General features: G+C 35.3%; 2 protein-coding genes and 1 non-coding gene across 3 annotated transcripts; 2 read left to right on the top strand and 1 right to left on the bottom strand.

Moving 5' to 3' along the window:
• Nucleotides 1–5,305: 5,305 nt before the first annotated feature.
• On the top strand, nucleotides 5,306–5,587 carry Smp_072250 (hypothetical protein; the record flags this gene model as incomplete). The annotated part of the gene is made up of 1 exon (XM_018794777.1): nucleotides 5,306–5,587. The coding sequence occupies one exon, from the start codon at nucleotides 5,306–5,308 to the stop codon at nucleotides 5,585–5,587; it is 282 nt and encodes a 93-aa protein (XP_018649155.1).
• A 13,962-nt stretch (nucleotides 5,588–19,549) lies between these two features.
• Smp_161370 (putative serine/threonine-protein kinase STE20) lies at nucleotides 19,550–67,782 on the top strand (the record flags this gene model as incomplete). Its single annotated transcript, XM_018794775.1, has 11 exons — nucleotides 19,550–19,618; nucleotides 23,942–25,062; nucleotides 31,504–31,601; nucleotides 36,445–36,553; nucleotides 41,096–41,197; nucleotides 59,032–59,994; nucleotides 60,755–60,795; nucleotides 62,203–62,448; nucleotides 63,145–63,397; nucleotides 65,159–65,452; nucleotides 67,447–67,782. Exons 2-11 carry the CDS (start codon nucleotides 23,980–23,982, stop codon nucleotides 67,780–67,782), a joined length of 3,525 nt encoding a protein of 1,174 aa, XP_018649154.1. The 5' UTR covers nucleotides 19,550–19,618; nucleotides 23,942–23,979.
• Smp_tRNA_01686_Pseudo_TTG.1.1 lies at nucleotides 48,403–48,473 on the bottom strand. Its single transcript has one exon. It is a non-coding gene (tRNA).
• Nucleotides 67,783–72,089: the final 4,307 nt, after the last annotated feature.

Here is a 72,089-nt window from a genome sequence, read left to right as displayed (position 1 = left end):
TGAAACCATGAGTCAATTGAAGCTAGATCACCATCGAAAACCTGGAAGCACTGGACGGCCGTTTCGTCCTATTATGGGACTCTTCAACAAACTATTATCTTAACATCACAGAAACTTTCCTAACCGAACTTAGGATACGATCAAATGCATACAGAATGAATTAATTATCTAGTTTCATTTGCTTTGTCTAACCAACTACCAAAAGATGTGCCAGTTGAATCTCTCCATATTCAATGACCAACTATATAGAAATTTCACTTATTTTAAAACTAATACTGTTATATATAAAGATGCCACAATTATTTGAAGTTCGGCAATACCTTAACCAGTAACAACTTCTATGATTGAATCGTGCCAACCCAGTGAAATCAGAAATCAGAAGTGAAGAGGTTCGAAGATATATTTGATAGTCTATCAATATATCGAGAAGTGATTGATCCAAACTGGTTAGCGGTTTTAGGAGAAGTTGAGCACAACGTTCCTACTCGTGATCTGATGCGGATGCGTGACCTAGCGGTTTCAGCTAGATGAGTTCATTAAAATTAATGTGGTCAGCATCCAATGTCGAAGACTTACAGAGCTCTTGATTTAGGGGATTTATTTACCGATACACAGGATAATTGTGAAATTATTTACCGATACACAGGATAATTGTGAAATTATATATATATATATATATTGCACATTTATCCTGTGTACTGCCACAAAATTACATTTATGTAATACAATTAATCATGATAAGATAATAAATGTTTTTCGTTTAAGAACAAAACTATTGGTTTCGTATTGGTCCAGATTGGTTAACTACTTATCCAATTTTTATTATATTGTCAAATGGTGATATATTTCCCTGGAACTTTCTATAAACCATATCGCAGAAGTTTTTATATGATATAGTAATCTATTTTGAATTCATAGCCTATAATTTTAAAAAATACCTCAACCTAATCATTCTTGGGATCAAATACTATCAGTGTTACTTTATCATTTTATTTTTATGAAAATATTTTTAGTTAAATACTTATTGAGATTTATAAATGGTTATAGATTATCGTCTTATTTTATACTTACATAATTCATATAGGCAAAGATGGATAGTGACTAGCAGTGGAATCCAAGGCTCGCGTTTCGCCCTATTTGGGACTCGTCAGCTGGATGTATCTGCATCTCAGAGTTGATGTTCACTCTGGAACTCCAACCCATTACCGTACGCTTCAAACGCCATCGCGTTATCCACTTAGCTACTAAGTCCTGATAGCCACTTGCTTGTGCGATGTGGTGAAGTTTAAATTCACTTAGTATTATTTGTTTGAATTCTCTCTTTTTTTTGATTTAGGACTGCAGCTGATCAGTCTCTAATTGGCATATGTGCATCCTGTGCGGAGTGCCTCGATATTGCCTGAAGTCCAAAGTAGACAAATTCTTGAGACAGGAAAGTTTGTTGAAAATAATGACCATTTAAAATTATACAGTAATAAAGAATGAAGTGTGAAAATGATCAAGTTATGAATTCACAAGTAATAAAAAAGTAGTAAAGGGGAGCACTAAAACGATAGAGAGTCGAAACTGAAAAAAACCTTTGGGCAGCATTTCTCTCGATATCCGATGAATAAAAACAGACTTCTTTTGAATACAAATACTAGGGTTGTTATTTATAATTCTCATAGCTTCCACTGCTGATAAGAGATGAGTATGAAATTGATTCTAAAATAGAATAGAATACGACATATTATCAGGAAGGCTCCAGTCTCACCTATCAAACAAACATTATCGACTAGATTTCATAAAACAGAGCTATTCACTAACATATTTCTTTCCTTGTCCTAAAAGAGAAATCCTAAAGCAAGTCACAAAGTTATAAGATAAATCGATCAATGTGTCGAACTCAAATCTTCAAAATATTTAATCACTTATAGTTTCTTTTGATGATCACTTCACTTTATCTGTTCTTTGGTAAATTCAAAATATATGTTTTTACGCTTGTTTAAACTGCTTAAAAAAAATATTTATCATACAATAGACAATAACATTCTCAGTTGGTTCGAGTATGATATTCATCACGAAAATGATGTTAAGTAGAGAACCAATCCATTAAATAAAGATGAATTTTAAATTCAATTAATCTCTCTAAAGATATTTGACCGAATCATGTTTCATCATTAGTTTTATTGTACCTACCCTATGAGGAATTAATTGATGTTTGACATGGAAACTTATCTTTGGATGTTTAGTTAAGTGTGATTCTTTTTTTTCTCAATTTCACACCACCGACTGAATTTTTTTAGATAATCACTGGAGGCTATGAAGCACCAGACATGTGTTTTATCGTCGTATGGAACTTCTTAACCGTACGAATCCTATGATATAGTTCCATGTCTCTGATAGAGTTAAACTTTCATAAACATTGTGAATGCATTTGAATGATGAGTGTTTCCATATGCAATACTCAAATCTCAGGAGTTTTTATGAAATAACTTATGTTACCAAATTATTTTTCATTAGGACTATTCACTTTAGTTATTCTCCTTATATATTTATTATTAACATCGGATTTGTATCTCATCTTCTGAGCATTTGAGTAAGTTTATTTGTTTTTTTGCTGTGTTGAAAAATTATCAAAGTCAATAGTGTTGGGATGATCCTGCAAATTTCTAGCAATAGACATGACAAGCTCAGGAAACATTAAGAAGCATTTTATCCAACCAGCGTTTGATTAGAAGTTTTGCTAGAGATATCGCCAAAATGAAAAGTCACATGTAGAGGTTCTGATTGGTTGATTACTACACTGCTACTATGTTTAGTAGTATTCTAGAATTTTCAGTAAAACCCAAGGACTTTTAAAATACTATAAAAAGCCTATATTTTCTGTACATAAATGAACCTTTGGAGTAAAGTGCTTCCCGCATATTTTGTGCCTTTTCTCTCGTGTTCAAGTCTCGGTGTAGTTCTAGCTTGGGGGTTACGAGACTAGCTTAAGATCCGAATATAGAGTTCAATCAGCAAGACTTATCAAGTAGGATATGAAATTTAGCTTTTGATTTATCATATTAGTACTACTTACGAATTTCATTTGTTTTTTACATAAATCTATACAATTTTTATAAAACTGTACATTTTTTAAAAGAACTCTTACATAGAGTGATGGTACATAGATTTACATTCAAACCAGACTTTATACTTAATATATAAATTCTCAATCGAACATAGGAACAATAATTCAGTTCTTATGCCCGAATGTGATATGACATGTTAATTCGACAGGTTAACAAGATTACAAATCGTTAGACAATTTGATAACATGAAAGCAATTCACTTCTGCCATAGAACAGAACACTGCTACTTTCTGAACTAGCCTCAAGTGAGCAAGTAGTTTATGAGTCTAGGAGATCATTCACAAAAAACTACTATGATGCTAGTCGCCACGGAAAGCAAGAAATAGTTTTTCAAACTACTTGTCAATAAAAAGTAATATACTATAAAACATCAAAGAAAATTGATAGTAAACAAACTTCAAAACCACAAAAATATCAAAGCACAACTTCTTCAACAATGCTTTTCATGTTCCAGATCCAAAGATAATTCAAAACCGAAGCTCTAGTTATCTAGAAAAAGATATTTTTAGTAATATTCCCCGTAAAACCGTTAGTTAAATATTATAGAGACTTGACTGAAACATACTTCAGACATATAAATCCTGTTTGACTTGGAACGTGACGAGTTTGTAATGATATTTAAGTCTAACAAAATACATGTACCATTTCACATAAACTTCGCAACGGTCCTACAAAATGATCCTCGTTTATTCAAAATTAAAATGACAGTTACATTCAAAAAGACTAAGAATTTAAGAGGGTTTATTTCATAAAGACCATTTCGAAAATACATTAGGTATATGATAAATAATGTTTGAAATAAAACTATCATCAAATTTCATACAAATTAATTGTTCGGAAATGATACAAATGATTAAAAAAATGAATATTTATTACCGTTTTCATCAATATAAATACGATATAAGCTAATGGAATGATTTACTCCATCATCTAAACAAGCCTTTTTATTCATTTGTAAACATTTAGATTCAACAAAATAGTAGCGTATCATCCGCCAATGATCATCATGACTAAAATCATGGTGACGATATTCCACAAGCGAACTCCTTCTTCGTGAACAATCGGAAGCATGTAATTCGCAAAGTAAGTGTTTTCGAGAATATCGATTTCTCATTGCCGAGATTTTAGTTGTTGGAGTTTTACCATAGTCTTCTAGCGATAATGTAGCCAAATCAAGTGACGCGTTTGATATATTGTACTGACAAAGTTCACTGCATTTACTTGAATTCGATGAGTGGAACGGAGTTGAATACATAAACAAGGTATTGTCTGGAATTTTGAATTCAGGTGTTCGTTCGTAGACTATTTGGGTTTGATTTAATGACATTTTACTCATTGCCTGTTTTAACAGAATGTAGGAATTATAATTTTTTTAAGTGCCATAGGAATTCGTTGGCAAATGAAAACCTGTAAAATTTTTTCAAAAGTCCTATTAAGTACGATTTAGATTAGGACAGAAGTCATACACAGAGGGCCGTCATCTTTATTCATTTCACCAAACATGTCTGACCTTAATTCGGTTCATAAAGTTTTATCAAATGAGCGAACTTATTATTATTCTAAAAATGGGCAGTAGTTTGCCTTTTAATTAAGAATTTATCCATTCATAAACAACCTTCTCTAAATTCATTGGATTAAATCACTTCCTTCAACTGAGTATACAAGTGAACCCCTATATTCAAATGTATAGGTAGTATAACATTACATTTGAATCCTTTATGACAGATAATTGAACATCGCTTGTTCTAGTGCAGTTTCATACATTAATGCTTTTTTATATATGCAAAACTAACTGATTCCCAGTTTGTATTGAGTGTTTCAATATTCTCACACATGCACATAAACATATTACTGTATACAAGAGTGAAGCTTGATGATGATGTAATGGGAAAAAAATATGGTTCAATCATGTATTATTCTAGAATATTTTCAGTACGATTTGAATTTATTTGGCGTGAAGCACATGATACATCATAGCTCTTGAGATCAGTCTTGATATAGAAGATTATATTGAAGTTCTCTTGTTCAGCAACGGCGAACAACTCACAGGACATACACAAATATTGTGTCCAGATGTGAGAAAGCTCACAAATCTGTGTCTAATAAAATGTAACCTGTTCAACAGTCTGATTTGCAGGCTATACAAAGTAACTGTAACGTGATCTCCCATATCAAGACTAATTTCAGGAGCTATGATGCAGAAGTATGAGATTACAGCTCCATCAGTAATTAAGCTAAAGATTCGGATACGTTATGCAGATGATAAGTTCGTTATCATGGAGATAAATGAGCTCAAAAGTACTCATAAGTTGATCATCAAAATTTCCGATGACGTCAAATTTACAAGAGAAAGCGAAGAAGAAAACTATCTCTTATTCTTGGATGTTTTAGTCAACAGAATAAATACGGGATCTTTAGAAACACAAATATACAGGAAACCAGGTCACATGGATCAAATGTTAAAAGACAATTAACATTATTACAGGGACAAATGAACACCATAAAACCTACAAAGACAGTCTGTCACACACTAGGTCATCAGAAAGCACTGATATAACACTTATGAAATAACTGGAAGGCTCACTTCTACATGAAGTAGGCACTGAAGATGTTGTCCAGACTGTCAATTAAAGCTCCGTGAATATGTTACAAGTGACTTACTATTTCCAAGTTATAAGTAATCCTTTACGAGTGCATAGAATATAAATATGTACATATATGCATCGTCTTACCAATCAAACCAAGTAAATTTTGAGTTATTGGTAGGATAGAATGTTTCAATGAATTTAACTCGTATATTCGATTAAATTATGACCTAAAATACATTCGATTACGTCATGTTGATGTTTATCAAGTTAGTCCCTAAACATCAATTCGATATTACGAGCTGTATTCACTCACTTGAAACAAATCGAATACAACTTATTACATCATTACCTTCCCTAAAACACAAAATTGGAAATGTTCCAATTATTTTATTAATTGAAAATTAGATGCTTATTTACATTGAGCTAACCTCTTATTTATATCACATACACATGTACACACACACACACACAAGTAGTTGACTACATTTGAAGTGGTATCATTTTCAACTTGCCCCCCCCTTCATTTAAACACGGACTTCAGAGAAGTATTTGGATAACAGTGATTAATTCCTTCATATACACACACTTGTTATATCGTAGTGGAGATTAAACTACGGGTAACTTCTGAGAACTATTAATGGACTAATATATATAACTATTCAGTAACTAGATTATGTATATCTATATTCTTTTTATTATAAGCTTTATTTTGACCTGTAGACTATTATGATACGATTTGCTATTCTTAAATTATACTCAGTTTATTGATCACAGCCTACCACAATCACAACCACTTTTTGCTTGATGTACAAATGTTATTTCCTATTTTATGGTGTAATGTGGTTTGTTTGGCTTGTATGTAAACCAAGTATGTTTGAAATAAATTATTCCTATAGTGGAAGCTAGTGTTGGTGTTCTGGACTCAACTGGCAGAGCTAGGCAGGAAAAAGGGCCAATAAGGATGCTAGGCTGCTCATATCGGTCGAACGTCATTGGTTTGGCACAGTACTAAGATTGTATAAGTCGTATTCCGATTGGCGAATAAGTTACGTGATAATTTAGCGGGTCTAAAAGTCAACAATATTTTTTGGATTTGTCAGCTTTTATGAACAGGAAACTAAAAATTGTTATTCTTTGCACTGTATATTATTCATATCCGATTCATTAACACTTTGATCTTAATAACAAAATAAACCAAAACTGTAACGTTGAATAGTTTAGGGCAAATTAGATGAAACATTTACTTAGGGTTTTTAAGCCATAGTTATTGTGTAAGTCAAGCTAACACATTTTCAACACCGAAATTAATGAGTATAATATTAGGAGAATTCTCTGCAGTATAAATATGAACTGTTAGTAATATATCTCAAAGTATATTAAATATTTCCATCATGACATTAAAATGTAGGTTAAACTAAGAAATATTTCTTTTCGGTTAGTTTCTCATCAAGGTTCTACATCAATATATAATTTCTACTGATGTGTGGGCGAGAATGATAATGTTTGGTTGTTTTGCTGAGTTAGACACGTAAATAGTGTGACAGGTGTTGTATATTCCCCTATCCTCATTATTATTAATTAACTGTTCTTTGTTGTTGGATTGTGTCGGATTTTGGTGTGGAAATATATTGACGTTCTAGTCAGGCTAATCTCGTGTTCTTGATCTGAGTTGTGTTGAATTCCTGTAGAATAGACACTGGGAGGGAATCTAGTGTAGATATTCGTCTAAGGAAAATTAACGTTCCACATACGTGTAAAAAGTGAAAAGACTGTTATAACAAGAAACCCTACAGTTATAACAAGTATCCTGCCGTTTATAACATCTACAGCTAAGAATGAAATCGAAGAAGAAAATAGAGTAATTAAAAATCTCTGTTTTGACACATTTAGTAGATACTAGTTACCATATAAACATAAGCTTAGCTTTTGAAGTATTCACTGAGAATACATCGAACTTGCATCATATTTTCATAATTCTTCCTTTACATATAGATGAACGCATCAATAAACATAACGTTTTAGTCCAGAAAACGTTATATTATATTTCATGACCTCTCATCAGCTGCAAATGACCTAGAGTTGTAATTAGTATAATTAATCAATGAAGTTGAGTTCAGTAAACACAGAAAATTATAAAAGTAAGATGTTATGAAATATTTAACATAGTACTTAAGATTAGTGGGTATAAATATGTTTAAAATGAAGTTATACAAAATCTTTATGAAGATTATTATCCCTTAGAAGTTTACAGAAACAATACCACAAGCCAAAAAAATACAGGAGACTGAATTATCGAAGTAAATGCAGAAATACATCGAGTATTTAAATGGTTGTTTCAAATAAAGTCCATGAGTGAAACAGGGATGATATCAAGTCTTAAATAATTCTGAAAATTAAGTATGAAATTAAAGTATATCATAACACGAAAGTGTGAAAGCAAAAGAGAATAAGAGACAGATTAAACACTGAGTTTCTTTATACAACATATTGATTCTCCACGAAATATTTAAATTAACATAGTTGAAATCATGAGTTAGTTGAAGCTAGACCACCATGGAACCCAAGACCTACCAGTCTCGCGCCAGAGCACTTAACCACTAGACCACTGAGCCGGCATCCAACGGTGTTAATGTCTAACTTCAACCAATCCACGAAGTTTGAGCAACCGTTCACCAATTGTCTTCGGTGAGTTGTTATCTCACAACAGATGTGGTTGAACTCCACTGGTTATTGCTTCCCATTAGAACTTCAGGACATGTATCTTGAAGTCAGTCACTAGTGAGCATATGATTATAATCAGAAGGGGTTTTGTGGAGATTTCAGTATTTTCATAGTTGAAATCATGAGTCAATTGAAGCTAGACCACCATGGAAAATTAACTGTTATGTCATAAATGTCATAAATAATACTATATAAGTAGGATTTATTTATGATTAATCTTCCATGAATACAACTGAGGGACCTAGAGTGTTATGTTTACTTGATAAAGATGATTATTTTCTTTGGTATAATTTGATTTTACATGTTAATTTTGTTGTATCCTGTGGAGAATTATGAATGGTAACTTTGAGGACTATTTATGGACCAATGTGATATGTATATTTCCTATTGTATAATTGCTAAGTCACTTAACTATTCATATTCATGTTCTTTTTATTATGAGCTTTATTTTGACCCATAGACTATTACTGTACGATTTACCATTCTTGAGTTATCCCTAGTACTTTAATTACTGTTCCCCCTGTTCACAGTCACGTTTGGCTAAATCTTGTACAAATATTATTTTCTATTTTATGGTACGACGTGGTCAGTTTGTTTGGTATATAAACCTAGTATGTTTGAGAATAATGATTCATATTGCAGAGGCTGTTACTGGTGTTCTGGACTTAACTGGCTAGGCTAGGTAGAAAGCAGGACTGATAAATACTCAAGACTGCTCATACGGTTTTTGTGTAACATTACTCTGATCGATAATTTACTCCTCTCTGATAGGCGGTCTCATCACGTTATATTAAACAGGGTACGTATGCATGCAATCGATATAACAAATTTCTTTGTTATATCATACAAATCACATTACAATTTATTCACATTGGATTTCTGTTAAAGTTCCATTGACCTAAATTTTATTGTTTCAAATGTCATGTTCTTTGAACTTGTTAACTTTTATATTAACTTCAGTTGTTTTAATTACAACCTTTAAATGAATTTCATGGATAGATATAATGAACTTAGACTTAATTTTCAAATAAATTTATTATTTATATCTTTCGTAATTTCAATCGTAAAAATATTGTTTAAAGTCATCATATAGAACTTCTGTTTATATTATGATTAATATATTCATTACTACTGAATTAATAAGCCTGTTGCCTTACATACACGTGATGTATCTTGTTAGTCGCTTTCATATAACCAGGTTTGGTTCACAGTTTAGTTGCTGTTCATATCATTATTATGACCAGTTATCTGTTACAAAAATTGCGTGTATTTATTGTCATGTATCTGTCAATTTAATTTCAAAATTGTAGAGTTCAGTTTTAGATGTTTGTGATCACGTAACCATGCATTTATCAGAAAGTAAGCCCTGGTATAAACGATTGATACTCATTTTTATACTGACTGATTTCACGTCCATACATTTATATTATATTATTGTTGAGTACTAATTGTTTCGGTTTACCACATATGTTATAGATTCACACCAATACAATTACAGATTAATAAAAATATAGAGGAAAGAGGATATTTTCTTAATTTATCTGCAGTTTTAAATAACTATTCTTTCATATAATTTCTAGGCAATCTTTTTTTATGAGCAAAGATGGATAGTGGCTAGCAGTGGAATCCAGTACACGCGTCTCGCTCTATTTCGCACTTACCAGCTGAATGTACTTGCATCCCAATGTTGATGTTCACTCTGGGACTCGAACCCATTACCGTTTGCTCCAAGCGCCATCGCGTTATCCACTCAGCTACTGAGTCCTGATAGCCACTTGCTTGTGCATTGGGGTGAAGTTTTAAATCCACTTGATATTTTTTACAGGTTGGATCCCGTAAGGATCGGTCATGCACAGACCGAATCGCGATATTATGGATCATCGTTGAACAATCACTTGAATGGAAACTTTCACGCATGTGCTTGAGAAGCATCATTGATGAACAAGGAGGATCTGTTGCAGATGTAAATGGGAGGATTGGCAAAGCAAGTACAGCATTCCTACAGTTGAACAACATATGGAACTCAAAACTACTGTCTGCAAGCCAATATCAAAGTGAGAATTTTCCATACCAACGTGAAAACTGTTCTACTGTGTGGAGCTGAAACTTGTAGAACTACCACAACCATAATCAAGAAAATACAAGTATATCTAAACAAATGTCTACACACGATACTCAATGTTCGTTGACCGGATACTATCAGCAACAGCCTACTGTGGAGGAAAACAGGCCAGCTTCCAAATGAAGATGGAATTAGGAAAAGATGCTGCATTTGGATAGGATGTATATTGTGTAAATCATCAAACTGCATCATGAGGCAAGCGCTTACCTGGTATCCTTAAGGGAAACGGAAAAGAGGGAAACCGAATACCGCACTTCGCCAGTAATTGAAAGCAGACATGAGAAGGAAGAATAGCGAGTGGAGAGAACTGGAAAGGATTGTCCGTATTACAGTTGGATGGACAATGCTGTTGGGTGGTCTGTGCTTCTTCAGGAAGTGTAACAGTCGTAAGTAAGTAATTTTTCGCCCAACTTCCTTTTCAGCTGTAAGCTATTTTTCCTCTAACTCAAAGACCTAAACAAAGCAGAAACGTAATTTCCACTCTAAGATGGAAGTGAATATCATTCTTTGAACAAACAAAAATACGAAGTTTACATTTATCATTAGTATAATTACGTGTTTATAAGCATATGAATTAAGACTGCAACAATCGGATAGAAACTGAATAAAATGTTAGGTGATAAAACAACCAGAATCCAAATTAATAAGTAAATACAAAAATTACGTAATTGTGTTTATTGAATTTATATATTAGATGATCAATTTTTAAAATATAATGATGTTTGTGGTACAAGTTTATATATTCAATCACTTTATTTATTTACCCTCTAAAGAAGTGATTTACATCAAGTTGTAAAAAGGAAGAAACCTAATTTTCTATTTACTAAGATTTTGGGATCTATAAATTGTCAGCTCATTTGAAATTATCGAGTCAAACGTTGGTCATTTTCTACTAATTACTTTCGAAAGTCTAGTGTAGATTACGTTTAGATTAAATAGACCGTTAGTTATGATTATAAACGTCATTTTCGAAATTTCATTCAGATTATCAGATGAATTAAAAGATATTTTTTTGTTTTACTGTTGCATATAATTTGAGATAACACATGCGTCAGTAGAAACTCACCTCCTGTTCATGTGTGTCCATATATTATTGGAATTCTTTCGAAACAAGAAGTCATAATGTTTTTATTGAACAATTACTCATGATACAAGGTTGAGTCTAAGTTGTGAAGAGAGGCATAACAAACCTATTTTGTAAATAGTTTTTGATATCATTTGCATTTATTTTGTCAATTTTCACAGTCTGTACATTTATCACAAAATGATTGTACATGTTGTTTAAGTGTATAACATTGGACACACTCTTGCGTTTTTGAATCTCTCATAGCATGACACACTGTTAACAGCTCATAAATACACAGTTACACACACGCCTCTCGTTCTCAATTGCCTGTGGTTACGATAATTGAACTATAAAATAACTATCATTTACATTTATAGATTGTGGTAACATTTCCATTATATTCTACATTTGACTATATTACTGGAGCCATATCAACCTCACAGGGATTACTAATTATCTATGATTGTGGATTCTGGTACCAAACGCACGAGAACACGCACCCACCAGCTGATCTAAGTAACGTCCCGTAAATTCTGCTGGTGTTTATAACTTATAATTTGTATACTATAATGTTAACATTTGGACGTAATAACTTTATTGATATTTTTGAGTCAATATACTTTTTGGTCCGCCACAAAGTAAAGCTAGTGGAGGAAGTTCCTGTTTAACCATACTTCTGAACACTTTATAACTCCATCTCAAACACATATCTTAAAGAGAACAAAGACGAAGATTGTTACAGAACAATATAAATTCATTTTATTTCGTTAAATTCTCATCATCCCCTTACAATCTATAATATTTAAAATCAAAGTTATTACAAATATTGGCATACTTGTGAATACGAAGGTGACCAGAGATGAATATGCGTATCATGATGTAGCGAAGATTCCAATAGAGTTAATAAGGTCATAAAAATTGTTCCGGACAAATAAGGTTTGAGAGGGAAATTTCCAGAACATTGAACTAGTAATTAGAACTCATAGAGTCGACGGACATTAGATGATTATGTAATGAAGTAAATGAAAACTAATTGATGATAATAAAGATATGAATTGAAACCGGTCTGTTACTACTTGAAGAAAAATGACAGTGATGTAATCGGACTTCAAAAATTGAAATAATGAATGATGCAATAAAAAGTATGTAATATTACTGGGGTAAAAAAAGATTTATTACTGCTTCTTTTTGGGCACAGATCTGGTTGTTGGGTGTGGCATTGTGATATCTATCTCAGTGAGGGGAGGTATAGTAGTAAAACTAATAGATAAGGAGTCAACCTATATATACATAACTTTCAGTCTATCAACGCTGATATCCTCTTCTCTGTTTTTGTCAATGTTAGGGCGCTTTACTTCACGACCTAAGCCATTATAGGGCCCTTCGTAAACCACATCTAGAGGTATGCACCATAGGGTTGTAGTGACCTGCTTTTCTCGACGAGAACGCGATTAGTTTAATGGAAACAATTATTATAATAACCAATTGTACCAGTGATTGTTTTACTGTACTCGTTGTTGTTTAACCGTATCGAAATCACTTTTCGTTCTGTCGTCCGCCTCGTTCGCTCGAACTTTCTTACGCTCTGCCCTTATTGCCTGTACTCGTTGTCACGTCTCGGTATTCTTTCGATATTACGAGATCGCCAATAAATATACTTTATCTGGACCAGTTACAGCCTTCTAGTTTGCGAGTTATCAAAGGAACCAAGTCGTTTTTGGGCGCGCAATGTTACTGTAGTGGTGATCATAGTCAATCGAGACTCGGCGCCATCTACAGGGTGAAGCGGATTGGGAGACTAAATCAGTTGATTGTGATTGCATGTAAGTAGAGCTAACTGAACCCATAACGCTTGTAAAACAGGTCATTAGGGTCGAATATCTAGATTCGGTGAGAAGGTGAAGGATGTAAGAGTTATTCTGATAGTCAGAGTCCTGATATAAAACTGTTTTGTTGCAGTATATTCAACATAAGCTTCCACCCCACTGTGAACCCTGTGGTGCAACAACTGCGGGTGTGTAGATACATTATGGTTTGGCGGTCATCCTGAGAAGAGCAGCTTCTGGGAATTCAGTTATAAAGCTAAGCAAGCTATATTCCAGTCGTAACGGATGACGAGTTAGAGAGGCTTAAAAACAAAATTGATAAATAGAATTTATTACTCAAGTATCTTTCTTTCTGAGACTGTCTTCTTGATTTTCCTATTCACTCACGTTGAATTTAATGTTGGAAAACCAAAAATTTCACAATATGGCCAGAAAACGAGTTTCTGTACCGAGATTCTCGTCTCCCTTAGACTGTAAGGCCACTGAAATGTCACTTGCTCCTAGCGTAATCACACTGCCGTAAGGTCAATGAATAACAAATTGTTTACCGCTACTGATAATAATAGTTTATCCTCAATGAAAATAAGTTACATGAGACATGCCAATTTACAAGCAAGATCAAATTTTCCTCATCAAGACCAGGGACAACCAACGCACATTGATGGATTTCACTAAATGGACTGGTCATGAGGCTGTGGTCACACTCCCTTCTTTATATTCACTCTACTAATTTATTTCCGTACTGTGAAGTCATCAAAATAGCAATGGTACCTGGATGCGATGAAAGGATAATCCACGGAAGATATTAACCGTGAGGTATGACTTCGATATAAGCTGTCTGGTTAAACCACACCCGCCAAATCGTTTAGGCCCACCATAATCGACATACATCATCTACCCTGAAGATCTACACTGGTGAGCTCGGCATACGGGCAATAGGCTGTGAACCGATAGCAACCCACGCTAAAAAGTCTGTTTATCTGAACATGTACTTACAAAAAGCCGTTCACAGTAATTTCACTGTTGTAGACGTTTCTATGTCAGTCATTGGTGAGGACATGCTACAACAATGGGTAAATATTACATGGTGACCTATGGCATTCTCCATGGGACGATTGAAATTTTAACATAGAACTCCTAGCCATGCTGTGTGCTGTACGGCACTTTCGACACTATCCAAGGCCGAGAATTCACCCTTTTTGCTGATCAAAAACCCCTTACTTTCTCTTCAAGCTCATCTTCAGACAAGTACTCACCTCGTGAGTCTCGACAGTTGGACTACATTTTGCATTTTACTTCAGATATAAAACACATTTCGAGAGCAAACAATGTAGTTGCAGACACTTTGTTTCATATAACTTCCTTGAATATTTCCAAAAATCGACATTCATAAACTCGCTCAGCTTCAAAGGGAAGACACTGATGTTCAGCACGAGGTATCTTCAACAACCCTTAGACTGCGTGTTAAACAGATGGGGGTAGGTAAATAAACTTTGCTATGTGATACATCAACAGGTAAAAATCTCCCATTGGTGCCTAAACATTACCAACACCACGTCTTCAATACGTTGCACACACTTTCTCATCCATGTGTTCGTGCAACCAAAAAGCTCATAGAAGAACGATTTCGCTGGCCTGGTATAAATAAAGCCGTGAGGGAGTGGGCGCGCTCCTGTGTAAGCTGCCAGAAATCTAGGGTGATTAGACACAACAAATGTTGCTTTGGCTTGTTTCGACTATGTTCATCTGGATGTGGTAGGACCCAAGCCATATTCAAATGCATACTTTTACCTAACAACTTGTGTAGACCATTTCAATCGATGACCAGAAGCCGTACACATCAAGGACATTATTGGTGGAACAGTGGCCCGTGCCTTCGGTCAACAGTGAGGGGCAAACTTCGGCTGCCCTTCAACTATCACTACAGATCGCGGATGCCAGTTCGAATACGAACTTTTACGTTATCTGATTACATTATTAGGAATCACACGTTTCTTAACGGTCGCCTGCCACTTCCAAGCGAACGGGTTGGTAGAATGCTTTCACCGACAACTGAAAGCTACACTATCAGCTGTAAGCGTTTCACAGTGGACCGACATCCTTCCACTTGACCTACTAGGTATCGGCGATGCAGTGAAAGCTGACATTGGATACACAACAGCTCAACTCCTTTATGGAACGACACTCAAACTTCCAGGAGAATTCGTGGATCCTACATCTTCTTCAATGAACTTGGATCTAGACTCCTACACGAGCAGGCTTACAAACGCTATGCGTTCAGTAAGACCTGTTCCCACTTGACCACCATCAACGGATGTTTTCGTTCAAAGTGGTTTACGGCATAGTACATTCGTCTTCATACGTCGCGATTCATGACGACGACCTACCAAAATGACATACGAAGGACCTTTCAAAGACCTTAATGGCAAAATCAAACACCAAATGACAAAGATGGATAGCGGCTAGCAGTGGAATCCAGTGCGCGCGTTTCGCACCATTTGAGACTCGTCAGCTGCTAGCTACTATCCATCTTTGTCCATAATGCTCGTGAATTAAGGCTATATCGGGGTAAAACGCACAGTATGCATATATGCCAATAAGAGACTGATCAATTTCAGTCCTAAACATCAAGATTCAATCAAACAATACCAAGTGAATTCAAATACCATATGGTTGGTTAAAATGGTGTTAACAATATCATCAACACTGACCGTCCTAGAGCTGTGTATTTGAAATGAAATTCTATCAATATTTGTCTTCCCCCAGTACACTCAAACGACACGAGCCTCACGATTATAATACACCACTCAATAATCAACAAACATGACGAAACTTCTCTGGTATAACCGGCCTAAAACAACGCATTCTAGAAGGTTTCCGGAACGCTTGAACGCCTACTACACGTAGAACACTGCAAAAAATTTTGTTTTATCTCTTTTCTTTGCATTGTTGTGTCAAAGAAGATAAAAGCGAACATTTTGTCTAATATGCGTTTATCTGCTGCCGTAAATAACGTCCAAAAAACTATTGTGCAAAAGCACTTTTTACGCCACTGCTTGTTGTCAATAGGCATGTATACCACTTTTTTCTCCCATTTTATGTCCTTACGCACGCACGAGTCAATCTTAACATCTATTAACAACTTCAATCTTTTCCTTTTTCATGACGGTTGGAGATGAAAAACTGACGAAGAAAACAAGGAATGGAAATTTTCATTGTTATATTGTGCCACATGACCCCTAATATTGGGAGAAGACAGTTAGATGCTGCTGGACATGGAAAGTGATCACAAGAGCACTTACCAGCGGCAATATCGTTGAGTTTAAACTTCTGATTGGTCACGTCTTATGGTCATCACCAACCCATCAGAGGGTGGGGATCGAGCTGTAGAGGTAAATGAAACCCCGAAAATCAAATAGTTCTATGAGTTTTCGATTTTGATGCTGACCTCGTTAGTTTTGCTGGACACACCCAAGCAGAAGGCGCTCAGTTACTCCTCCGCATCAGATCACGAGTGGGTACCCGTGCTACACATCCCTTGCAACTAATAGCCAGCTTGGACCAAACTGTTCTCGACATATCGGTAGCTTTTCAAATACATCTTCGGACCCCTTCATTTCTGACTCCTGATTTGATTGAGTTGGCATACTTCGATCATAAACGTATAAGATATAAAAACGTTGTCGAACTCCGAATACCTGTAGCACCTTTAGTCATATAGAAGGACCAAGAGTAAAGGGTAATATAAACAAGTGGAAAGAAACATATATCAATATAGGTTGATAAGTAGTGTTATTATTAGGCCTGATAAGAGCACAAAAAGGTCACAAAACGGTTTATATATGTATCGTATTAGTTCATGATAAAATTATAGTTTTGGTTGTGTTTAAGCATCTTTGCAGACCAACACAAAGCTAAATATAAAGGTTGAGTGAACCAATATGAACTTGAGAGTTTTAATGTACTATCAAGACACAAATCACCAAAACATACAGCCTAGTATTTCAACTCAGTTTAAAGTTTGAACCAAGATAGCGCCACATCCGACAGATGCGTTGCTTCCAGGGTAGGTAGTCCTGCACCTGAAGTGGTCCTGGTCGTTGCAGGGATTAATTATATGGTCACTGGTTATTCAGCATCCAAGAACTACACTAAAAAATACTCAATCTAATGCTGATGACAGTGTTTACCGGTTGATTGTTATATAAGCGTTGTTTATTCAACAAATCCTGGCTTATAAGCCAGTCTGTCTTCAAGTTTCGCCTTAACCAAAACATTTTCACTAAACAACGTACGCCAATGGGAAAAATTGAATTTTTTTCCTAAATTCACCCGATCTTAGGCTTTAATTCTTTGAAATTGTTTGCTCAATTGTCGATCCTGGGGTTCCGTTTTCTTCTAAAAGCACAGTAACTTCATTCGCATACACTGATGAATTAGCTTTGAAAATTTCAAGGATGATTTTTCAATATTTTCAGTCTTTTTGGTTGACAGCTCCGAGGCTGGGAGTAATTATATCTGCAGATATATAGATCACTAGTGATCTCGGTTTTTGTACAAACTTGTAAGAACGATAAGCATCAACGAATCGGTTTGACTGTTAAAGTAAGCAGAGTGAAATTGTTTGTACCTGATTCATCACTTTAGTGATGTGAACAGTCATAGCCCGTACTTGCGATACTTATCCTCCGAGTTAGTGTTCGGTGACTTCTGTATTCAATCGTATTAAATCTTAGAGTGACTGCTCATACCCAATGGTAGGTCTAATTAACGAAAAGTTTCAGTGATATGTGTTCAGACACGGTTATTTTCATTCACTTGTCATTGCCATTCAAAAACACTTACCTAGATGGTCTAGACGCGCTCTACGAATGTTGTCCAAGAGGCTTCCACACAGTTCACTATTTTTGAATGCTTGCCCTAGTTAAAAATGGTGGATAGTTGATAAGGCTATGAAACTGTCATGCGCCAGAGGATTATGACAAAATCTTCCAATTATGTAACATTGTGAAGCTTAGATGTAAACCGCACAAAAAGCCACACATTTCATTATAACTACGTCTATTTATTTATTTATTTAAACATAAATCTAATGAAATCTGGGATAATGCCCGAGTGTCCAAACCAAGGCGTGTGCTTTTCTTAAGGGGCCACTCCTCGATCTTTTGACCTAGAGGTCTAATCTACAAGTCAGTGGAGCAACGTTAGGAGATACAGTCTCGTGATAGCCGGTGACTAACAATATGTTCATATTCCATTTGCTCCCTCAGGGTCCTGGAGTCCATGTACACCATTGGTTTGGAATCAAGATTTTCCAACTCCCTTAGGTAGATCCTCGATATCCACCAACCCGGTTAAAGCACCGGACATTTGCTTTTCGCCCTTTCAATTTCGTAAACAACACTCCGGCCGCGAAGAGGCAGTGGCTATATATGCGTGGTCAAGTGAGAGCATTTCGAGAGAGCTGACTCTCCCTACCCTCGACAGTACCAGGGCATTTGAGGGCTTTTATGACTACAACTTATGAAGAAGCTCATTATCTACAGCCTAAGATCGGTCTGCTTTGTATTGTCCTCATTTGCCAATCAAACCAAACAGCTCTCTTACCACCTGGAAAACTACACTTGTTAGTTTCCATAAAACGATATTTTTTAACCAGTATCAGTAATTAATACCAGCGTAAACGTAAAGGTTAGCATATTACCGTCATTGCAAGTTCCTACACTGCATACAACAATGAATAAATAACACAAACAGTAGAGACAGTAGCAACTGTGTTAGTTGTAGTAAAGAACTACAAATAAAACACCTCGGTTATGGTTTGTCTAAATGACGACAGTAATCATTGTTGATTGATTTCTGGGGAGACACTTAATATCTCCTTATCATTGTGAACTTTTTATAGCCAAACTCAATAGTACTCCTTTTCGAGAAGTGTAGGCTTAATTGTTTCAATTTTTTATAAAGGTTGTTTATCTCAGAATTGTTTGTTTCCCAATCGTCTGGTCACTGTCCCTGTTGTGTGTTTATACATATGGACCAATCGACTAAGCTGAATCAATCTTGTTCACTGTCATCGATGCAAAACAAGTTATTCAATGGTGTCCAAATGAAAGCGAATCGTGTATTAGATTGTGATTATTGTCATTTACCTTGTATCACTCAAAAGCATAATAAATCTTGTGAGTTATACTTGAAAAACTTTGATGGTTGTTTGGTAATTTATGTATTTTTGTATATGGCATGGAACAATGCTCGTAGTTTCATCATGTTTCGTAATAATCAACTTTTATTTTATATCAAATATCCTATTGATATTTACATCGTATTATATGTTTGTTTCCTAGCTCTAGCAACATGAAAATACCATTTATCGCTTAGCATTGAATATCTATTATTTGAATGTAACGGGAAGATTGTTTCCGGACTAACCGATAGTAAAGATGAGTAATGTCGACCATCTTAAAAAGCCTTTATGTCAATAATTTATTATCTGACTCATAATGCACTTTGTCCTCCATATCGAACTTTGATTTCGTTTTTAATTACATCGTAATGTTTATTATTATAGCTTCTTAACTGAGTACCTACTTAACTTGAACATTAATACCATACTATTATCTTAAGTATTTGTCTTTGACACATTGTTTAAAATTACTAGCTATCTCTTCTGAACACTTGAACACAGAAGTAATAATTATACTAAACATTTAACGCTAAACACTTGATAAGTCAACAGGACATAAGTCGCGTATTTCAATCACAATATCACTTTCTATTGTTCTTCAAGAATATACTTTCATGTCTTAGTTGAAGTTCAGGACGGCCTAATCCAAAAGTTCCCTTGGTTACCCTACTACAGCGACCTTATTATACGAATGGATGCAGTACTCTGGTTATTCATTTAAGCCTAAGGATCAACCTTTCGATGTACACCGAAACAACTTCATCTCAAGACTTTACACATACAGTTCATCCAATTAATTATGTCTCAAGCACTTAATTGTCGAAACATGAACTTTCTAATGTTTGACTGTACGTAGCCAATTATAGCAGTCTTCTTATCCTGTCCTACAACTCCCAGGGTGTCGGTGAAAAGACCATAAATCGGGTACATTAAGTATCTTACGATTAGTTTTTCTTCTCATGCTAATATTAGGTGAAGCAAAGCAATGAAGTAGGGACTTTCTTAACTAATAATTTCGTCCAAATTTTTGTTGTTGTTCTCTAATTTCCTGTTATGCTTGATGACTTTATTTTATTGTACGTGACACATCTCAGTTACCATACCCGTCAGCTTTTGTACTGTTAAGAAAACAAACTTGAAATACATTTACATAGAATATATATCTGCCTATTACAGGGTGAGTGTACCCCTCATCGATCCAATCCGTTTGACTGTTGAATAGCCTTTGAAGAAATATTCACAGTTTACTATCGCTTAGTCATAGATGTCGTCAAAGCATTGTTAAGATTTGGTGGATCAACTGAGTCAGCCGTATTGAAGCTAAACCTAGGATACTAGATAGGCCCCCAAATGCCCTGGTACGGCCGAGAGTGGGGAGAGTCCGCTCTTCCTCTCGAAATGCTCTCACATGGCCACGCGTATATAGCCTCTGCCAGGGAAGTCCTACTCACTGCCTTCTCGTGGCGGGGGTGTTGATTACGAAATTGAAAGGACGAAAAGCGAATGTCCGACGCTTTAACCGGGTTGGTGGACATGGAAAGTCCACCTAGGGAAGTTGGAAAACCCTGATTCCAAACCAATGGTGCACATGGGCTCCAGTATCCTGAAGGAACAAATGGCGTATGAATCAATCGTTGGTCACCGGCTACCATGGGACTGCATCTCCTTACGATGCTCCACTGCCCTGTGGATCAGACATTTAGGTCAAAGGCTCCGTGTGTGGCCCCTTAAGAAAACCACCTGCTTCAGTTTGGGCACCTGGGCAGTATCACAGCCCTCACACAAATCAAATGAGATTTGTGTGGCGCATATGTATCTGATGCCCCTTTGTACCAATATTTATGTGTTTAAATAAATAATTAAATAAACTAGGTAGGCATAGTTAATTTATAAGAACTCTCGTCTAAATTAGAGCGAATAGTTTCACAGTATTTGAGCGCCGAGTTGACAAATATATTATTCCTATTTAATGGCATAGTTAATTGTTTAATAAGAAGTGGTTAAGATATTCGTCAGGTATATTAAGTCCTTTCTTCTCATGCCATATACTACATGATTATTCTTATTATCATTGCTACTACTATTATGCCTTCTGCCTTATTGTTTATTTCCCCTCTCTGTGTTAATTTAGTGTCTTAAATTAAGCGATACTCATTTGTCCAAGTTTCTGTGCTGTTTATGATTGACTGACTGTACGTTTATTAAATTCTGATAAAATATCTAGTTTTTAAAAGTTAGCAATACCACTGTATTGTACAAACGGACATAAGCGAGAAATAGTATTCAAACCTTAGGTTGAAGGATTCACATATAAATAGACTAATTTGTAGCTTCTGCCTCCCTTATGAACTAGGGTGTGAACTACATTATTTATGAACACCCTAATAATAGCCATAATATGCGGTCTTCTGAACTGTGATAATTAAAATTAGGTTTAAGCCTGTAGTTTTGGGCTTGCAATCTAAGCAATAATGTCATTGAATCGCATCAAATTGTCTCAGCAATCTATAACTTCGAATATTTGCACCTCCCATTGGAGTTCAAGTATGAGCTATCGTGTACGTTACGAAGAAACAATTAAAACTCTATGCAACATTAGGATATTATTTAAGATAGGTGAATCCACTTCAGAGACGTTATTGAATTGGTTTTATTATCTTTTAATTGATATATTCAATGACGGTTAAGAGCTTGCTATATTTCTCATAAACTTAGTATCTTAGTACATTGCACTGTAACTTTTTGACTATTCTTTCTTTGTATATGAATATAAGATTTTCATCCGAACGTTATCAGAATAATTTTAGAATAAATTAATATTTCTCTCAATTCGGGACATTTTCTGTTTAATCACTCAATTATATTAGGAAGAAAGATTTTCGTTTTTTCCTAACTAGAATGAGTTACACAAATAGTTACCTATAAAAATTTCTATTTCCTTTAGTTCTAAGTGGATAAAGATAGAATGTGTGTAGGCGGATATTTCAATCTGGCCACATGTAACTGTTATGCATGGAATGTGTATTACATAGTAATGTTTCACATTTTGAATAATAAACTTAAAGATTTTAGTATCTAACCAATTACTATAATAATATTCCAAATGTCTTTATCTACACTCCGTACACTTAAGGACATTTGGTATTGCCATAAACTCCCAATTCAATGGCACATGCATAGATATATCGAGAACGGTATTTCCCTATATACCTCTTCACAATATATATATATATATATATCGCAGAGGTTCATTCTGTATCTTTATATGTCTGGGGAATATTGTATATGAAAATAAAAGATATGAACAGGACATGAATATTTCACCATAGGTGTCTTCATAGTATTGTTCAGTTATTATGGAACAACCGACTCAACTATGTTGAGGTTTGACTCGGGATACTAAGCAAAGATGGAAAGCTGATTGATGAAGTTGTGAATCCTCACTGACTGAAGTGTCTAAAACATGTGTTGTGTATCCTAAACTATCATTTGCCTTGAAACGCGATGTTGGCTGGCCTAAGAATAAGTATGAAAGAAAGGTAGGGACTACCAAGCCAAAGCATAGTATCAGTCTCTGAAGTCATTAACTTTTAGACCGAGTCATGTTGGTAGATTCAAACTACTTGACTGCGGTCGGGGCGGTGATCGCGAGACGTTGGGTGACTTGGATCAGATACATCTATCCATATCTTTCTATAACTTTTGAATTTAGTGTCATACCACGCTTTCCATTCTCTGATCTGATTTATTTTTATCTACTACCGCTAATGCTATTACTGCTTATTGTACTCTAGTATCTCCCTATGGTGATATGTGGTGAAACTAAGCTGATACACCTTTGTGCCAGATTCTACATTGCATATAAATGACTGACTCTCCATAGTTAACTTTCCATTACAGTTGAAATTGTTTTCTCTCATCTTCTTGTTAGCTTCCTTTCTGACTATCCTAATATGAAATACGACAATTTGGATTGACAGATTCCTTCCAGGTCCTAAGTTGTCTGTTATTGGTTAATTCCTGTGAATAAGAATGAGTTTCATTCATTCCTATCGAGTACAGGACTGTGTAATCGGCTTCGAGCCACTTCTTATGTTTGAAGGTTAATGATATTACTTGACTGTCCAAACCGATGTAGATGCTATAGGGTTCAGGTTTCGAACTTGTTGATTGAGAGCTGCCTACTTTACTCACTGTATTTTTATAGCTTATTATGTTACCGCTTATATAAATACTGGTAGTGACCTATTGTTACAATTACTTTATGACTCATATTTTCCATTAATGTTATGTATGATTTACATTTTATTCCAAGTAGACATCGCTTCACTAAATTCTACCAAAGAACCATGTTCAATGAGAACTTCTTTCTATGTACCTGAAAATCGACAAACTATTATGGGATCATTTTGTCGACAACTAACCTCGTCCATAATTCCTCCTTCCGATCCTATTTTATCTTATTGTAAACCAACAGATTTACAATTGACTCCGAATAATGATTACATTGCATCAATGCCATCGATGTTTCGACCGTTACCTTTCTTACTACAATCGACCTCGTCTTCAGTGATACCGGTCTCATCGTCATCGACCTTATCGTCCAGTTCATCACCTTTTCATAGTCCATATAATTTACCATCGTCTGTTTATCCGTCCGTACCATTTTCTAATCATCTCCGTCCTTCATACTGTTCTTTCTCATCTCATAGTTTAAAACCTATTCCAAGCGTTAAGCCTTATTTATCCTCTAATCGTGCACACTTAGAATCATCTAGGATTATGTTGGATAGTGTCAATACTAAATCATTTAATCAAACGACTACATCCAATGCTCTCAGTACAACAATAACAACTGCGACTATGAATGACGCTGCTATAATTACAGATAAAACAGGAGATTGTGCTTATCATCAATCCGAACAATTAAATTCAACTTTATTACATCATGCATCCGGTGATAGTTTATCTAATCAAGACAGTAAATTCTCCTTTTTACATCCACCTGTTTTCCATTCCTCCTCTCTTAAAATGTCTGCCATCGTTGAAAATATTAGTGATAATAATAACTCTTTAACAAATTCAATTGCTGATCTATTCCCGACATCCAGTTCAAATATTCCCCAAACTTGCCTAATTCCATCATCAACATCATTGACTTGCAGAAATATATCTCAATTAACACAAACCTCTACTGTATCTTCAGCTCAACTACCTAGTAATAATCTAAACGATAATCTATCAAATAACTACGAAAATGGTATGTTGATTACTAACAGTAATAGTAATGGCAGCGGTAATGGTAGTACCAGTACCAGTACTACTAGTTGCATCACTAATATCAATGATGATTTGACTATTGACAAAAAATTGCCTAATCTTAATATTGAAAATTCATCTGCGTCAAATACTTCGGAAAGCTCAAATGCTGACGAAAAAGTGAGATCTGTTTTTGATTCTATAATTCTTTTAGCTTTTATGCTTAATAGTAAATACTATAATGATATGGTATGGTATGGGCTGCAATGATATAATAGTTGAAGCACTTGAACTTCAATCAATTGGTTCCTCTCGAAATGCTCTCACATGGCCACGCGTATATAGCCTCTGCCAGGGAAGTCCTACTCACTGCCTTCTCGTGGCGGGGGTGTTGATTACGAAATTGAAAGGACGAAAAGCGAATGTCCGACGCTTTAACCGGGTTGGTGGACATGGAAAGTCCACCTAGGGAAGTTGGAAAACCCTGATTCCAAACCAATGGTGCACATGGGCTCCAGTATCCTGAAGGAACAAATGGCGTATGAATCAATCGTTGGTCACCGGCTACCATGGGACTGCATCTCCTTACGATGCTCCACTGCCCTGTGGATCAGACATTTAGGTCAAAGGCTCCGTGTGTGGCCCCTTAAGAAAACCACCTGCTTCAGTTTGGGCACCTGGGCAGTATCACAGCCCTCACACAAATCAAATGAGATTTGTGTGGCGCATATGTATCTGATGCCCCTTTGTACCAATATTTATGTGTTTAAATAAATAAAATAAATAAATTGACTGGCTCAGGCTTACTGCTAAATTCGAATGACCATTTGTTCTGCCATTGTGAGCACTGAGAGACATACGTTCGGATGTTGATTGGTTCTTATATGTAATGAGTTATTTTAAAAGTTGAAGAAACCTGTATTTGATTTTGAAAACAAGTCCTTATCGTTTATACCTAAAGACAATACAGTGACTGTCATGCTCGCTTAACTGATTTATGGATTACTGTAAATACTGTAATGTGATTACTCATTCATCATGTACTTAGGTACAAGCCACTCTCCAAGTGCGAGGAGTAATGATACTACCAGGTTGCTCAAACGGAGGTAGGTGGAGCGGGGTTCAAACCTAGGACTTGGCAGTTGAACTCCTTAAAACACTGAGCCACCACTCCAAACTGATAAGATACTCACGGGACCGATCCAAATCGTTTTTTATGTAGTAGGACAACTTTGTTAATATATATTAATAGGATAAAGCTATTATTGCTGCATAAAATATCCGGCCGGAGTAATATGACTATTAATTTATTGTAGGTTAACAAACAAATTAAGCACTAAAGTCAATGTCACGAAACAACGATTGATTATTCACTTATGTTCATCATGTAATTAACATGTTCAGCGATCTGCAGTCACATATTGTATGTTTCTTCTATGGTCAAAATATATTTTTTCTCATTTATCTGTTCAAGTTTAATGAAAATAAACTTTAAGACCTTCATAGTTTTGATAAATTGATTCACAACTGAGTAGTTCACAGTGTAAATAAACTAATGTATTTCGGTAAATAAACGTAGCTTCGTATACTCTACTTTGAGCCACGCTTTTTATGTGAGAGTTAATGATAGATTAGTTGGCTGCCTGAACCTAAGTAAGTAGAACTAGATTCAAGCCTGCAACCAGATTAATACTGTTTTAACAAAACCATCCCTTCATTAACATGTAGTCCAAGCTTATAAGACGATATTTTAATCAGTCATTCTAACACCAATTGAATTCTTAAGCTGCTTTTTAGCATGATCTACTTTTGACATAATTTCTTCTCTTTGCACTTCTGTTTAAATACTTTTCTAAGCTGAATACAGAAGGCGAATGTTTCATGAGCGGTTTATGCTAATCTGCCCCATCTTTTCCACTGTCGTGATGTTATTCTGGTTGTTAAATGTTGGATTTAAAACGCAGCAATAAGAGCAGTTCTCTGTGCTTCTGAAACCTGGTCCTCCCAAGTTTGAGATGTTCAGCAACCCTCTGTTCTTGATTATCGTTGTCTGTGAAGGATTGCTGACAATTAGTGGCAACACCATGCTAGTAGTGTTGAGGTTTGAAAATGTGTGTTTGGATGCATTGACGGTAACTAAATTTATGTTACCATCTTGAAACACTAGGTTCGGTGGTTTGGACATGTTTTGCGAATTCCTTCCCAGTCTCTTCTATATAGTGCATTATTTGTCGACATTGGGACGGAGTGATAAAGGCAGGATGGTGTGTGATTTATGAAGTGGGGCTGTAGAATCTGGGAACGATTAGGTTGACTAATATTCTGGCTAAAATCTGGGAGATGGATGTAATCCCATCTGACTGGTCACAATCTCTGATTGTCCCAATATATAAAAAGGGGTCAAAATCATCCTGTGATAACCATAGAGGGATCAGTCTGACTAACATAGCATCTAAAATACTAGCCTCAATAATTATCAGGCGCCTAACTAAGACTCGTGAACTGCAAACACGAGAAAATCAGGCTGGCTTCAGACCTGGTCGTGGCTGTATCGACCACATATTCACCATTCGTCAAGTTTTAGAGCACAGACACGCTTATCGGCGTCCGACAATGATAGTTTTTCTTGACTTGAAAGCAGCATTTGACTCTGTAGACCGAGAGGTTCTGTGGCAGTGTCTGTCATTGAAAGGTGGACCTGAGAAGTACATAAACCTTTTGAAGGCTCTTTACTCGAACACTACCAGTCGAGTGAGAGCTTATGGCGAACTGTCATATGATTTTACAACCTCAAGTGATGTCCGTCAAGGCTGTCCACTATCCCCTTTTTTGTTTAACTTCATTATAGACCTGTTGCTGGAAATAACACTCTCTTCGACTGAATCTACAGGAATTGATCTTCTACCAGGGGGACCACTAAGCGACTTAGAATACGCAGATGACATAGTCCTGTTTGGTGAAGACGCTGACAAAATGCAGAGTCTTCTGTTGGAACTCAGTAATAATGCCAGGATGTTTGGGATGCGTTTCTCCCCATCCAAATGTAAATTGTTACTCCAGGACTGGCCTGCGTCAACACCTGAACTAAGGATAGGGAGTGAAGTAGTCGAACGCGTCGACAACTTCACTTATCTTGGAAGTCTGATCAGCCCTAATGGGTTGGTGTCTGACGAAATCTCAGCACGGATTCAAAAAGCTCGTTTGGCTTTTGCCAACTTACGCCACCTATGGCGAAGACGAGATATCCGTCTATCAATTAAGGGACGAGTATACTGCGCATCAGTTCGCTCTGTTCTACTTTACGGCTGTGAAACATGGCCATTAAGAGTAGAAGATACTCGTAGGTTACTAGTATTTGACCACAGATGCCTTAGAAATATTGCTCGCATCTGCTGGGATAACCGGGTAAGTAATAGTGAGGTTAGACGCAGGGTATTAGGGAATGATGGTAAATCAGTTGATGAGGTGATGAATCTTCATCGACTGAGATGGTTGGGCCACTTGTTACGTATGCCTGAACACCGATTACCACGACGCGCTATGATGACTAGTATTGACAATGGTTGGAAGAGAGTTAGGGGCGGCCAAACCAAAACATGGCATCAGTGCTTGAAGTCATTAACTTCTAGTCTGAGCCATGTTGGTAGATGCAGACTACCTGGTTGGGGTCCGCGTGACTATCGTAACCAATGGTTGGAGACTCTAGGTGACATGGCTCAGAATCGATCACAATGGTGTAGGTGTATACACTCTTTATCTTCCCTTAAACCTTCAGATTAAAATTGCTTCATAACTTTTTTCCTTCCTATACTATATCCTTATATACAACCTTTCTTTATATACTACCACCAACACTAAATTAACTACTATGTATCCGGTGTTCATATTGTTGTGCTAACGAGGTATGGCAACTTGGACCGATGCATATATATGCCTGGTCCTACGTTGTAGTTGACTTGACTGAACTGGACTTAATTCCATCTGACTGATTGTGCCAGTCCATAAGAAAGGACAAAAGTCCTCTTGTGACAATCACAGAGAAATCAGTTTCACTCACATAGTGTCTCAAATATTAGCTTCAATAATACTTCGATGCCTAACCAAAGCTCGTGAAGAGCAGACTAGAGAAAGCCAGGCTGGTTTTCGACCTGTACGTGGTTGTATAGACCAGATATTCACTCTACGTCAGGTCTTAGAACACAGACACACATTCAGACGTCCCACAATCGTAGTATTTCTCGACCTTAAGGCGGCATTTGACTTTGTTGATCGTGAGGTTGTATGGCAGTGTTTGTCACTGAAAGGAGTACCAACGAAGTACATTAACCTCATAAAGGCTCTCTACTCGAACACAACTGGTCGAGTTAGAGCTTATGGCGAACTGTTATCAGAAGTGATTACCTCAAGTGGTGTTCGTCAGGGCTGTCCACTCTCTCCATTCTTGTTTAACTTTATCGTAGACGTGCTTTTAGAAATAACACTTTCCTCATCCAAATTTAGAGGAGTTGGACTTCTACCAGGAGACTCACTTGTTGACTTGGAATATGCCGACGACATAGTTCTATTTGGTGAAGATGCTGACCACTATAAGCAACAATGCAGACATGTTCAGGATGCGATTCTCCCCCTCGAAACGCAAAATGTTACTTCAGAATTGGGTTGCATCGACACCTGAACTAATGATAGGGAGTGAAGTAGTTGAGCGTGTCGACTGCTTCACTCATCTTGGGAGTCTCATCGGCCCTTGTGGTCTGGTGTGTGACGAAATCTCAGCACGGATACAGAAGGCTCGTTTGACTTTCGCCAACTTGCGTCATTTACGGCGTTGGCGATATATCTGTCTACCAACCAATGGATGGATTTACTGCGCAATAGTTCGTTCCGTCCTACTTTATGGCAGTGAAACATGGCCGATAAGAGTAGAGGATATTCGTAGGCCACTAGTATCCGATCATAGGTGTCTTCGAAGCATTGCTCGTATATCCTGGGACCACCGGGTAAGTAATGCAGTTGTTAGGAAACGGGTACTAGGTCAGAATGGCAAGTTGATTGATGAAGTAGTGAAACTTCATCAGTTGAGATGGCTAGGACACGTGTTACGTATGCCCATCCACTGACTGCCCCGACGTGCAGTGTTTTATGGTGTAGGAGTAGGTTGGGAGGAAGCTAGGGGCGGCCAAACCAAAACGTAGCACTAATCCATGAAGTCATTGACAAGTGGACTGAGTCATGTTGGTAGGTGTAGACTACCTGGTTAGGATTCGCGAGATGATAGCAATCGATGGTTAGAGACCTTGAATGACATGGCTCAAAATCGTTTGCAATGACGAAGGTGCATCCACTCTTTGTGTTCTACCAAATTCTAATCTTCTGAATTCCTCATGTCCCTATCTTTTATCTCTTTCCAAACTTATTTCACTGGATTATGCTCGTTCAATAACATCTTCAAACCCTAATCTTTCACATTAATGCTTATACTCATACTACTTCTACCACTATGGGATTTGAATCGACAACTGCATCTCTGTGCTAATGTGGTATGGCAACTCGAACTGATGTATGTACGTACAGAGTTCTACGTTGTGACTGACTGACTGACTCTATTTTCAGGTGATCTTTATCTCCTTTTTTTAACTATCCTCGTTCACGTATTTTTATTCGTTGTTTATTTTGATTACGTTTCCCTCTCCTTCCTTTATCTCATCTTATTATTTATGTGACTCATGTTTATTTTTATGCCCTTTTGTACCGCTGTTTATGTTTTGAGTAAATAAATAACAGAAGACAAAGATCTATATATGTGGTAAATCGGTTTGTTTATCTTAGTGTCTTTCTTATTTCCTGTCAACACCAACCTTGGTATGGATTGGAACATAACTAATGGCGGTCAAACTTAGACAGGGTATTGGTCTGTGAAGTTGTTTAATGTTGGACTAGTTCGTGTTAAAAGTTACAGACTCGGTATTATTCAGCTATATAATCCCAACATACTACTGGAGACCCTATGTGATATGAATGACAATCGGTTACAGCGAGCCAGATATGGTCATCCTTTATTATTTTTTAAGGCACCAATAATAATATTTTGGCTTCTTTCATTTTCATCCTGTTAAATTCGTTTCCTTGTTTGTGTATGTTTCCTAGTGGCTGAGGACTTAAGGTGACATGGGTAAAAATATTTCACAATGGCGCAGATACATACACCTTTTTGACCTGTTTTTCTAACCGCATTCTCAATACTTATCCTTTCTTATTGTCGTTGCTACTAGATTGTTTCGATCGTATGGCTACTTTGACCAAGGCACATCCGTGCCAGACTGTACTTTGGTGATAACTGAATGAATGTCTGTGTACTAATGCCAAGCGTGACAGTTTAGGCCGACATACATATTTCAGGCTCTATTGTGTATATGATTGATTGGTATCAATTTCTTGTCATCTAATTTTTCGAATATATATTGACTTCCATTAAATGCCATCAATACACTTAGTTTACCGCTTTTGTCATAGAAATTAAATGTCAATGAAACCACTTGATAGCTATGCGTAATATTATCTTCATTAATCTTCAATAATTATTAATTAGATGTTATTTTAATTTCTTTTTTATGTGGTTTTTAGTGCACCAGTCTTCCACGTTTGAATTTACGCTATACTAATGTACTTCACTATCCAAAATATTCCAGTCGCAAAAATTCAGGCTTTGAAAGACGTCTTAAGTAAGTTAATTAGCATTTATTACTACTATTTACTTATTTGTTATCACTTTATTTTCATAGTTTACATTATGGAACTCATTTTAGTTAAACAATCATTGAGAAACAGGAAGCATTGGACATCTGTTTCTTTAAATACTTTATTCAACAAATTGAGTGATCATAAATCTGTTAATTCCACTGTAAATAAAATCTAGATCAGCATAATGAACGACCTGGATGACGTTAGAATTAACTGTCTGAGTAAGGTCTATCGCCCTGAGTATAATCACAATATGTGGAACCAACAGTGTCAGGATATCATGAATGATGATGAAACCGATTCGAAGCTGATCACAACCACGCAAAGCGTCTATTTATAATGTTTTTTTCTCTAACCAGTGAATCTCATTGTTTTATTCCCGTATTCTCTGTTAATTTCATTCAAAAATATCTTTTTTATTTCTATCCTTAATTGTATTTTTTTTAAAACTGTTGTCTAATCTACACTATTGAATGGTTATGATTTTTTTCTGCTTATTTGTTAGTAGTAACTTTGAGCATTTTTATCCTCAGTAAGTTTAAAAGCTGTACCACAGACAGATGATTGACATGCGTCAAAATATAAACTAACTACTTCAGTCAGTCAGATATAAACAACATGTGATCAATCACCGTGTAGTGACCAATGTTGTATTTGTCCTTCACCTTTGTGCTAGTCGAATTCTGTCTATCAGGTTGCTGACAAGTTTCAAGTAGCACGGAATCTAGGTTCAGGATTCCTGTCGACTATCTTTAACCACCTAACATCAAAACATTGTGCACGTGATGTCAAATCACTCAAACTGGTGGTCACATGTAACTTGGTCGATAAAATTCGATCAGCACTAAAGAACTAGACAGTTACGGTACTTGTCATTACTAAGTGACCGGTCAGTTGTGAACATCTTTGAGTCCTACAGGTCAGTCGCAACACGAACAACTCAGTGGCAACGTCTCACATTGTGTGGCAGCGTGTTACGCGATCAAACGCTCCAGAGATCACCAGTTCCTTCAAGATTACAAGTATACCTTGATGAGGAGTACCAAATGGCTTAAAACCTATGTTCAGAGTTTTCTGTCGACTATCTCTAACCATTTAACATCACATTTAACCACCTGGCACGAATATGCATTGGTTCAAATTCCTCTAACTGTACGTCGGTAGTATAACAAGATAGGAAATAAATAAGATATATGATAAAGGAGCCAAAATAACATTAGTATCGATGATATTAAAATTTATATTTGCGATAAACCAGTTGATGAGGTTTTGAATCTTCACCGACCATAGGACAACCTGGCTATGTTCTTAACTTAAGTATTGCGTGAAATAAAGTTGAAGGTAATTATGCTAAGGCTATTCATTAATTTTTTAAAACATTCCGAATCACAGACTTTCTTATCCAGATGATGTACATATTGTAAGCAAAATAAATGGTTAGAAGAGATCATTAAATTCTGTAACTCAAAATTAATTACACCGATCCAAACTGCTGACACATCTCTTCTCTTTATGATCCTATCAGTCTTGTACATCATTTTGTTATTACTTTTAATATCGTCTGTTTTATATCTTTTTTGTATGCTATAGAGGTGGATCGCATGAATAAATAAGGTTTCTAATTGTTAAAATAAGTAAAATGTTATGCTTTGATAAATAGATGTACACAATGATATAATTTAACCGAGTAGTGATGGCTACTCACATGACAGAATTATTGAGCCAAACCGCCGAAGAAACAAAGAAATACCACTGGTAGTTAGAAGGCTGGAGTATTTTGTTACATAAAATAAACATAGTTAGAAGCCATTAAATAATTGGAGGATATTGTTTTTAAAGGTCACTCACTCTCCACTAAATTAAGACCCGACCGTTAAACTGGATTTAAACCCACCGTATAACTGTACCCACTTGTGTTTGCTTTTCGAGTTATTGTGTAAGAGGACATTGGGGATACCAACGTTGTCAGACGCTGCATATCCGAAAGGAAATTCAACAATTATAAAACAATGACCTAGTTATTTGTATAGTTTGCAAATCATTTTTACAATTTACGCATGCATCTATTGTAGGCTATTAATTAAATTATTGGCTGATTTAAGGGTAAGTTAAGAGAGCTAGGGTAAAACGTGGCATCATTTCATAAAGTCAGAGACTGTTGGTTTCAGTCATACTGATATGTGTAGTGTACTTAGTTCAGAGGGTGGTAGTGTTCATGCAGTAGTTGCGATCAGTGATTGAAGATTTTGGGTCGAATGGCTCAAAATCGTTGGCAATAGTACAGATGGAGTTATCCAGTGTATCCCTCAAGACATTGGGTTTTAATATTATTTTATATATTTTTTATTCAACTAATTCATTTCATTTTTTGGTACAAGTTCTCTACATCTAGTCTTCTTTTTCTTAACGATTATTTCAACTTATTTTCTATTCATATGGTTAATTTCAAACTGGCTATGCTAATTTGATTTGGCAACACAGACTGATCCCCACATCTATCTATCTCAACTCTCACAATGATTATGACTACTGCCTAACTAATATTCACTTAAGAATTTCAACAATGGCCATGAAATTTACAAGTTCTGATGGTCAGTAACCATTCAACTAAGTGAGGGTCGATGATTTCCTAATAAATATTGTCTTCTGTTTTATGTTGTTCCGGTGTGTGGATTCCCAAATTCACCACCATAATAAAACCCTAACAATACCAAAAAGAAAAAAAGATACATAGTTTAAAGACAGTTGTAATATTACATTGGGGGAACGTTTGTATCATGTCAGAGACCAATGTTGCATTTATTTTGTTGTCGTTTTTATTTCCTTTCTTTACGATACATTAGTTGTTCATTCTTTATTTCATACCTTCTTTGGAAAGGCAGGCCAATTTACACAAATATATATATATATATATATATATATATATATATATATATATATCATCCATTCTGATTGATATAGTTTTGTTTTATAGTCTACATTGTAATTAATATTATCCATATGATATGGTAATGATTATTATATATGAAAACAAAAAAACTAATCATCACACCACGTATGTGTTTAATTACACAGCACTGACTAACTAATCGGTTATCTGACTATCTAGTCATAAGTGCTACCAATACACACATAAAAGCAAATACACACTACTTCCCTTCTTTATGAGTATCAATCACCAAGGTTAAAAGTGACCTAGTTTAAACAAATCGGAAACTCGACTTCAGGTAGATTTATTTTTAGCCTAGATTATTATTATATTAGTCTAGTAGTGGTATGATTTATTTACAACATCATTTTCTAAAGTATGCTTGTTAACAGTTTTGTTTGCCTGTGTTATTTTCTATTTGTATGAGATATACGTTTTTACAGATTACATTTTTACACTGGTTTTAGGACTCCACGCCTACGCAATGTAGATATGTACACACGTAGACAAATTAACACATATTTGTATTCATATACTATTCTTACTATATTTTTTATCTAATGTTTGTTTGCTTGTTTTCCATCTAGGTAAGCATAGCAGTCATAGCTATGCCAATGAAAAAAGCATGATTGACCTTGAGACAAGTTTCATTTGCGATGCGAACGATTCTAAAGCTACAATGAATAGTTACATTGTGATTGTATTACACCCACGCTGCTTCACTCGAAAACAGATAATTCATTTTAGTCTGTAGAAGTCATTATTTCTCATAATTGATTTCATCTAAAAAAGTACTAGATAGAGCAGTGATGATCAAGGTATGAAAATAGTTAGGGGACTTATTAAACGTGGCTCGCTTACTGTATCAGACCATGGTATATACTAAAACACGAAGTTCAGGGAAGCAGTCTCCTTTCAATGAATTTGTTATCACGCTTTACGATAAATATATACCGTAAGGACCTATGAACAATGAATGAGCATGGTGATTTGATAATAAGGTTATAATACTAGATTATATAGTGTAAGTAATAAAATAAAAGATTGTGTGTTCAAATGAAAATCCATGTAAAATTGTGGATACAATTATAGGGATATGAAGAATTATATCAGCACTGTATATCAACACCTAAGTAAAGCTGAGGTATTAGGTGTTTGGTAATTGGCCGTTGTTAAATTATGACGTTGTAGACGAGGTCATTGCGCAAATCAAGTTATTATTTTTATCATCGGTTTTCTCAGTTATTTTGGAAATCGTATACTTCGGTTTTGTTCACTCAGTCAATTATTTTAATAATGAAATTGAAAAGTTATTTGATTAGTGTGTAATCAAACACTGGAGTTATCTAATGATGAATTTTTCCAAACAAGCATTTAATATCTCGCTTACAAACTCCCACCTATCTATTCTTCCAACATGGTTACGTTCTGTAGATTGTAGTTATTATGATTTTTTATTTAGTATGTAAGGGGGTTGGATTCTGTCATCATCTGTGCCTGTATTCTGTCCACATACAGAGAAATGATAACACATGTATGCGAAGTAAAATGTTAACGAAAAACTATTTTACTACAGGGTTACATTTGGGGATATAAAATCTCAATGACACATATCACCATGTTATCGTCTCCTTGGTGCCTGCTATAAATATACATCAGATCAAGTTTTCATACTATATCATATATGATCGGCACAATGCTATATATGCAGGAATACTGTTGAAATAGTAATAAAATGAATGGTGAAAATATTTGTAAACATATTGTTGTATTGTAAGTTGGATATATTATGAAATAAATCAATATATCTTATTTCCCGTATTAGTTGCTCACTTTCATTTTTCCACCTCCTTTCCTCATTTGCTTTTCTTTTTATCGCTTTTCTTCTACTTTAGACATACTGGACTAATTTTAGATGCAAAGTCAACTTTACGTTTATTAAGAAAATTTTTACAACCATTTGTTAATCGAGATTTTGATCAGCTTATAAAAAAGTATATGGATGTAAGTATATATATATATATATATATATATATATATTCTGTTAATATTATAAATGTGTATTTTCGAAATATATGGATAATGGTCTCAGAACAAAGGATGAAGTATATTGGGCGTTTACGTCATAATTAGTCTACAAATATATATTTGGTTCTTTGTAGGTTGATATTGAATAGAATACTATACGGGTTAATATTTAAACAAAAAACTACTGACTTTATTTATTCAATCGTGACAAATGTATCTATCAACAGTCTACAATAAGTCATTCAGCCATCTACACGTGCCCTTTTTTTAAAAGTGTTCGTTAGATTCGTTCTAGCTGATTGACTGACTGACTCGTTAGACTACTTTTCAGTTTATGATATATATATATATATAATATATATCAGTCACAACTGAGAACCTGTACGTTTGTACATTGGTTCAAGTTGTCATACCCCATTAGCACAGAGATAAAATTGCTAGGCCAAATCCCAGAGTAGTAGAGGTATTAACAGTATCAATGGTAGTAGATTAGCCATCGAAGCTATGACTCGGGAAGTGAATATAAATTAGTGAAATAAAAACAAAAAAGGTTATGAGGAACTGATAATTTCAGAATTTGGGGGGGGAGACAAAGAATAAATGCACCTGTGTCATTGCAAACGATTTAGATACATGTCATTCAAAGTTTCTAGCGATTGATTATGATAATCACGCGGACCCCAACCACGCTGTTTGCACCTATTAACATGGTTAGGTCCAACTGTCAGTGACTTCATGGATTAACGCCATGCTTTAGTTTGGCCGCTGCCTGCTGCATCAAAAAACACTGCCCGTCGATGTAGGCAGTGGGTGGGGGTACTTAACACTTGTCCAGCTGATGAAGATTTACTACCCCATCGTTACCTAGTATTCCACTCCCGAAATACACGAGCAATGATTCGTAGATACGTGTGATCGGATACTAGTAATCTACGAATATGCTCTACTCTTAATGGTCATATTTCACATCCATAAAGTAGAATGCAATAAACTACTGCTCAGTAAACTCGCCATTTGGTTGGAAGACGGATGCCTCGCCTACGCCACAAGTGGTACAAGTTAGCGAAATTTAACCGAGACCTTTCAATCCGTGCCGAGATTTCGTCAGATACCAGACCATCGATACTGATGGGACTCACAAGATAAGCTCAGCGGTCGATGTGTTCAACTACTTCACTCCTTATCATTAATTCAGGAGATGGCGTAAGCCGATCCTTAGGTGACACTTTACATTTCAAGGGAGAGATTCGCATCCCAGTCACTCTGTATTGTTGCTAAAGGCGGTCAGAAGACTGTATTTTGTCAACGTCTTCATTTAACAGAACTTTATTGCCCGGGTATTCTAAGTCAACAGATGAATCTCCTGGTAAAAAATGAACTCCCAAAAAGTCATACGACAACAATGTAATTCCTAAAAGCATGTCTATTACAAAGTTAAGTAAGAACAGGAAAGTGGGCAACCCCGGCAAACACCATTTGAAGTAACCAGTTCCGACGGCAGTTCTCCATGAGCTCTGACTCGACCATTAGTGTTCGAGTAGAGAGTCTGCACAATATTAATGTACTTCTTCGGTACGCATTTCAATGACACACTGCCAGAGAACCTCACGATCAACAGAGTCAAACGCTGGCTCAAGGTCAAGTAGTTCAACCATAGTAAGACGTTGAAAGAATATCGTCCTAGAATCTACCAGAGGGTGAGTATTCGGTCCATACCTCCACGTTCAGGTCAGAAACCAGCCTGGTTATTCGGCTTTGGTCTTCACCAGCTATTGTTAGACGTCAAAACACTATTGAGGCCAACATTTTTTGTATGATATATTAGGTAAAGTGATTCCTCTGTCACTGTCACCAGAGGACTTTTTCTCTTTCTTATAATAATAATAATATATTCTGAAAATAATATTTACAGAATTCACACCATTTTACAGGCATGATCAGATTGATATAAAAAGCAACATTTAATGTAGAGAACAAACATGAAATATAAGATTGTTTTATGTTTGCTGGTTCAGTAATTGATAAGTAGTTCATATATGGCATGTATCACGGCAAGCCAATGCAACACCAGGGAACTTTTAATTTTTTCTTAAGTGGATAGCTTGATGATTTATGAACGTATTTCTCCAAGGTTATTTCCAGTGCCGGAGCGAGTTATTGATAAATATCTACAACTAGAGAAAGTAAGATTAAAGCAAAGAGCACGGAACAACAAAACAATGATTGCCAAAATATGCCGGTCAGGTTACCACTGTTCATGTTAGATATTATTCAAATGTGTTAGAGTTGCTAGTGAGTGTTAATGTAAAGTGACAGCAAGTAAGTGGTTAAACATTTTAAGTTCCTATAATCTCACTTGTGGAGTAAGATACACTTACAGGCGCTAGAGCATTTAATGCATTTTCAGAGGAGCAATATGCATTAATGGAGCGAACAAATAATGGGAGAGAGTTTAACGTACGGTTGCGACCAGTCAGATGGAATTACGTCCAGTTCCCAAGTTTCAGCTAAGATTTCAATCAACTGCTAAAACTGGACCTGCATCCTTAAAAATCTCTCTCATTTTAGATTACCTATAGCCTTTTCAACCTCACCAAGAGTTGAAAGACTCACATCAGGTTTCTTGGAGATAGTGGGTGGCGAAAGTGTGCCTGAAGGTCAGTTGGACTGTTTCTTGAAGTATTCTGTCTATTGGTTTAGTCTTCTGAATTGGGAGTGAATAATATCCCCATCTTTTCCCGAAATAGTTTCACTAACAGTCGTATTTCTAATACTCACTTCCTTGATAAGTCTGAAAAGTCTTGTACTATTACCTATCGCTGCTGCCTTTTCCATCTCTTCTGCTATCATTACCCACCACCGCTCACGATCATTACGTAGGATTTTAATCAACCTACATTCAAGCTGCCCCTACTCATCGTGTTCTAAGCCAGGTGTTATGGGTTTACGAGCATCTGTCAGCTCAGTAGACAGTGCTAAAATCCACTGATTTCTCTACATCTTTTAGGATATCATACTAGACTACATCGGGTTAGATATCATTTTCACAGTTGATTAGCTCCTCTAGTTATTCCTGAAATATATGTTTAATTTTCCATTATTAAGTTGGACTCTAAGGGTTTTTTTACTATGGCTTTTCTACGTCCAGTAAGACGCAGACGAATACGTTCTCGAAGTAGAGCATGATGCGGACATAAACATTTGATTTAGAACGAGGGATAGCCTTCAATCGATCCCCTTCAATGACAATGTGATCAGTTTAATTCAGTCTATGAGTCAGTTATGAAGGTCGCCACTTCAGACGATATTTCTCCTTATTTTTAACTTTGGTGTTTGCCAGAAATAGACCGTTTTCTGAACATAGTTCTTTGAGCTGCAAAACTGTAAGATCTGCAGAAGTGCCTCTGGGTTTGATTTGGTCTACCTACTTAGACATTAAAATCGCCTTCGATTATTATCAGAGCGTTTAGCTTTTGAAGAAGGTTAAATAGCTTTCTGAGAAATTCATGTTTAACTTCATCCGAGCTGCAATAAATGGGAGTGTGGGTAAAGGCAACAGCATGTGTCTTTGTCTTTTTGATCTTTTACTGTCCTGTTTAGTCGAATAGCGCACTAGCAACTGTCTATTGGAATCCGGTCTAAAAGGGCTCGTTCGGCTTTAGGATTCCAAGTTAGAGATTGCTTCGTTATGCAGTTTGGTGATTTCCTTAATGTATGTCCGATCCACTTCCAACGTCTTTTCCCAATTCCCTCTTCAGCTGGAAGCTGGTTTATCCTCTCCTATAAAACACTGTTGCTGATAGTATCCGGCCATTGAATGTTGAATATTTTGCGTAAACAACTGTTTATAAATACTTGTACCTTCTTGGTGATGGATGTAGTAGTTCTCCACGTTTTCATACATAACTGCATATATTAATTGTATTGTATCACTTGTATAGTATGATTATATCTTTTCGTCCAAATCACTGGATTTGAGACTTTAGGTTTCGCCTTAAACCAAATGTTTCAGCACTCTTTACTCGTATGTAAAATAAAGATCCACTTTCTTCATAGCTTTGTTTCCTAAGCTTTGGATTATGTGGTTTTATTCAATGAATTAAGATTTTGTATACTAGATGTTGCGTCATGATGTGCTGCCAATTTAAGACAAAACAAGTTTAAAGTTATTCTCCTTGGTTTTCAACTATTGTTCTTCAGTGTTGATATTAGTTCATGTTAAAAAGTTATCAATGTAGAATAAAAAGTTTCACAAAATAATCGTCGTCCTAGAAAATACGAACGTAGACACTAACATTGGTTTTTTATTACAAATGTCTACTGATTTTATTTTCAGTAATCATTGTATGTGTTTAATGTGATTTTCTTTTAAAGAAAGCTTAGCCAAAAAAAGATATTTCTTTTTTTTCTAAAGTCATATGATTGTAATTTATGTAACTTACAAAAACCTTTCTTTCTGTCTCTTCTTTGAAATTTTTATCTACTTTTTTCTCGTGTCTGTATTGTGGAAAAAAACAGGATTTCATTCTACTGGCTGTGAATAATATTCGTGATGTATTAGGTGAACAATCTGTGTCTGAAAATGATTTGACTAAATTTCGTCAAAGTTTAATCCATCGGGTAAGTTAGTTATCTGTTGAATATTAGTTTGAATTGATTTTCTAAGGTAGAAATGTTTTCACATTTATAAATTCATTGTTTAATATCCCACCTTTGTATTACTATAGAAATAATAAATAATCATTAATACTTCAATGGTAATATTCATGATTGTGATATGTTGTATATTGTGTTGGTTCGTTTCTTCAGTGATGATCCCAGTGCTTCAGCCCCTTCAACATGCATGCCAGCCAGCGCATAAAGCTTAGTTCTCACAATCTATCCTCTGTTGATGGTTAATTAGCCTTACGAGCGTCAGTTCACATACAGTGTAAAATGTTGAGTCATTTTGTTTAGTATTACCATATTGACGATTAGATCAGTAAAGTGTGATTATTATTACTGTAAAAGGTTTGTTAAACTTTACATTTTGCATCACGAACTGATTTTACTTAGACAAACATGAAAAACTGGGAGGCACTAGACATCCGTTTCAGCGTAGCCCTAGACGTCTCAGCTATGTACATCCACAACCCCACTTGGAATCGTATACATAACTTACAGGTTACGCAGCTACCATGTTATCTTTAGATTACTGAGTCGCCGTACAATGGTTTACATTTCTTATTTCAATTAGTTCGTGATATGGTGCAACTATCTTCTAGTGCCATTAGTGGTTACCTGGCTCACATGCAACACGATTGTGTTTATTGGTAGTTCGTGATGTATACTAGAAAAAGTTTTGATAAATTATTAATAACTAAAAAATGTGACATTGATTTTACTGGTCAACAAAAGTGTTCTGTAAGTGTAATGTTCTTCATATGTATTGTTTCATGATTAGATCTTTATCAATAAGTTTCAATTTTAGTTGTGATTATATTTTCAAAAGTCTGCTTATTGATTAGTGCTTTAGTTTTCGGAGAATTTCATAATTTTCAACTCATTTCAGTCTTTTTGTTCTATTTTGTTCAATACACCATGAAATGTTCCCATTTCTCAGTTGAGAAAAGTCAACATTTATGAAAATGGATTTTAACTGAAAGCAATAACCTATTCACTTGTTGTTTTCTATCATCTGTTTGATGATAATGACACTATATTTCTAATAAAATAAAAAATTTTCCCAAAAGATTATAAAGTAATATAAATTTTACCTTATATCTGTCCCATAGTCATGTATCACTTTCGAAACTATCGGTTTATACAAGTTAGAATAGTTCTAAATATTCAGTTAGAAGCGTTTTCATGTAAAATACAAGGAAAAAAAATGGTTCATTTGAATCGAATGTATTCTTTTTCATTCCAGTTGTATCTGATATATACCAGTTAATTAATTAAAAAGTATTTAGGTTAAAACTTCTTGAAATTGTCATTCAATGACAATTAAACTCGTAATTAGTAGGAATATCTTAAGCGCATACTTCTCCCGATTTCCTTAACCAAATATCATAATCTCTCCCTCACACACACACGCACAAATATAATAACTATCATTCATATTCCAATCATTCAAACTTATTCCCAACTGTAGAAATACATTTTTAAACTTATTTTAATGTCCTATATTAATTCTGCATAATCCAGTTTCCCAACATATAAATACTCATTTCTCTAACTGTAATTATGTCATCTTATTCATCATCATTTCAATTAAAGATCTACTTTTGAAAGCAGATTATTCTGTATTTTTTTTATGTACAATTTTTTTGTGATAAACGGGACAAAAATCATTCAGTCTAAACACTAACAACCAATAACCTTGATCTTATATAACTAACTGTACAGTTGCTAAGAAGTGGAAAATAAAATCTCTTAATTCGAATTTATAACCTTTTTAGTGTCTGATAGCTGGATTTTGGGAATCTTCAAACCTACATTTCTCAATGGTTATTAATTGTACATTAAATCCCTATCGACACATCCACATATTTGTATCTGATTTTGAGGAAAATGTTTGCAAATTTCAAGCATAAATAATTTTTCATTTGTATTAGTTGTATGAATCTTCCCATTAATGTTTGGGACTGTAACTGATTAGTCTGCTTTTTGCATATATACATCCTGTGCAGATTCCCTCTATATTCCCTTAAGTCACAAGCATTATAAGCAGAGATGAATGGTGGTTAGCAATCGAATTTAGGATGAGCGTTTCATCATAAGTTGATAACACGACGGCGTTTGAAATGAACAGCACTGAGTTTGATTTCCTGCGTGAAAATCAACTCTAATCCAGGTACATCTGGCTGAAGAGTCCTAAGTAGGACGAGACCCGCGTCCTGGATTCCACTGCCAACCACCATCCATCTGTGCTCATAACTCATCTTTCATCTACCTCTTTCTAAGAACAATAAAAGAAAATTTAACTAAATTAAAATCTTTCAATATTTGATATCTTCCATTGCCAAGGTAGAAAATCATTGAAATTCTGAAAGGACTTGGTACGTGATTTGAGACTCTTCGTCAATATGAATCCTAGATTTACAGGTATTGTTACGACTATCACTATTGAGTTGAAGTACAATATTATATTTTCAGCATTTATCAAGCAACTAACCATATATTGCGACTATTAGCCAATGCTATCAGTGGGTACCTACTTTGCTCTACTGACACAATGTACTCCACGGGTCATGGCTTCGCATTATAACTAGGTTAATGAGTTTGGATAGCAACGATGTTGTCCAATGGTTATGAAGTTATTATTCGGGAAACATTAAATTAAATCCATATGATTTAGAAATAGAATGAGACGCTTGTCCTGCATTCCACTAGTATTCGTAGTCGGAATACATTAAAACCCGCATTTAAAAGAGTATACCGAAGCAGTCTGCTCAAAATATGTTGCAACCGAGACTGAATAATACCAATTTTAAATATCAACAGCTGAAAATTAAAAACTTTTGCTAATGTTGATCATTTTACATGTTTTCAGCAAAAAGACAAATGTATTGAGTCGAAGATGGATTACTGTAACCTTTTGCTTATATTTCCTATGCTTGTTATTTAACTTACTATTAAAGTTGTTGCTGGCCCGCGTTAACATCTAAACTTAGGATAGGGAGAGAAGTAGTCGAATGCACCTACAAATTCACTTATCTTGGAAGTCTAATCAGCCCTAATCGATTAGTGTCTGACGAAATCTCTGCACGGATTCAAAAAGCTCGTTTGGCTTTTGCCAACTTACGCCACCTATGGCGAAGACGAGATATCCGTCTATCAATTAAGGGACGAGTTTACTGTGCAGCAGTTCGTTCCGTCCTACTTTATGTCTGAAACATGGCCGACAAGAGTAGAAGATACTCGTCAGTTACCGGTATTTGATCACAGATGTCTTAGAAATATTGCTGGGATCTGCCGGGATCACTGGATAAATAACAGTGAGGTTAGACGCAGAGTATTAGGGTGTGGTAAGTCAGTTGATGAAGTTGTGAATCTGCATCAACTGAGATGGTTGTGTCACATGTTACGTATGGCTGAACACCGATTACTACGAAGCGCAATGCTGACTAGTGTAGGTGATGGTTGGAAGAGAGTTAGGGGCGGCCAAACCAAAACATGGCATCAGTGCTTGAAGTCACTAACTTCTAGTCTGAGCCATGTTGGTAGATGCAGACTACCTGGTTGGGGTCCACGCGACTATCGTAACCAATGGTTGGAGGTTGTGGGCGATATGGCTCAGAATCGATCTCAATGGTGTAGGTTTATATACTCTTCGTCTTCCCTTATATCATGAGGTTAAATTTACTTTATACCCTTCCTTTTACGAACTAATTCTTTCTCCCTGTATCATACCCTCATATGGAGCGTTTTTTTTAACTACTATTGAAGTAACTGATCCTGTGAATTCGGCGTTCATCTTGTGCTACTTGGGTTGAGATATAGCAACTTGAACCGTTGCATATATGTGTCTGGTTCTACGCTGTAGATGACTGATTGACTGAATTGGGGCCTTGCATCAATAATACAGTTTTAATGAGCAGCTATCACTCGAACAAGTCATATCATTTGGTTCATCTATCCATTAGTATTCTACTCACTGATATCAACAATCGAAAATTCCTTTGACCAACCACCTGAAACCTTCTTTATAACACTTTTATCAAATAACTTTAAATTGGTTGATGGGTAAAATTAAAATGACCTAACAAACACCTAAATATAGCGTTTTTAGTCGGCGATATCATGTCGAGAATATCTTTTTTCTTGCGTACTTGCAAATCAACAAAAAAGAATTTCCCTTGTAATTTTCTGATTAGTCAATTTGTCACCCAAATTGCCACACGTCACACTAACAGTGTCCAGCTGTCGAGAGCACAATTTTTTATCCTATGCTCAACTATTAATTGACAAAGTGATATTTTATAAACGCGTCGTACATTCGTAGGTCACCGATCTAATAGAACTGGTTCGAAACCCTGATATATGTGAAATGGTCAATGCTTCTTACTGAATTCACTCCATATAATCAAACTAGACAGTGATGCAGACTAGTTCTGAAACACCGTTTTAAGTTTAGAATACGAGAAACCCATCTCAAACATTATTGAACTGTTTCTCAATTGATTCAAAAAAAAACTTTATTTTATCAGTGTCTTCATGAAACAGTAATATTTCATCTAAGCAATCGTCATCTCAATAGCCGAATCATCTAACTGACTGATAAGTCTTTCCAAAAAATTCAAATGAAGAAATTGTTTTCCCGTAAACCATGTCTATATTTAAATTAAATGAAAAATGGATAGATTGTGATACTTTATAATCTATTCAATTCATCTCTAAAAAAATAAAATGTTACTAATAGTATTTGTCTTTTTGTTACAAATATCGACAATAATCAATCTATTGTTTGAATATTAAAGTAAATGTATCAATTATATTTATGGAAATTTATCTTCGTTTCATGCGAGATCACAAATAATGTGAGATAGTTGTTTTAAAAGGATGTTCATGAAATATTTTCTCGTATATTAAAGTTAGACTTACCATAAACTTCGTATAGTTTCTCGTGAAAGAAAAATACTCTTTAAAAGTCTCAGTCAGCCAGTCAGCTACAACGTAGAACCAGGCATATATATGCATCGGTCCAAGTTGCCATACCTCGTTAGCACAACAATATGAACACCGGATTCATAGAAGTAATTAATTTAGTGGTGGTAGTATATAAAGAAAGGTTGTATATAAGTATATAGTACAGGAAGGAAGAGAGATATGAAGCAATTTTAATCTCAAGGTTTAAGGGAAGATAAAGAGTGTATACACCTACACCATTGCGATCGATTCTGAGCCATGTCACCTAGAGTCTCCAACCATTGGTTACGATAGTCACGCGGACCCCAACCAGGTAGTCTGCATCTACCAACATGGCTCAGACTAGAAGTTAGTGACTTCAAACACTGATGCCATGTTTTGGTTTGGTCGCCCCTAACTCTCTTCCAACCATCCCCAATACTAGTCTTGTTCTATTTAAACTAGCAAGCACATACTTGATAGTATAGATCCATCAGAATAAACCTTGTAAACAAGAAATGGCTTCATAACTTCCGTCTCATTGTTTAACATTAGTTTATCTACTATTTAAAATATGTTTAATGTTAGTAGGTTTTAACGTGTAAATATTAATGTTTTGTTAACTAAAAAAAACTAGTCTAAATTCATTGTTTTCCTTCCGCCTACAAAAGTTTAAATAACTGGCTAGCACTGTTAGCTTACAATCAATGTATATATGTGACTCAGTTTATTCAGGGGACTTAAATATCATTAAATTTTATCATATGAATATATATTTAGCTGAATAAGTTAGTTATTACATGAACTATTTGTTGTTTTCCAAAATAGAAAATTACCGTGTTTATTGTTTATATTAAGTCTGGAGACTATTCGGAAAAATAATTTACATAGTAATGAATGTTTACACATCTTGGTCAATGAAAATAAAACTAAAATTCATGATTTAGAGAAATATAAAGAATAGATACATTTACTGTACTAAGTGACTGATTTCTAGCTGGTACTTGATGTTTTGAAACCTAGACAATGGTTATACCATCGTGACTTATACCAGGAAGTTTACACCTACTTCACTGTTCAATACTGTCTTGTTTTAACTATTTTGAACGCGTTTTCAATTTTACGATCAATCATTCATAAACAATATGTATCGGAAAAAGTCGCCATATCACATCATGATATCAGGGGGAAATTATCAAGATAAATCCCAGAGTTATAAAAGTATAAGTGATAGTCGAAAAGTTTAGATATGATCGGAGAAAATATAGTGAATTCACAAAATAGAATGTATAAAATAATTTCGAAACTGGGAACCTAGTAATACGCAAAAAAAAGAATAAATTTGTCGCACTCCAACCCACCTTTAACAATATCTCAATTCATTGATCATGATAATTACCCGTACCTAGTCTGATATTTTTCACCTACCAATAGTTTCGGATTTCATGAATAAATGCATACTTCTTGGTTTGACCGCCTCTAAGTTTCTTTCAGTCTACTCCTACACCAGCCTACATCACACAATTTGAGTAGATAGTGGTTTAATATATGTAATACACGTCCCACCAATTTCAATCAATGAAGATTCAAAGCCTCAACTGTTCGATTTGTATATTTATCAGCATTTTGTGGAGTTCGCTCATGTTTTGGTTTGCGTCACGGACTAGAGAACTATCGAAAACGAGAAGGCAGTAGACATCTGTTTCATTATTCTCAGCAGTGGGCATCGCCGAGACCTTCAAGTCTCACAACTGATCGGGTCATGAAACTAACTTATTGATAAACCCTATGAGTTGCATGAACTGTAACAAATTTGTACAGTTTGTTGTATACTCAGCTGTTTTTTTGTTTTCAGGATATTTTGATAGGTCCATTTAACTGGGTGATTGATCATTGCAATTTTAATTATTCATTATAACATAAGCATTGTACTCTACTACAAAACTGTACGATTATCCAAAAAATTATTGACAGTATTTTTCACACAAACACATTTATGTATATATTTATCATTGTAACATGGACCACGCTAAAAAATTAAATAAATCCCATCCTCTGCGTCCCATCACACAGTTACTTTATTTAGCCTATGAGAGAAAAAAACATATTGTTTCATTGTAAGCAAAGATGGATAGTGGCTAGCAGTGGAATCCAGGACGCGCGTGTCGTCCTATTTGGGACTCGTCAGCTGGATGTACCTGCATCTCAGAGTTGATATTCACTCTGGGACTCGAACCCAGTACCTTTCGCTTCAAACGCCATCGCGCTATCCACTCGGCCACTGAGTCCTGATAGCCACTTGTTTGTGCAATGGGGTGAAGTTTAAATTCATTTAGTTGCAGTCCTAACACATCGATGGTAAGATTCAACCTAACAATACAAAGTGAACTTATATTGTTATATTTGTTATTAGCTATTATCATAATGAACTGGTTTACAAAATGAAATTTAGTTTCAAAACACCACACAAACAATCATAGTTTGTTTTTCCGCCCAATTTCATCACTACTGTCATGACTTGGTATTGATTTGTTGTTGAATTTCGTTTTATCACTGGGTGTTTTTTTGTCTGAATTTATGTGATGGTCATATGTGTGTGTTACACCGATATTATCAATCGTTCTTATGTATGTCGAGACATTGCATGTTAACTGGATTCGTACTGTACAGTTTATCAATATATGTTATGTAACCATCAGAATTCTGTTTCAGTATTCGATTATCTATAATCCATTAAGTTTTTATTCGAAATTAACCGGTCGAAAAAAACATGACTTTCATTATCAATTTATTCAATGCTATTCAATGATACTTGTTAGTGAATGGAACGAAGTCTGTTAATTGCAAAGTATCTATATACACGTCAATAACAACAGAATCCCGACCGTTGCTGTTACCTTGACGTGGTGGTCGGGCTTGCCTATCGTGATGAAGCAATCGAGCTATGCTGGCTGGAACAATCCTTCCTCGAGGTCCTACCATGCCAGACAGGTCGGTTGAAGAGCGGTAAGACTAAAAGCAGCAAACCCAAGGTCCGAAGGCGAAGTCGTACTGCCGACTGTACAGAGGTGTGACGGCAGTAAGGTGTTTCCTTCAGACAACCAGCATGACAGCGATGCTGCCTTCCCACAAGGATGGGTGGGGTTAGAAAAGGTCGACCCTAAAAATGCACACCTCGCCTTATCCCACGGATATCCGTCTCCGGCGGTAAGGTCCTTTGAAGAACGGAGCTAACACAAAAACTACCCACAAAAAGGTCGTGTGTGACCGACCTCAAGCAGTTGTCCCTTGGGCACTGCGGTCACGCTCTCAGGTCATTAAGACCACTTCTAACCCAATTTCCTTTTCAGGTACCCCTAGAAGAACTCCTCCACGGTGTGGGCAACCGGGAAGTGATAACTGCCCTCATACCTCTAACATCACTCAAGACCACTGTATTCATAATCAATCTCATTCTTCAATTCCTACTATTCCTTCTACCTTGACTTTCAACACTAAACTTCCTCTCTCGGTTTCCTCCTCAAGTGTCACCATGGCCAACGATTCTAGTGCGCGAAACGCTGTCCCAGGTCTACTAAAACCTCGCTCCAAACTACACATTGGAGCCTTCAACGTACGTACCCTATGCCAAATCGGTCAACAGGCCTCCTTAGCTAAAACCCTAGAATCTCGTACCATTGATATATGCTGTGTCTCCGAAACACGCATACAGGATCCTAGTGTGGTCATTCACTTGACCTCACCTCGCTAAAATGGACAGCCAACGAAATACACCCTCCGTGTATCTGGCGACCCGTTGGCTAGTTCTCGCGGACTTGCAGGTGTAGGCATAGCACTAAGTACAAGGGCAGAACAGGCACTACTAGAATGGATCCCCGTTAACAGTCGCCTGTGTGTTGTCCGGCTAAATGGCTCCGTAAGAACTCGGAAGGATAGGGACACACGTCGTTGCCTTTTCGTCGTTTCTGCCTACACTCCCACTAATTGCAGCCCGGATGAACTGAAAGGTGACTATTACAGAAAGCTCTCTGAACTTCTTCAGAAAGCTAAGCGCTCAGACATAGTAGTCGTAGCGGGTGACTTTAATGCCCAGGTAGGCAGCTTAAATCAAACAGAAAGACATTTAGGTGGGTGTTTTAGTATTCCGGCTCAACGAACCGATAATGGTGATCGTCTGTTGCAACTATGCTCAGACAATCGTTTATTTTTGGCAAGCACTAATTTTAAACATAAGGAGAGACATCGTCTAACATGGCGACCACCTGCACCAAACCAACGATGGACTCAAATAGACCATATTGTCATCAGTCATCGTTGGAGAGGCTCAATAGAAGATTGTCGCTCGTATTGGAATACTTGTTTAGACTCTGATCACGCTTTAATACGAGCGCGCATTTGTCTGCGCCTCAATGGACGCAGGAAAAGTACACTAAGAAGACCCATTAGGATTGAACTGGAGGACGAGAAAGCCAAATGCGAATTCCAGAAACAACTGAGTTCACATCTAAGCAGTTCTGTAAACGAGACTGACCCAGATGCTGCTTGGAAAGACATACGAACAGCTGTGGAAACAGCAGTAACATCTATTAGTCATTTAAACCATAGGGCTCCAAAAAACCAGTGGATTTCTTCTGAGTCTATTTCACTGATGGATTCGCGTAAACTCATCCCATCAGGCTCTGAACATGACGAAGAGCGTAAACAAATCAGATCTAGGTTAACTAAAAGTCTAAGGAACGATCGTGAGCAGTGGTGGGCAACGAAATCAAAAGAGATGGAAAAGGCAGCGGCTGTAGGCAACACCAGGCAACTATTCAGACTAATAAAAGAAACCGGAATTAAGAAGTCAAGTGTAAGTGAGACAATCTCGGAAAAAGACGGAACCCTTATCTGCTCTCAACCCAAACGTTTAGAACGATGGGCGGAACACTTTAAGGAGCAGTTTAGCTGGCCTTCAGCTACTGCACAACTACCCACTATTCCCAGAAAACCTGAATGGAACATTGAAGTAGGCCCCCCGACCCTACTTGAAGTTCAAAAGGCTATAGGTAATCTGAAACGAGGAAGAGCAGCTGGTCCAGATGGATTGGCTCCAGAGGTCTTTAAATATGGTGGTCCAATTTTAGCGATTAGGTTGACTAATATTCTGGCTAAAATCTGGGAAACGGACGTAATCCCATCCGACTGGTCACAATCACTTATTGTCCCAATATATAAGAAGGGGTCAAAATCATCCTGCGATAACCATAGAGGGATTAGTCTGACTAACATAGTATCTAAAATACTAGCCTCAATAATTATCGGGCGCCTAACTAAGATTCGTGAACTGCAAACACGAGAAAATCAGGCTGGCTTCAGACCTGGTCGTGGCTGTATCGACCACATATTCACCATTCGTCAAGTTTTAGAGCACAGACATGCTTATCGGCATCCGACAATGATAGTTTTTCTTGACTTAAAAGCAGCATTTGACTCTGTAGACCGAGAGGTTCTGTGTCAGTGTCTGTCATTGAAAGGTGTACCTGAGAAGTACATAAACCTTTTGAAGGCTCTTTACTCGAACACTACCAGTCGAGTGAGAGCTTATGGCGAACTGTCATATGATTTTACAACCTCAAGTGGTGTCCGTCAAGGCTGTCCACTATCCCCTTTTTTGTTTAACTTCATTATAGACCTGTTGCTGGAAATAACACTCTCTTCGACTGAATCTACAGGAATTGATCTTCTACCAGGGGGACCACTAAGCGACTTAGAATACGCAGATGACATAGTCCTGTTTGGTGAAGACGCTGACAAAATGCAGAGTCTTCTGTTGGAACTCAGTAATAATGCCAGGATGTTTGGGATGCGTTTCTCCCCATCCAAATGTAAATTGTTACTCCAGGACTGGCCTGCGTCAACACCTGAACTAAGGATAGGGAGTGAAGTAGTCGAACGCGTCGACAACTTCACTTATCTTGGAAGTCTGATCAGCCCTAATGGGTTGGTGTCTGACGAAATCTCAGCACGGATTCAAAAAGCTCGTTTGGCTTTTGCCAACTTACGCCACCTATGGCGAAGACGAGATATCCGTCTATCAATTAAGGGACGAGTATACTGCGCATCAGTTCGCTCTGTTCTACTTTACGGCTGTGAAACATGGCCATTAAGAGTAGAAGATACTCGTAGGTTACTAGTATTTGACCACAGATGCCTTAGAAATATTGCTCGCATCTGCTGGGATAACCGGGTAAGTAATAGTGAGGTTAGACGCAGGGTATTAGGGAATGATGGTAAATCAGTTGATGAGGTGATGAATCTTCATCGACTGAGATGGTTGGGCTACTTGTTACGTATGCCTGAACACCGATTACCACGACGCGCTATGATGACTAGTATTGACAATGGTTGGAAGAGAGTTAGGGGCGGCCAAACCAAAACATGGCATCAGTGCTTGAAGTCATTAACTTCTAGTCTGAGCCATGTTGGCAGATGCAGACTACCTGGTTGGGGTCCGCGTGACTATCGTAACCAATGGTTGGAGACTCTGTGTGACATGGCTCAGAATCGATCACAATGGCGTAGGTGTATACACTCTTTATCTTCCCTTAAACCTTGAGATTAAAATTGCTTCATATCTCTCTTCCTTCCTGTACTATATACTTATATACAACCTTTCTTTATATACTACCACCACTAAATTAATTACTTCTATGAATCCGGTGTTCATATTGTTGTGCTAACGAGGTATGGCAACTTGGACCGATGCATATATATGCCTGGTCCTACGTTGTAGCTGACTGACTGAACAACAGAATATATCAGCTAGTCGATGTAATAATTTAACTGTTTGCTGTAATATTGAACTGGTGATTAAAACACTCGACTTTTATTAATTTATATCGAACACACTCATATACATATATGTACACCAACATATTAGACTGTATAATATTCAAATTATTTCACCCATAATGCCTATCACATTAACTATTATAGTCTATAGTTAAAGACCATACATTATATAGTACGTTCTCTCTTGGTTTTGTACACTTCCTGTTTGGAAAAAGTCTTGTGTTCAATTTCCTACATCTTTAATTTGATCAATGTTGTTGTTTCTTCAAATTAAATTTCAATAACTAGGCCACAGGTTTGAATTCCACTTATCAGATAGTATAATGAATGATTTTCTTATTCTCTATCTCCCTATATTTTGAATTGAAATATTATTTCATACACTTTATTTCACGATTTCATTTTGTAAATTTCTTTTGCTGTTTTGGTGTTATGATCTATGACTATTTAAACTTATGCATCCAAATCAATGTATAGTTCTACGTTACATATGACTAACTGATGTCATAATAGCTGAAATTATAAGTCGTGACATGAATTTACGTGATAAATTACAATATCCAGTAAATAGTATACCATCGATTTTTGAAAACAATGAAAGATAAGTTCATGTCTATTATTATGATTGATTTTGAGCTGTTACCCAGCACCTTTACTGCTAAAGAACAATATTGTTTTCCGTTCAATATCATTAAATGTGTACAGCTATTTACACCTCACTGTCAACGTTCGTATTCCACCATGACACTGTATACCGAATTATTATAAAGTATTAGTAACATTCGGCGAGTTAAAATTAGCTAAATATACCAAAACTCATAAAAAACTGAACTTATCTTTAGTGTATCTAATCAGGCTTAATGTTTGTTTTTATTGTGTTTTTTTAAATGCAGGCTACAGTAAACCTGATAATCATGGTATTATTGTGTGGGATTCGTATTTAAATATTGATCCATTTTGTATATGATAATAAAGTTTCCATCTAGCTTCAACAAATAGTTCTTTTTTTTTCGTTCGAATGTGGTTGTGTGAAACACTTTGATTCTAATAATTCAAGACCATGAATTACTTATCTTTTTTTCAACATCTACGGTCTATTGATAATTGAAAAGGAACGATTTTATTCTTATGATTATTTTTTTCAATTATTACTATCCAAGTGTGATATCAAACGGAATGTTTTGCCAATAATTGTATGTTGTATGATAAATACACAACTGCCATGACTTTATTCAATCATAAGCTTTCTGTACGTTTATGTTTCAGTGACAGACAACTGAGCAAGGCAAAGAGATGAATAAAAGTATATTGGTATTTCATTCGACATTCGTTCTAATTTTTTGACTATTTTTCTCTAATCAAGTAGTGGTGTTGATTGAAGCTGAAAGTATACATTATAATAAAGTAAAATATACAATAGTTATTAGAAAAATTGAGCTTTATATTGCTAAAAATATCTCAATATTAATATAAAGACTTATCTGGCCTCCGAAAACTTGCTTTACCTGTGGCATAGATGAGATGGTTTTCTATCGACCACGTGGGTGTGTATGTCACACAGTAGTCTACTGTGTTTTGTGGAAAATACCCTATTAAAGCAGAAGACATAAGTAGGTTGCACTTATTCGATCTTAAGTTTCCTCCGATCGTTGCGTAGTTATGGTACAACCACCAAGTATGTTGCAATAAGGCTAGATGTAAAATACGTAGTAACACGATGAGAGCCTATGAAATTTCACCGACTGCAGTGGTTAGGACATGTCCCTACCTATCACCTACTCCAATCCACAACACTAGTTGATATGAATATAGGTCGGAAGAGAGTCAAGGGGTGAGCAGACTAAAACGTAATATCAATCCATGAAGTTGACTAGGGATCTGAACCATGTCACAAGATTTAATAGTTATAATCTATATTTAAAGGCCTATAACATGGCACAAAATTAAACGTAATGGTCTTCAAACACTAATCCTCCCGACTAATGCTTATACTCTTACTGCTACTACTACCACTATGGGATTTGCATCTCTGTGCTAATGTGGTATGGCAACTCGAACTGATGTACGTACGTACGAAGTTCTACGTTGTGACTGACTGACTGAAACGTAATGGTACAGTCGCATCCATTTTCTGTCTTTTTTTAAACTCAAGTTTAATCCTACTCCAAAATTCTCATCTCTTACGTTTTAATGATATTTGTCACACTCAGCTTTCAGTTATTTTCGTTGTTATTTTCCGTCATTTACTCATCCCCTTGTTGTACCATTATAATATGTGGTGACGTAAGTCGTCGTACATTAGCAACACATTCTAAGTCGATGTTTGGCTGATTACGTTGTAATCCGGGCTACTAATCACATTTTTATTCTCCTCTTCAGTTAATATGCTGTATTTATTATCCAATTATCTCTGTTGAATCAATGAAATCATCTATTCATGAGTTGATTTACTGCGGCTAAGCCAGGTATGATTTGTACGTTTAATTTAATCAAAATCAATATTGGTATAAGAAGTTTGTGAAGATTGTTCAGTTGAATACATTTTACATGATCGCTAAATATTGCGCATTAATTATAGCTCAAGGTGTAAACCATTAGATACCAACTCAGTAGTAGTCCTAAGTTTAAGTGCTCTTTACAAAGGGTGAAATCCCCAGGTTTAATCCTTGGTGATGTCATGGATATCCGCTACAGAATAGTAGTCCTATACTGGAACAAAACAACTGTCCACTAGTTCCTGGTCTTCAGTGTTTATACAGTTAAAAATCAGTCCTTAATGAAAAACTACAAAAAGAGATCAAATAGGTTGTGTCATTCTCTCTAATGAATCTAAAGTAAATAATTCATAACAGTTTAATTCTTTATTGACAACAGTATTTACATGAATTTTTATAAATTCAGTGAATCTATTTTCATGTAGGTGAACTGTTACAATCCGATATATAGATTATTACGATTTTCTCATAGCTTATTGAATGATGACGAAATGTACGGTGCAAGAATAATTCATACTTACTTAACATTATTGTAAACTAACTGACAAAATATTACGTAGTCACTTTCGTTATTCACCCTATCAGGCATGGTCATTTGAATTGCAAATAGCTGTCAATCAGTGAGAATCAATTTTACATTACATAGCAAATATATTTCAAGTTTTATATCTGTGATTCAGTTGTTGTGTATTTCACATATGCTCACACCAGTTCAATAATACCATTACTGGTTCTTTTCATCAATGTTTTCGTCTAACATTCACGTTCATCTCGAAACGAACTCCAAACAACAAAGTTATATACAGCTTCAAGATTTAAAAAATTGTACGTAAATTGAAAGATTAGTAATGAGAACAATTGATTGTAGTGCCTTGAAAAATATGTGCAAAATTCTGGTGTAGTTTTGTTCTTTGAGCTGGATGGTTTGGTCGTAGAGCTTTCGTTGTTCCGCTGAACACCAACAGCACAAACTTCAGGTAGAAGTGAAGTGTTCGAATTTCTTCACATATGACTCACAGCTCTTGTCCTGTAGACCTCAATCTTGATTGACTATAGTTGACCTTTAACCTGCCATTGCTTACTTGTTTCTTTTGATTTTATCTCCCATTGGTTTGATTTTTGGTTCTATATTTGTCCATGATTTTTCTGATTGGTTGATAGATTGAATTAAGTTCAATTTGTTTATTGGTAACTAATTGACTTGAGTTCCAAGCTCCTTAAAATTCTCTGTTGTTTTTAGAATTCCCTCTACCCAAATCTCAACATTTTTCCAGTCGGATATGTGCCTAGATGCTAGTTAAATAGGAAAATACCTTAGTTCCATAATTCATTATCAGAAATTCCATTTGTAATGATGAATTGGAATTGTGAAATTAAATAGTTGTATTATATCAAAGATTTTCATTACTGTACGTAACTAACATAATGTAAAATTGGTTATTAAGCTTGTTAGTATTTACTGTTGCTTAGCAATTTCATTCATATCAAAATCATTACAAATTTATGCAAAAAAAATATATTAACTCCATGTTCACTTAATTTCTTTTTGGAATGATGAAAATTATTAACTGGAAACTATGCACTTTGCTAGGAGAGAAGCATATTTTCTGCCTCAATTATTCTCTTTGAACTAGATTTCTTATATTCAGATTCTATTTTCATTGATGTTATCATTTTAATCCATTTTTAATTTTCTGCCCCATTTGACTACTGTAAGTTGTGACAAACTGAACCGTCACAATATTCTTGCCAGTTTCTACATTGTGTATAACTGATTAAGTTGTAGTGTATAAGTAATATGATTTGGAGTTAATCGTAATCTTTATAGATGTATGCAATAATTGTTTATCTATAATATATTGAATATTGTCTAATTTTTCATATATTGTTTTTTATACTTATATTCCTCTAACTTTAATTTTGTCTTGGTTTCTATATAGTCAATCTTAAACAACTGCAGTTTTGTTCTACGGAGCTTCTAATTAGTTCTCTGTTAATTTTTGTATTCTGCTAACTAATATTTTTTAGCTTATACACTAGAAGTTCATGTCATCAATTTTATTTTATGACTATAAACAACTGAATCAATATCTTAAAACTAAGAAAAATATTTATTCATGTTTCTTTTTTGCGCTAACTAATTAAGTTCGTTATGGGGTTTATCCAGATAATTAGCTTCGTCCCAATATATCAGAGTCGTCGTTGCTCATTTCCGAGGAGTCCCATCCCGGGACGAAATAGTTTTCCAATGCTTTCAGGTTTTCAATAATCGTCTATCTTATATCGGTTTACGATATGAATGTGATTCATTTGAAACAGTCCTGTATAGTACATACATCATTGTATTATATTATGCAATCAGTCTTATCTAAATATCATGGTTCATATTTTACATAGTTAAGATCATGAGTCAATTGAAGCCAGACCACCATGGAAAACCTGGAAGCACTGGACGGCCGTTTCCTTCTATTGTGAGACTCCTCAGCGGTGCGCATCCAGGATCCCGCCTCGCGGGATTCGAACCTTGGACCCCGCGAGCACAGGATCCCACGAGGCGGGATCATGGTTCAGTTTACCTATTCCCCTTAAATTCAGTTTTTTGTTAAACGTATTGTCGTACTTGCCCACATTCTTTTTGATTACGCCATACTATTCACTACTATTAAGTAGTTCAAAGTTTTCACTAATCATTTTTATGTTGTACATAATGCCATTTAGACTCTTCCAAGAGCTTCTTATAGCCACTTGCTTGTACAATGGGGTGAAGTCTTTGCTTATAAGCTTGTGACTTAAGGCAATATCGAGGCAGTCCGCACATGATGCACACATGCCAACGAGAGACTGATCAATTGCAGTCCTAAATAATAATGAGAAGATACAAGTAAACAACACCAAGTAAATTAAATGATAGTTCTCCTATACGTTTATTTAGAGCAAAAATAATTATAGGATTATGGTTTTCATGTGTCATTCAACTAACAGTAAATTCCAACAGGGTTGTCAGCTTTAATTTCCATCCACAGTATCAGAATTCAATGTATTCGTTTAAAGTACATAGGTTGGAGTATTTGGTCACTTCGATGATCGTCGAATGCATATTTTATCTTTCCAGGGTAAAACCTTTTAGTCTGTATCGTTTTCTGATATTATTTACTTTAAAGTCGAGTTGCTGTGATGGACTACATATCCCTTTGATCCAGTCGATAGAACCTTGGCTAGTTAAGCGTAAATCATTAATCCCCCATTTCATATCTCTTAAAAAACGTCTTTTATCACTTTTGTTGCCGATAATTGAAGCTGAAGAAACGTTATTTGGCTTAAGAATCTAACCAACAATCTTTTTATCACTAGCCCGTACATTCAGTAAAAATCTTTGTCTCAACCAGCTTGTATTAAAAAGCCCTTTCAATGTATTTTTCTTATTTGAGATATTTTTAGATTATATATTTATGATAATACATATTACTGAAAAGAACATTTTGACTACTTAACATATTTGTATCCATTAATTCGTAGGCTGCCGTACGTTATTTCCCTGATCTTCCTCAGAGGGATTTTATCAATCATCAGGGAACTAGAAGTAATCCTTCTCCAAAAACTAGGGATAACAAACCCGAAAAGCAAAGTAGCCAAAGATCAGATTCGATTATGCGGTCAAAAATAAATTCATGTAGTTCTTTTCCTTCGAAACTGAATTCACATATTCCAACTCCTGATTCATTAGAGTCATCCATGTCTTTTAATAACTCTCCTCATCTTTCACCGATACCTAGCTCAGATCCGACCAGTTTCGACAAATCTTTTCTGTCTACTAATGATATTACAAATCCAGCTGTTGACAAAACCTTTCGAACTGTATATTCACCTCTACATAATCCAGTCACCGGAGATAATGAATCACACTATCGTTTAAGAAATATCTCTAATGATTCATCACTTAGAAATGTACGTAAAAGATTACATCCATCCAACCGCTTGAAAATTTCCCCGATCTCCTATGATAAATCTAAGTCTGACAATAGTAATCATCCTTTAATTAATACTGAATCGTTCACCATCGCAGACTGTGATATTAATGATTTACAAGAAAAGTGTACCAGTTTACCATTGTCTTCTCATTCGCCGTCATCAGCTTCATCAAGTTCTACAGTTGGATTTTTTCGTGATCCATTTAGTTCAGATAGTGAGGGGACATTAATTAATTCATCAAATATCAAGTTATCAGAACAAACTAACAATACACAAATCAATAGATCATCAACATATGCATCTCATTATTCGCCTAATTTATCATCAACTATCAAAAATAATTCCAATGCTCCAATTCATAGACTAAAATCAAAATCATCAAGAGGTCGTAAAACTCCCTGGTGGGACAGAACTCGTGGCAAAAAATCCAAATCCAAAGTTACTACTAATAATAATAACATTCAATGCGATAAACATAATGAAGGTTTATCATATGAGAAGAATTCACTAGTAAGTTTATCATTACAGTGTATCATGAATAGGTAAACAACAACACTTTTTTAATGAGGGTTGCAGTTCTGTTGATTTGTTTGTAAGCTTTCACTACCTTTCTTTCTAGAGGACTTGTTTCAAGTGTCCTTTTTTCCCGCTCACTTTTCTCTACACCTTTCGGTATTGTTTATATATATATGGAATCTATTACTTCATGCCTTAACTTCCAATTTTATATTTGTTTGCTGAAATGGTAGTTTCGTATTCAAAAAAATAATAACAATAACTTCTGTGGATAGTTTGATCGTCTATTTATTTCCATAATAATGATCAAACTCACAAATATATGTACACCTATTTATAGGCAACATTGTTTATCTATGTAGGCTGCATTAAAATTGCAAATAAAAACAGATCACTTTGCTATTTTTCTGAATCGTATGAAATTTAAAAGATTCACTAGCGCTAAAACGCTGATCACATTGATATAACATGTGTAAAATGAGGCTATACAGGGAATCCTGTAACATATATTAAACTGTCACTTTATGCTGTTTAGTAGCATTAAGTATTCATTACAATCGATTTTCTGAACAAAGTAATTCTTCCATCAAATATACAGGTTTATATCATTAGCTTTGAACTATGATAATGCTTGTGTAACATCTACTGATACACAATACTTATCTGGGCAAGCCAAGCTCTTAACTGGAATACTGCTTATTAATATTATTTTAGTGTTTACTTACATATATTTTCTTCAATTGTTGGTTTTCAGGTTGAAGCTGATTATCGTCAGTTTATCAACACACTTTCCGAGTGAGTTTTTTCCATTGGATGTATGTGGATTACTCATTGTTTCATTTTGATGTTTACAAGCATGTACATTCATCATGTATTATACATACACATCCTCATAAAAGATTATTGTTATACCTGTCGGGGAAATAAAGCTGCTTTAATTTGTCTCGTGCTTCAAAATCACTATATATTAGTTTGTTAGAGAAAATCCATCTAGGTTTATGCTCATGTTGTTCAGTCATGCCTATTACTTTTAATTGTATGCAATACATATACATTCCAACACAACTGGACGCCAAAAAATGTATGCACTACGTAGCTAACGATATAACATTATTGTGAAGTAGATTTTTACTACGAATATTAAGGGAAACTACAGCAGAATCGTCACTGCCTTCTATTATTACCCATGCCTAATAATGTATCAACCCGATGTGTTGCACCATCGCTAGGACCCCAGCCATGTTGTAACGAATCGATAGATGGCAGTTCTACACAACTTTTTTCATATCACGGTTTTCTTCACTCTGTCCCAGTGTTGACAAATAATGCACTGTGTAGAAGCAATTGAGAAGGCCTTCGTATAACGTGTCCAAGCCAGTGTTTCGAGATAGTAACGTCCGAACACACATGGACGAACATCAGCATTACTAGCTTGGTGTTGTCACGGAATGTCAGCAGTCCTTCGAACCCATAGAGTCACCGCACATTCTCAAGTTGGAGAGACCAGTTTTCGCAATCATAGAGTAAAACTACTCACTAACGCGTTGTAATCCCAATCTTCTGTAGGCAGACTAGCGTCAGAATAGTCCAGATTATTATATTCCGCTCGGATTTTTACTATACGTAGGTTCGTTTTGATGTAGTGAATAGGACTTTGTCTTTCGATTATTGATTCTGTCTTACTGAAATAAATGAAACAGTAATTTATTGAGATTGAAGTCCTTAATTAACTGAACCAGTCATATCTACATACATCTGTATATTATGAATAATGTCGGACCATTAAAGTCGTTATAGATACCAACTGAAACGTTATAAGACTCTTACATTAATAACTAGATCAATAGATGTTTAAAATATATTGACTCCGTACTCCCTAATTCTCTCTACTTATCACTTAACAAACCTGGTTAATTTTAGTCCTCTTAACGCATCACAATTTATCTATACGACTTTGAATTTTATTAAATTGACATTACTTAAGGGTACTCGAAGTAGTATTAGTAGCAATGATAGTTTCTAAGGAAATCACTCATTTTATCTGAAAAGAAACCTATCAGTTTGCTGCGAAGTTGTCGTCTTCTTTTGTTTATCTTTTTATTTCTCCATTTCCTTGTCTGACTGAATTATTTGCAAATTTCATTTTGGATCATTCTCATCATTGCTTCGTAATTTTCTTTATTTTTTCAATCACTATACTAGTCAGTCTGTTACTTCATCTGCAATTCATGCTAGCAACAATACCAGTAAAGATCTCCCGCATAATTCTAATCAAAACATCCACAACAATGATAGTAATACACGTAAAAATACGTCGTCACGTCTATCTAGAAAAAAGTGCACTCAAATAAAAAATACTATGAATAATTTTACTACCAAAAATAGCAACGTAATAAAGTTCACATTTGATCAAAATACGCATTTTGCGTTGGGCTCATCAGCAAACACGTAAGTTGTTTGCCCTTTTCTATCTTAGTTCATTGTTGCAAATATTTTTTTGACCAGTCAGTGGATATCACAAATTTTGTCTTACAAGTTCATTGGCTTTTTTCACTATTATCTGGATAGAGACAAACAGACTAGGACTAAAAAGTGAGGCCAGGTTTTCTATAGTTAACCATAGAATGATGAGTCATTGATTAAACCATTTAACTTTCACCCACTGTTAAGTCTCAGGTCCGAACCCCCACGTATTCACATCCTCATACTCTTCGAATCGAACCCGAGTTATTCAAATCTCATGATAATAAGATTAGGCCGCTGAACAGTCATTCTCACTGGTCAACATTTATAAATCCAATGAATTCGTGATTCATCACCATTCTAATTCGATTTCATTAATAAGAGTATTTCCTCAGTCCAACTTGTAAGGAATTATAAGTTCTCAATCATGAGACTTCTCAAATTAAAATTAAATAATAGATATGCCATACTCAATGTATCCTTAGATGGATTATCGGATCTTACCTTTGTATATTTCTTGAGTAATAATAATAGTCACATGTATCTATCTTCCTTTTTTCGTATATCGTTTAGATTATTAATGGACATTTTCTCATCTGAAATTATTTTTCAATAGTGTATTTACTTGTTTGCCTCTTTTATATTCTTCCTTTCTCAATCTCTCACTCCGTTATATTTTAGATGGCTTGGTATGGGTACTGCACGTGGTCGTATTTACAGTAAACATCCAGAATTATTTCGTTATATTTGTGATAATGAAGATAAAGCATGGCTTGTTCAAACTGGTCTGATCATTAGTCACGGTGTCAAAGCATATTTAGTTCATGCTGAACAAGTACATCAAATTGCTACACGGCAAATCAATCCATATTCATCAAAAGCTGATATAGAAAAACTAAAAACCTTTAAACTACCTCATTGGTTTCTACAAAAAGTATGAAATTATTAGTATTTTATGTTGATAATGTGTGTATCCTAATTGTGTTGTCATAAAAGTGTGTGAGATGAAAGTTAGAGATGGCCAAAATAAGACGTGACAACAGTACACGCAATCAGTGACTGTTGGACTAAGCCGTTTAAGTGGATTCAGACTACTTAATTAGGGTCCATATGACTATCGTAACTAATGTTTGGAAGAGAAGTTGGGTAATATGACTCAAAGCGAGCCAAAACCATGTAAATCCATTCACTCTTTGTATTTCCCTAATTCTTTAGTCTTAAGCTTCTAAGGTGATCACATGTATAGTCAAATTTTACTAACAATGCTAAAATTCCTTCAGAATCATTAACTTGCGCATTTCTTCTAATTCAATTTTCCGTATTACTTTTACCTTCTGATTGATTGTTATTGCTCTTAGTTCGCCAAATTTCCGTATGCTTGAAGGTCGTTTTGTACTGCTTGTCCTACCTCAAATATCAAGTTCCCTTCAATCTGTCTTCTTCCTCTGTTGTCCATCAGGTGTTGATGTGGTTTGTAAATTGTAATTGTCGAATTCAGAGAGAACCTGTCGTATTAGAGTAGCTCAATGGTTTTTCACCAAGTCATAGGACCGTACTAAACCCCAATAACATGATAAAACATAAACTTATCTCATACTCTTTATTTCACGATCTTATCTTCACTTCCAAAATCATATTATCTATGTCCAACATGTTCTATTACTACTACTGTAATGAACAAACACTTGGGTAAAGTGAACCAAAATCACACACTGGATTAATAAAATTTGAAAACAATACATTAAATACACTATTTTCCTATCTTCCTTGGTTTGTCCCTTGCAAACCCTATCGTTCTTCTGTTTCTGTTGTTATTTCGATTGGTTTCTGTTTTCCTTTCTCTTCTCTTCATTTTCCTCTTTTGTCCGTAAGAGTCCTACTTTGAGTCCTTGATACATAATACTTATACTTGTCCGTACGAGTAGTACACACCATACTACTACTACTAATGATATCATTATGACTTTTATTTGTGTTAATAATTTGATCTCTGAATGCTCTGATATGATTCGGCGAATTGAAGCCAAATACATATTTTGCAAATTCTACCTTGATTATAATCGTCTGACTGATAACCAAATTTTACTTGATCTAAATTATATTTTTCATTATTTATCAGTTTTTTTATACTGTTAAACTATTAACGACCATTCTCCTGAGTTCATTGTTTCATCGGTGATTCATATCAGTTAGTATTTCCAACTTATTCGATCTAAACATTTTCTTTTGTTCCAAATTTTACTCTTTTTAACTAGTAGTTAAAACTTATTACTGAAAGTTTAATTCAACCAGTCATTTGAATAACGATTAAAGTGATTTAGCTTCTTGTTAATTAGATTTACTTCAACACCGTAGACATTAGTTATAAAGACTAGAATGAATAGATTTTTCTGTCTTCATCTCATTTAATCCAACTGGTTGAAGATTATGTTAGAATGAGAAGGGTATTTCTTTCTTATTCATTTGCCAAATAGAATTCTTCATGGAAAGGTTGTTACAATTAATCCAATAATTATGATAGTATGTTTATCAAGTCAACAGACCTTATCGTAGAAATTTGCAAAATTAAATCTCTTTTCTTGGGTTAAATATTTCCCTACCTCAATTTCTATTCCGATACACTCATAACTGAATTCGCTTTACAATTCAATAATCATTTACTCATTCTATTTGTTTATTATTTAAATTAAAAAAGGTTAAAACTGTTGCATCACGTCATTCATTTTTCGTGCATGTTATATCAACTGAACTAGAGTCGACGAAGAATGAAATAGAAAAAAATATACAGGATAATTCTTCATCAGTTGATAGACCATTTGCTTCTCCTTTTATACAATCTTCATCATCTTCGTCATCATCGTCTATGTCCCGATCAAATGTTAGTCAATTCAAATTGGACAATTCAACCTCTTTGTCAAATCCAATGGAAATTAATCATTATACTAGTCATAATATTATTACTACTATACCATCATCGAGAAAAATCCTCGTAGGTCTCTCTTTGTTTTATTCCATTATCATGAAATTATCGGTAATCATTGTGAAGTGATACATTGAAATCTTAAGCTGTTTGACTCCATATTGAAAATTCCATAGTCAATTATTATCTGGTAGTACTCTTGATGTGAACTAACAGTGTTAAATCAACAAATATTCAAATAGACAAATGAAAATGAATGGACAAGTAATTTTTCAATTTGTGTATGTAACATTCGACTGACTACAATGAAGCTGATGCAGACTGTTTGATTCAACAGCTGACGATTATTCTTGGCGGTTTGTGGTAATTTTAATGGTTCAATTCATGAGTCGATCTAAGCTAAACCACCATTGAAAACCTGTAAGCACTGGACAAACGTTTCGTCCTAGTATGGGACTCCTCAGCAGCGCGCATTAACATATTTGGATGCTGGCCCAATTGTCTAGAGGCTAAGCGTTCGCGCTCGAGATCGAAGGTCCTGGGTTCGAGTCCCGTATGTGAGATCGTGGGTATGCACTGCTAAGTAGTCCCATACTAGGAAGAAGTGACCGTTCAGTGCTTCCAGATTTTCAATGGTGGTTTAGCTTGGATCAACTCATGTATTCAACTATTCTTGATTTAACCAAATTCCAGCTCGAACTTGTTTGTTTTTGTTAACACGCCTGATAGCTTTTTAATTAAGCATTTTTATCTAGTTGAAGCTAGTTTATTCAACAGATACATATGCGCCACACAAATCTCTTTTATTTTATGTAAGGGCTGTGATACTGCCCGGTTGACCAAACCGAAGCAGGTGGTTTTCTTTGAGTATCACACCTGGAGCCTTTGACCTAAATGTCCGATCCACAAGGCAGTGGAGCATCGTGAGGAGATGCAGTCCCATGGTAGCCGGTGACCAACGATTGATTCATACGCCATTTGTTCCATCAGGATACTGGAGCCCATGTGCACCATCGGTTTGGAATCAGGGTTTTCCAACTCCCTTAGGTGGACTTTCTATGTCCACCAACCCGGTTAAAGCGTCGGACATTCGCTTTTCGTCCTTTCAATTTCGTAATCAACACCCCCGCCACGAGAAGGCAGTGAGTAGGATCTCTCTGGCAGAGGCTATATACGCGTGGCCATGTGAGAGCATTTCGAGAGGGAGAGTGGACTCTCCTCACTCTCGGCTGTACCAGGGCACTTGGGGGCATTATTTCATTTTTGGTGCTCTAATTCTCCCACAAACTCACTGATTTGTACAAACAATAATATGTTTTACAACGCAATTTTGTATGTGACATGCATAAAGTGATTTAGTTCACTAACGAAAAATAACTCTTAATAATATCCAAATTTATACAAATTGAACTTGTAGGCGTGCGGATTTAGTAAGAAAGAGAGAACATGACTTCATCGCATCTACAGATTTTTATGATTACGATAGAAAGAATGATGTAAACAATAATAATTATCAAAAAATAACTCTAAAGTAACCATAATAGTGGTAATAATGATACAATAGTTGAAGACGTCATGACAAAACGAAATACTGTAAGAACGCGGATCATTTATATTTTGCTTTTATCTTACGTTACGCCCACGATATCACCATATATTATTACACAATCAAAGTAGATTGATCTTGACCTACGTTTCATGCTTGGTATTACTGTAGACCGAGTGGCTTAGTAAAAATGATCCATATTATTTTGGTTCTGTTTTTTTTCTTCAACAATTTATACTTTTTTTCACTGTTGAAACCATGAGTCAATTGAAGCTAGACCATCATCGAAAACCTGGAAGCACTGGATGGCTGTTTCGTCCTATTATGGGACTCCTCAGCAGTGCGCATCCACGATCCCGCACTCGCGAGATTCGAACCCAGGACTTACCAGTCTCGAGCCGAAGCCCTTAACCGATAGACCACTGAGCCGGCATCCAACGGTGTTATACTTTATAGTTTTGATTCGATTGAATCATGTGTAATTGTTTAATGTACTTTTTTTTCTGTTAAAATTTAGAATTCTCCAGTTATATTTTCCTCCTCATCACCATCAGCATTGTCGTTGGCTTCTTCTTCATCTGTCACATCTAAATATTCTTTGACTGCATCATCGTCAGTGCAGGAATGTCATGACACGGACAATAATCAAAACAGTAATAATAATAACAGTAATGTTCTATTAAACCGTAACTACACCAAGTCAAGTTGGAAATCAACCAATTCTTATTCAAAAACTATGTCTATCGACTACACTGACCAGAATAATAACAATAATTTAGTGAATAAAATTCAGTCACTCCCTAGTCCCAACCCACCTACATTGGAACGTTTTGACTATACTACTAATAGATAGACAGCTAGTAATATATATATGCATTATTAATAATTTTCAGTTTTTTTTCTTTCAATTGATACTTGTGTCTTTCAGTTCATTTAATTTATTTATTTATATTCGTTCATCCAATCACTCACTCGTTGCCATTTCTTTTTCTATCCTATTGCCTTGTTTCTAGGATATTCCATTTTTCGTTTCTCTCTCGACAACCCTTCATATTTCACTTCTTCTCATTATGTGATAATTTGCTTGTTGTTGATAATCTCTTATTTTTTTAGGAATTAATCATGATGATAAACTGTGTATTCTTGTTGTTGTGGTGGTTGTGATTATTGTTTCATTTATGCATTTCAAAATAAACAAACAAACAGGTAACAAAATGAAGTAAATAAAAAAGACCCATTCGATAGGTTTATTTTTTTGTCAATGAAATTGTCATTTAACTGTCCTCTTCGTTCTTTGAAATCCTATTGCTTTTTCTTCGTTCCTTTTGTGTGTGTGTGTGTGTGTGCATATGAATTTAGTTCTTTTGTAATAAAAAGGAAATATTGTACATACAAGAAACATTAAAAATCGGCTGTCTGTATATATGTATTTAATATTGTTACTGCAATAATGGCTGTGTACTAATTACTTTCATATTGTATCATCATATATTCTTTTCACTGTCGTCTGGTGTTTGTTTCATCCTATTTCTTTTGTTTCCATATTCTTCTTCTTTGTAATGGAGAATAATTCAGCTAATTATGTGTATGCATGGTTCTTTTCTTCTGTATCTTTCTCGAGCTCGATTTGAATCATCACATATTATAAATACACATTTCTGTTTTTAAATAATCAATATTCATTCATATGAGATCGGTGCTGTTATTTGCTTTAGTTACTCAGTTCATACTTACATATATACTACTAATTCTACGATGTCTTTGTATACTACCTCTTTTTATTTTCTGATCATTGTGCTTTATGTTTGTGCTGTGTGTACATTTTTATTTAGAGGGGGGAGGGGTATCTGTATAACTCATGTATAGCTTCGGGTTCACTGACTTGAAATGTCATGTTTTGTTTAGAATAAACAGTCAAGATGGATTGATTCATCAATAAGTTTGATTGTCAAAACAAATTGTTATTACATTTCAGTTGAAGATGTCATTCTCATTTTTCGGGTCCTCAGTCTTACCGACGCTTGCTATAGATTCTATTTAACTGACATCAAATTTTTGGTAAATTAAGCCATTCGGTATTAATTTTGGGAAGGCTGTTATAAAATGATCTTGATTTTAAAATAATAGAACTACTAAGACTTGTGTAAGTCTCGTTAATTCTTACTAAACACCACTACGCTTTTTTTAAAATTATAGTTACCTAAAATTGCCCAGTTTTCAAGCTAAGATTGTTAACGTCATCATCACCATTAAGGCACGTCATTTTTTCCATTGTTTAGTGTCACTTTCAAAGCAATATGATGAAAATCCGCATTTTGATTTCACTCCGTTGTACATTTATCATTTAAGGTTAATCCCACAATAATTTTCTGTGATTGTAAACAAGAATTATTTATTTACTCAAGTGCTAATTGTTTCCGATACAAAACTTATTGACTTATTAGATTCATTCATATTCCTCCAACTGGGTCAAGTCAGAAATAAATGAACAACACGACCATCTGTTGAGTTGAGTTTATTTGAAGTAAGCAATTACACATTTCCAATAGATTCAGTTTCAAGTAATGTGATTTAATTTATCTGATGAAGAATTAAGTGTAAGATGGTAACTTATTGCCTAAAGTATTAGACTTTCAATCGCTAGTTGTTAAGTTCGGACTTTGTCCCACCAACTTCAATCTGGATATCTCTATAGGATTACCAGGTGTTGTAACCAAAGCGTGGTTGAAAGCTAAGGACAGAAATTTCGTACACTACAGTATTGCGTTACGTGCTACAGAATTTTATTACATGTTTTGCAAAGTCTTTGAGTAGGCAATTAGACATTACCACTGACTATAGAGCTGGTTTTCTAATTGCATTTACTAAATATGAGATTCATATTATATTAAGAACTATCACGCCAGAAATCCATAGGTTATATCTCGCAGTGTTCAGAGTATAAGTTAGTGGACAAAATTGGTGTGTTGATCAGGAAATCTTCCAGTTTCATGTAAGATGACTTCATTAGTACACATTTCACAAAAAAGCAAGTGTATAGTGTTAATCATATTTGAGAAATTGTGTAAGCCGTAATTAAATTATTCTGTAACTGAAGAGTTTCTAATTAGTAGTATTAATCATACTTTATCTATAAAATCTTCAGCATATGTTACTTGAATGATGCGTCAAATTTTTGGCATAATGTACTAACGAGTTCCACAAAGCATAGAACTTAAGTCAAGTTCTAGAGATTTACTTCACCCAAAAAAATTCAGATAGTGCACCATTCGTTGTCCCATCTCATTTTATCTAAACACAGTGATGAGTGAAGATACTCCAAACGCAAGATATTAAAAATAGGCAATTCAAATACACTTGATAATCTATTCAAATAAACTGCGAAAACATTTAAATCTTTTCTAATTTTCTTGGTTTCATGAATTCCCGAGTTTTATTAATTAAAATGATCAATACCAAGGGTGTAATGAAATAATTGTTATGATTTATATATATATCTAAACCAAAGTCATATTCAGTAGTTTGGAAGAATTAACAAAAAAACATTCAAGGAATACCTCGACAAATTTCATACACTGGGCTACTTGCACAAGTTTGAACAAAGAAAGAATATAACGAATTCATTGTATTGCGTTAATTCCTTTTCATCTACATACAACCTAACACGTTTAACTATCTTCAATTATTGATATAACATTCAATTTATTTAAAATGTAAGCCCTACCTTTGTGTTCAAAGAGTTGGTAGTTAACTTCCAATTGCTTTGATAACAGTAGTAAATTAAATATTTTGATCCTTTGTTTGTTTTTTTCCAAATAATTATAATCACTATCTAGTGAGTTAAATATCCACATTCTTCTTTCTTTTGTTTTTCTTTCTGAAATTTTTCAAACGGTTTTTGCAATATTCTAAAAATATTGTTCTAAACAATCACAAAAGGAAACATGTTAAAACTAGTTTAATTTATAGCTTTATTCACATTCTGAGTAACCTATTTGTTATCGTTAATACATTGCAATAAGTGAAAATAATTAAATATAAATGGATTGTATATAATTTTTATATAGTTGAGATCATGAGTCAAGTTGTTAAGCGCTCGCGCACGAGACATATGTCCTGGGTTCGGATCTCGCGAGGCGGGTTCCTGGATGCGCATTGCTAAGGAGTCCCACAATAGGATGAAACGGCCTTCCAGTGCTTCTAGGTTTTGCATGGTGGTCTAGCTTCAATTGACTCATGATCTAAACTATATAAAAATTGCTAAAATCTCCACAAAACCCCCTTCTGAGATTGTATATTAGTTGAAGAGAAATTAACGAAATACAATAAATTCATTATATTCTGTAAATATTCTCTTTCTTGCTTTGTTCAAATCTTAACAAAATATATCAAAGTTCTTAAAATAGTATATACAACATAATTGACAAGATATTAGATGAAAATAAATTCCCTTTATTATAAAAGATTTGAATTTCATTTTACCTCGAAAGTCAATAATAGTTAAGAAAACAAAGATTATCAAACTTACTGTCGAACTAATGACGAATGAAAAATAAAAAAAAACTCAATCTTCACATCCTAATGACAGAAAGAAATATGTCCTCTAATACCAATAAAACAGTAATATGAAAGCTCTTCAAAACTTTGAAAAAAGACATTGTAATAACTAAAACAGATAACGGAAATGTAAAAGTAATTATGAATGGAGCTGATCGGGATGACAAGGTATTTGAACATTTATCTGATAGACTATACTCATTGAAGAAAAGAAGAAGTCGACAAAACTCAATACAAACGGACTTCTGTACCAATTGAAACCTTAAATTATTAACTCCCTTTGGTTTGAACTAAAATCGATATTTTATATACCCTCAAGATCCTACGGATAAACAAACACACAAAACCTTCATTTTTGTGATGATAAATTACTGAAAAGGATATTCTTCGTTCACATTAATTTTGTTTTAGGATGATTTATTTACCGCTACATTCTTAAGGAAAACGGATAGCCTGAGAATTTTATAAATATATATATATATATATGAACGCGAAGTTAGAATAAGCGAAGTATAAACGATGAATAAAAAAACCCTGTTTATATACCTATAATGCAACCAGGGAAATACTAATCCAGAGACTGCTAAAAATAAAACAATGAAC

This window comes from Schistosoma mansoni, chromosome 1 (genome assembly GCF_000237925.1).
Source record: "Schistosoma mansoni strain Puerto Rico chromosome 1, complete genome".
NCBI lineage: Eukaryota > Metazoa > Platyhelminthes > Trematoda > Strigeidida > Schistosomatidae > Schistosoma > Schistosoma mansoni.
Note: the sequence above shows the minus strand (reverse complement) of the source record. Positions and strands in the feature narration are given on the sequence as shown.